The sequence below is a fragment of the Hermetia illucens genome, chromosome 4 (genome assembly GCF_905115235.1).
Source record: "Hermetia illucens chromosome 4, iHerIll2.2.curated.20191125, whole genome shotgun sequence".
NCBI classification, from domain to species: domain Eukaryota; kingdom Metazoa; phylum Arthropoda; class Insecta; order Diptera; family Stratiomyidae; genus Hermetia; species Hermetia illucens.
The window spans coordinates 152,225,327-152,297,415 of record NC_051852.1 but is presented as its reverse complement, the minus strand read 5'-3'; the positions used below and the strand labels follow the sequence as shown (position 1 = coordinate 152,297,415).

The window sequence follows — 72,089 nt, the reverse complement described above, 5'->3', positions numbered from 1 at the left end:
TTTGGCACAGTTAGATATCAACGAAGGATATGTAAACACCTTTCAGAAAGGGGGGTCTGCCTCAATTGTAGACCTAACTTTTGTCAGCCCTGCACTGGCACGTGATATGTCCTGGTACGTCAGCAAGGACTAAACCCACAGCGATCACCAGGCAATCTTCTTTGGGCTATGGGTGGAGTCACCGGGCAGAAGGCCATCATGCTTGAAACCGAGAGAGATGTCAGGCTGGTCTGCTAAAGTTCTGGATGAGCAGACCTTCATAGAGGCGTGGTTAAACCAACCTGATAAAGCAGGCGTCTCGCGGATATGTTCGCTGGGTTGTTCGAAGCGTGTATGTCCGAAGAGATATTTCCTGCATCATGGAAACGATAGAAGTTAGTGCTACTACCTAAGGCTGGCAAACCTCCAGGTGAGCCAGCTTCCTATAGACCTATTTGCCTTTTGGGCACTGTGGTCAAAATGCTAGAGCGAGTAATCTGTTGTTGAGAGCCAGGGAGGGCTCTCAGATCGACAGTATGGGTTCCGTAAAGCCAGATCAACCATTGATGCCATCAAAATGGTGACTGGCTTAGCCGAAGATGCAATCCACGGAAAGGGCAGTACTAGCTAATATTGCATGGTAATGACCCTGGATATGAGAAATGCATTCAATTCGGCCAGTTGGAACCTAACACGGGAATCTCTGGCGAAGATTGGTATTCCCGCTTATCTTGCAGCTATTGTCAACAGCTATTTACTAGAACGGAGGCTTTGGTAAGACACTGATGATGGACCGCAGGAGTACGTTATCTCCGCGGGTGTCCCACAGGGCGTACCGGGTCCACTGCTCTAGAACATTATGTACAACGGTGTATTTAATCCTCCCCTTCCGGAGGAAGCCACGGTGGTGGGCTACGCGACGATATAGCGCTGGATGTGGTCGCAAAGCACCTGGAAGACGCTGAGTTATACTCAAGCGAGGCAATCAGTGGTGTTAAGAGTTGGCTAGAGAGTTCTGGTCTGGCACTTGCGGAGGAAAAAAGCGGTCCTCTTAACCAAGCGCCGTAAAAGAAATTTTGCCCATATTCAAATTGGGAATCATATGATCAGTTCTAAGCCTGCCATCAAATACTTGGGAATGATGATAGACGGGAAGCTTAGCTATAAGCAACACGTGCAGTATGTTTATTATAAAGCATCCACTGCAAGTGTGGCCCTGTCAAGGATGATGCCGAACGTGGGAGGACCACGGCGTGCTTCCAAGTTGCTTATAGCTAGGGTAGTGCTTTCGATCTTGCTCTACGCAGCTCCAGTTAGGGGAAAGGTATTGCAGGTTACATTTAAGGCTAACAAACTGAGTTCAGTCTCCAGAAGAACAGCCCTAAGGGTGTGCTCGGTATTTAGGACTGTCTCAGATGATGCAGCATTCGTCATCTCTGAAATGATGCCCATTGACATCTTGGCAGATGAGATGACGAATATATATAATGCGAAATTTATCTCTCCTTTACCGCAGACGAAGAACGCCGAAAGGGAATGATTTTTAAATAGATGGCAAGGGCGTTAGGAACGCTTGGGAAAGGGTCGATGGAGACACAGGCTCATCCCTGCCATCAAGGAGTGGTTGGAGAGACGGCACGTTGAGATTAATTATAATCTTACCCAGTTTCTCACGGGGCATGGAGGATACCGCCAGTACCTGTTCAGGTTTAAACTAGATACCTCACCCTATTGTCCAAACTGCAATGGAGTCCCGGAAGACACAGGGTATGTATTTTTCCACTGTCCAAGGTTTGTGAAGGAAAAGAAGAACCTAGAGGAGACTCTAGGAGAGGTGCTAGTACCATGGGGGGATGCGATCTACTCCATGGTCGCATCTATCCAGAGCAAACTGCGAAAAGCAGAGGAGACTTGAAAAGCGCGGTTACGTACACCGCGTAGAGACAAAAGGGTACGAAGCTAAAATGAGCTGACTCTGTCCCGTGGTGTAATACCGTCCAGGCCAGTGTCTTTTGAAGATTTCCACCTCCCCAAAAAAAAAGCTGTCAGTGAGACTCCGTTCAAATACAGTCAGTTACCCCGGACTGCAACTATCCAATGGGTACGGTTCGCATGACACCCTGGATTGAGGGAGGTGTTTTTCGACTCCCCAGTCTAGATCCGTAGCGTTTTGTTAATAGTAGGGTCACCTCGTACAGGGTGTCTTGGTAGACGGGAGGTTTGGCCCCTGAAAAGCCACACATCGCCCTAGAGGAGAGACAGTTGACCCTCAGAGAGAGATAGGTTGGCTTCAGGGAGCTATATTCCGCGTCAGTCTATCCTGCAGTGCACTGCTTGATTCCCATCTTGAAGGAGTTAACTAGAATCGGAGAAATGGCTTGCACCATAAGAATCTTCTAAGTGAACACAACTTTGAAACGTAGCGAATAGACCCTTGTTGTGTTCTAAGCGCCTTTGTTGTTAATCAAACCCCATCTGGAGAAATTAAAGAAGACCAATTTAGCCATTACTTATTATCGGTCCAATGATTCATAAATCTATTTATGAATCCGTTTAATTGATGAATTATTTCCAATAATCGTCATGTTAATTGCGGCTCTATTGATATACTCAAGCGTATTAATAATCCCCCATTAGACATCCATTCACCCTACACCAGCTAACGTGGGGACCACCGGCAAACACGGTGGGCTCCTTGGGCGCTCCAGGCACCCACGAAGCTCCAAAGCAATGGATGTTCTTATGCAAAACTCAATAATCGCATTACATTGATGTAGCCGGAGCAGAAATCAATCTAAAGATGTTCCGATTCTAAGATGACATCACCCAATTGATTAGTCGATCATGCCTCGGAAAGATACGATTGTTATTGGCCCTGCAATTTCAACTGATGTTATGCTGTTATTGTTGACGATTTTGCTGATTGCTAATGCCGCGAATAAAATAAACTTCAATTAGAAAGAATCTTTCACGGATGAATCTCTGGACTCCCAACGAGGTGGAGTCATTTCCTCATTTCTGTAATTTTACAGATACAAACAGCTGGACTGGCCGGGGGTTACTCGTTCAGGATTGAGATGAATGCATTGAAAAATGCGATACAAGATACCGATGTTGAGTGGAGGTCGTAATTCAGTAAATTTAAATTGCGGAAACGAAGAAGGAATCTTGCACTTTTTTAAATCTACGGAAGCTCGGAAGGGTCATGGAATACAAAAAGTAACGACAGCATTTTCAGCAATTTTCGTTTAAACCTAACTTTATTATTGCCGGCAATCTCAATTAAATAATAACAAGTTTATTACAATTGTAGCAACCCTAACGTGAAGCCACCCCAAAAAATGTTGCTCCTACATATCCATGAAGACGGATTGCCGACACAGTGCTGTATGTGTGTGGTCAATGAATTTCAATTTGACAAAAGGCCTTCCATCCACTGTCGCCGTTGTAATCTTTGTTAGCTCGACTCATTCGTTTAGTAGCTAATTGGGAGAAGACAAGATTCAATTTAATGTCAAGGATGACAATGATGATGCTAATGATGGGGTTCCTTCCTTCTACGAAAATGATAGAATGTGACGAAAGGGGCTCCCTAAAATCTTCTATTCTTTCTTATAATTCGTTTATTTATTTTAATTCCGATTTTTTTTTTCGTTTTCGCTTATTTATTTTTTCATTATTTGATTTCCCCATTACAAATTAGGTCACCTTATTTTGATTATTGAATTCTGGTCTAGGATTACTTAAAGTTTTGAAGCCAATTGATAAATGACTCGTTTCATTTGGGGAGAATAGTTCTTGGTAACCGATAATACTTGTACATCACATTTAGTAATGAATTAGTGTTCCCAAAGCGGTACCAAACTCCGAAGTTAGCCTCCCTCAAATGGGGAATCCAAGTAAAATGTGGCTACCTTTGCCCACGAAGGTATAGCAATACCTTATCTTGAAAACAATGCATAATTCGTAGCGCTAGGATAATATGCACAAAGCGCAACAAGCGTAGCAAAAATATCCATTCCGACAAATCTGACGTGTGCTGTCAAGTGTCTATGCGAATCCGCTACGCTCACTGCTTGTATATATGAATACTCGCATAGTCAATACATGATAAACATATTCTTCTGGGAAGCTGCAGATAGGTATGAATACAGCTTCAGACAATCATCGTGTTCCTCACCGTCTGGTGAATCAATATTTTCCTCCGAGCAATGATTTCACTGTGGTGCTATCACAGGCTTTCCTCAGTTCGCCAGCATTCCATCATCCTCCATCAACGCTACTTTTATGGCATCGATCTTCCGATTCCCCGCTAATCTCATGTTCGATCGACGATTCGTCACCGAGCTCCTCAATGGGCTACAAAAGACGTCAACCACTGTAACCGATAAGCCATCTTCTTTCAGTGTCACAAAGTTCTTTTAAGTTTCGCTTCCAGAAAAGGCCCCGATCGAGAGAGGCCCAAAGCATACATCCTTGGCAGAAAAATCTTACATGCTTCTTTGGGTACTGATTTAAGTTTCGGCGATTCGACCATGGTCAAAATAGAATTGGTGGGAGCAGAAAGCTCACATGTTTCAACAAATCCTAAATAATAAAAAATCTACAGTATAATTGGAACATATTATAATTTTAAGTATTTGAATGAATAAGATCTTCAATTTCATCTTCAACAACACCAAATCGCACTGGTCAAACGGGAGGAATAAAGATAGGAGAATATAACTTCGAGACCGTTGATAATTTCTGCTATTTAAGGTCGAAAATCACCACCGATAACAGCTACGATGATGAAATCCGCGCACGGTTGTTGTCAGCCAACGGAGCCTATTTCAACTTACAAAAACTGTTCCGCTCGAAACGTCTCACCATAGGGTCAAAGCTCTTACTGTACAAGACAATGATCTTGCCAGTCCTCATGTATTCCTCGGAGACTTGGGTTCTTAGCAAAAAAACTGCGAACTCTTGGCCGCGTTCAAGGACAATATCTATGGTAGAAAAAGAAGACGAGGCAGACCCTGCCTAAGATGGAGCGATGGCGTAGGTCAGTACGTCAGACAGCTTTTAGGGATATCAAATTCGTGGACCTCGGCCCAAAACCGGGATGTCTGGAATTGCTTATTAAGGCAAGCCTAAGCCGAATATCGGTTGTTGCGCCGTTGATGATGATGATGAAGATGGAGTTATACAAAAATGCTATCAGGACTGCTTTTTCTGATTAGACTGTCGCCAAAATAATAACAGCATCAATAACTCTGCAAGACTCAGCATAATTCCGGCCAGAAAACATAGAGATGCATCCTTGCTTAAAATATATAATATCTAGGTACTAAAGGGATTATTCTAGCGAGACTTCCCAAGCAACTTCTTTATACAGACTCTCCAGAAGGCGAAGATGCCCACAGACTAGAATCCCATTACCAAGTGATATAGTCTAAACGATTATAACAACTGTACATAGAAACAGCAAGGCAGAATTGTAGTGTAGCTGGGGGCTGTGAGTGCATGAAGGATCTTAAGTAAATCAACTTTTTCGCCTAACATCAGTGTTTGTGTTTGAGGTAGGGGAAGAGCATAGCCTCTGAGCAGTTAGACCGCGTTTGTCCATTGTACTCTCTTGTACTATAATATATTCCTGAACAATATGCGAGGCGATCAAAGGACTATTCAACGCTCTCAGTACGGCCTGGCTATCGTTGCAAATTGCGATGCACCTGCCCTTCAAACACTCGTTGATCACTTAGGTTGCCGCCGTTAGGATCGCATATTTTTCATTCTGGAATACCGTTGCACATTGTCCCAAAGGAAAAGCCCACTTTTCGTTTTTACTCGAAAGGTTGACTCTGACTCCATAACCCTCTTCAGTTTTTGGCCCATGGGAGTAGAAGACCCCCGTATACCACATATTCATCTGAAAACTCCCAACTTTCTAACAGGATCACTTCTACCAAACAGATATTTGCAGACCCGAGAGCCAGAAAGTATTGTAGGAACTGGATTGAGTTCTTCCAATGCTCTGTGTCCTCCAAGGCCGTTGTTTCCTCATAGATCTAAGCGAATTAGTCTATGAGCTGCTCTCATTGCAGTGCTGTGAATATATAAGGGCTGCCAATTGAATAATCTAGAGCAGTGTGTATTAGTAAATTTTGCAGTTCGAATAGTAGTGAATCAACCAGCATGCTCCAAAGAAGTGGCAAAAACACACCTTCCCGAGGGCAAGCCTTCTCCCTTTAGAGTTGTATGGTCTATCTTTGAAACCAAAGCGAACTCACAGGACTTTCCACGTTGGTAAATATGTTAGTTTTCATTTAATGAGTGCGGCCTTAGGTCCTTCCCACGAATCTGGTGCTTAACCAGTCTCTCTATACCTTTCAGCAAAAATGTTGTCAATCTGATCAGTCTGACGTTCTTTGGGTTTGCATAATTATCTTTCCCAAACGTCGGTATGAAAACCACCTTAACCTTCTGTTTACAGGTAGGCAAAAGCAGGATACGATATAAATATTCCTTAGCGGTCGCGGTCTATAACCTCCTTTAGCATTGCTGTATATGTAGATACCACCCGTGCCAGGTGGTTAGAAGTCTTCAAAGGACAGTATGGCAGCTCTGACGTTTCCATAGGTAACAACCGCTCTCGCAGTGTTCCAATTCCCCTAGCAAGAACTGACTACTCTCTCATTTCACTTCTCTCACCAATTCTTCCGGATGGTATACTTGGAAGAAGATTTCTTCTGGCTCCAGTCTGGAGTTCGAAAAAATATCTTCCAGTTTTCTAAGAAAGTCCAACTTGACCGACTCATCCCTTTTGAGGACTCTACACAATTTTGAAGTCCCTCTTTCGTCTTCCAGGTCCTGACAGTATGCTTTAAAAGAGTCCCGTTTCAAACACTTAAAGAACCTTTTATATTCACGCCGTGAGTTATGGAGGTTTAAACAGTCTTCATTCTTATTGCTTTTAAAAGCAAATTTGTATACCGCCGCATTGCAGAGGTAAGGTTTCCCTTTCGGCCGGTGGCAATATCGAGCACGTATGCAGAATGTTGTACTTCTGCATGGTTTGAACCAGACTGTGCGAAATTCCCAGGACATCAAGGGAAGACGTGAGGGATTTAGGTACAATACCTGTAGCTGACAATATTATGGGAACTACAACCACCCACTCGAGACGCTAAATTGCTTAGATTTCCCGAGCCACTGACTCATAGTTCACCTTCTTTCCACGTATTTTCGTTCGATGTTGCTATTATGGATGATAACAACATCAATTGTATACACGGAGTGACCCGTATTGTCAACTAACAGTACGTCAGGGTTGTTGTGTGGAGTATGGCGATCAGTCAGAACTTGCCGGTACCAATACATGCTGTAAGCAGAACTATCAAGTACTGCTTGCGGCTCATATCGGTAAACTGGACATGTTCCCATGATCAGCCCATGCTTGTATGCAAGGTTTTGATAGATTACTTTACATATAGCATTATGCCTGTTCGTGTTTTGCACCGGCGCCATTACAGTACAGCCAGAAATGGGATGGTCCAACGTCTCTAACGCCGAACCACACATTCTGCACTGGTCGTTCTCCATCCGTTCTTCTAGAAGTCCCTACTACAAGCTCCGGATCGAAAGCATCTTACAATCAGGTCATATCAGACTAAAATGGTGACCCCGAAGAACTCGCCCGATTGGAACGAGGAAAAGGGTGTGCCCAGGTAGAGCGAGGCAGCGGAGCCAGTACTTGAACAAGAGCCGACATCATCACAGGGCCCGTTTCGGACTGTTTTTGTGAGCCGCTCGCTGCACAGACTGGAAAAATCGCGCCGTTTATTTCACTGGGAGAGACGCGAAAATTCTGTTGGTTGTTGTGTGCCCCAAAGTCTAGTGCTAAAATTATTCACTAGACCGTTGAGCCGCCAGCCTCTAATAAACGGAAGCTGACTTCGACGAAGTCGCCGCAGGGCGCCGGAGCCGCCGTCAAGGATCAATCGCACGCTCAGGAGCCCAACTTAAAAAAAAAAAAGAAAAACGCTGCCACTGGAAACCACCGAAGGGAAAATTTAAGTTTTGAGTACTTATTATTATTATCCGAGTTATTAGATATTACTTCATTTTTCATACAATAAATATTAAACCGCAGCAAGAGACGGCATCGATACTCTTCAAGAAATTCATCGGTGCAGTTCCGCTCTTGTGGCGAGTTTATTTTCATTTTGGTCTGCGCATCAGGCGTCCACTTCGCGGTGCGTCGTTGGTGTCTCTGTTTCGGTCGTGCGGGTATTTGTGGGTGCGTCCTGCCGCGGTCAAAGTAGGACCTTATAGAATTCGGTATCACCGCGTCTTGGACAAAAACTCGCGTTGGAAAATTAGCTTTGACAATAAAGACGCGGCAGGCCCATCGGACCTTCAGGTGACCGCCCTCGCTGTCCGCGTCCCTCCATTTTGGCGACGGAATCCGGAGCTGTGCTTGGTCTATTTGGAAGCGCAGTTCCAGATGTCCGGAATAACGGCGAACGCGACGCAGTTCAACTACGTGAATGTGGGCCTCGATCCTCCTCCTCCTGGTAGCCGACATAGTGAAATCGGCCTCCTACATACTGTTGAAGACCGAGTTGATCAAGCGCCTATCGGTAAGTGAGTCAGCTAAGTACTTCCACTTCTCCCTAGAGGAAAGGCCGTTCACAATGTTCACGGACCATAAGCCTCTCACATATGCTTTGAAACAAAAGCCCGACAAAGCGTCCTCTCGTCAGTTGCGACACCTGAGCTTTATAAATTCACGTCCGACATACAGCACGTGTCCGGCAAGGACAACGTAGTTGCTGTCGCTTTGTCACGTGCCTCCGAGGTTAACATCCCCGCCTCACTCGACTTCCCGGCTATCGCCAAGGCGTAGGAGGATGACGCAGTACTTCAGAGCCTCAAATTGAACCCCAAATATAAATTTTGGGAGTTGCCCATCTTCGGCTCGAACCTCCCTCTGCTACGAAGACTCGGAAAAGGGACCTCGGCCATACATTCGCGCCACCTTTCGCAAGGAAGTGTTCCACGCAATTCACGATGTAGCGCACCCAGGCATCAGAACGTCAAATCGGTTAGTCACCGAGAAATATTTCTGGCCCTCTATGAATAAGGACATCAACTCCTGGGCTAGAGAGTGCATCGCATGCCGAAAGTGTAAGGTCACCAGGCATGTAAGAAAAGAAGTGGGCTCATTCCCACACACTACCAAGCAGTTCCACATCATACACGTCGGCATCGTAGGCCCTTTGCGAGACTCGCACGGTTACAAGTATTGCCTCACAATCATCGATAGGTCTATGTGGTGGCCTGGGGCAATAACTCTGAAGGATATTACGGCGCAATCTTGTGCCAAAGCCCTCTGTCGAGAGTGGATCCCTCGCCTTGGCGTCCCTACAGTAATCATCACTGACCAGGAAATGCAATTTGAGTCCACCCTTTTCTCAGAGTTAGGCAAACTCCTGGGATTCAAACGCCAGCCAACTACGGCTTACCACTCGCAATCCAATGGGATGCTAGAGCGTTGGCACCGGACGCTGAAAGCCGCCATTATGGCTCGTGATGATCCGTCCTGAAGTCTTGTTTCCCGTCCTACTCGGCCTACGAAACACCCGCCGCCGAGCTAGTTTACGGGGAGAACCCAAGACTCCCAAGTGATCCGGTCTTCGAGTCTCACAAATTCGGGATTGCTGCGCCTGGTGAGGGAAAACCTTTGCCGCATTAGCGCCACACCTCGCACACGACACTCGTTCGCACCTGCCTGCGCGCCCAGGGAGCTGGACACGTGCATGAACGTCCTGGTCAGGACGGATGCCGGAAGCCGCTACAGCCTCCATACGAAGACGCGTACCGTGTTCTCGAGCGGAGAGAGCATTTCTTCCAGCTCGAGATCGGAGGACCAGGTTGAAGCCCGTTTGCGCCCCAAATCAACGTCGCGTTCGCTTCGCCGTATGATGGGGAACGCATTTCTGAAGTTGGTCGCTGAAACCGGAGGTTTCATCTGGGGCGGAGTGATGTGGCGCAGCGGGGTTAACAGCATTCGAAATTTATTTCGAATGTTGTTAATTCGATTGGCAGTGGGCACCATCGGTGTTCTTCATGGCGGAGCAGACCATGAAAAAATGACAAATTTAGAAAAAAATTAAATGTTTTTTTTTTTGTGGAATGTCAGTTTTTAAGTAATAGAATGGAGAAAAGTCTTGTTCATTGAAATGAGTAGCATTTAAATGAAAATAAAATTACATGAAACCCAAAGAGCTCCGTATTTTCTCAGAAACGAAGCGAGCTGTACTTAAATAAAAATAAATTACACTCAACGACTCAGAAGACGAAAGAACTTGGAAGACGAATGAACTCAAAATTTTCCCAGAAAGAGCCAGCATTATACTCAGGATTTTCTCAGAAAGAGTAATTATATTAAAAAATTCATCATCATCATCAACGGCGCAACAACCGCTATCCGGTCTAGGCCTGCCTTAATAAGGAACTCCAGATATCCCGGTTTTGCATCGAGGTCCACCAATTCGATATCCCTAAAAGCTGTCTGGCGTCCTGACCTACGCCATCGCTCCATCTCAGGCGGGGTCTGCCTCGTCTTCTTTTCCTACCATAGATATTGCCCATATAGACTTTCCGGGCTGGATCATCCTCATCCATACGGATTAAGTGACCCGCCCACCGTAACCTATTGAGCCGGATTTTATCCACAACCGGACGGTCATGGTATCGCCCATAGATTTCTTCGTTATGTACGCTACGGAATCGTCCATCCTCACTTACGAGACGTTAAGTCTCCAAGACAAACACAACAAACTCCTAGCTCTTGTGGCATTCTACCAGGGATATGGCAGGAAATTCTACTTTACAAGGTGGGAAAGGAAATTGAGACTTAGGAACACTCGCTTCCGGGGGAAAAATAGTGAAATCATTAAGCTAGAAATGTGAATACAAGTGTACCACAAAATGAATTTGTCAGCCTGAATAGGCTATTTTCCACTGATTCAGGAAACTTGCAAATAAGAGATTTTAGGCCTGAATACAGCAAATTTTGGGACCCACGTTGGGCGCCATTTGGAATTGCAATGGTCAAACGACCATCCTGAGTAGCCGAAGACGACCTTGAGGGAAGAGCTAACCCAGCATCCTCAACAAGGACGTATCGACCGAACGCTCCGATAAAGCTTCAGTGTTTGACGGAGGACCTTCACGATGAATTTCGCCAACTTTTCAGGATTTTGGGTTACCTCTTTCCTCTAGGTCATCTTCGGCCACTTAGGATGCTCATTTGACCATCACAATCCCAGAGTTTTCATTACAAGGTTCCGGGGATATAACAGAAGGCACAAAGGTTAAGGTAAAATGTTTCATTACTCAGAGCAATAGACGGAAATTGCTCATTTCACCTGCCTAAGCGGTTTTCCCATCTAAATGCTGCCCTTCTGGGGGGCTTTCGAAAACTAAAAATAATTCTGGTTAAAAGTGACATTTTGCTTCCTTCAAGTGAATTATTTTGCGCTGTTCAAATTTATAACCCGGAAGGGTGGTGTCGTTAAATTGATCATTTGGGTTTAGTACAAATAATTGTATTGACTGGGCATCCATGGCACTACTAAAACACGTTTTCTGAACAACATTCCTGTCATTCAACTTGCTAACACAAAATATGTAACTAGACCGCAAACATGGCTGTAATGGCTCGCATTAAGCGTCCAACCCACTCCTGTCCAAATCATACCCGACTACCGCATTCCTCGAATTCATTTCGATCTGAATGAAATGCTTTCAATTAAAAGATCAATAAACAAAAACTGTCACGCCAGTTGGCCCGGCTGAAACTCGACTCCTCAATTTCGAGCCGCTCTCGAAACCTCTAAACACAAAATGATTTATGGAATGCCACCGGCATAATAAGTACAAAATAGAGTTCACGCAGACACATCCGCCTACGGCGAGCCTGTACGTTTATTGCTCCAATTATTCCTCCCCCGCCTCCGCAGTGAATTGGTACTCACGACGCGGCAGCATCACCTGGAAGTGTAACTGAACGGTAATTGCACGCCACCGTCTTCTGCTGCCATTCGTACCAAGACAAAGCCCGAATAGGAGGATTACATTTCGGGATTGTCGCGCAGTCACACGAGGAGACAAGGACACTTTTTCCGCTTCGGGCTCGGATATCGACCAGTTTCCTTCTAAACATGGCGACGCTGGGATTACCTGGAAACCGAGCCGCAACGTACAAAAACCTTCGTGGCGTGTGTACATTGCGTAGACGAGAGTGGATTTAATTACGACGCTCAGATGTCATTCCGAGCCCAGAACACGCTGCGTGTACTCCATGCCATCTTCGCATCTGCAAGACTCTGTCGGCCTTCGCCTAGCCTCCGCTGCCGTGAAATAGCCAAGAAATAGGCGAGCAGCTCGCACCTCACTCCACGCGTCCACACCCCGAGCTGGACCGCTGCCGGGATCAGAATAATCCGCGGCACAGTCCCAGCCCCTATCACTGGCATCTTATGGAAATAGATGCGCCCATGAGCTCGCCATTCATCCCACCCAGATCCATTGCACACCTACTGAAAGCCTTCGCCCGCTACTGTCGCAACTCGACGGCCGGGGGTGGGGTGCGAACCGCACAATAAGTAGAACTACCGTACGCAATCGGGCTAGAAAATCTACTATCCCAAGAGCGGGAGCAGGGCGGGGGGACGGGAAGCCAGCGAACCGAAACCCATTAATAAACCCTCCACGCGCTGTCCCCGCCCCTCCCCCGCCTGAAACTGCACACTAACCGGCTTATGTACTATGTGCTGAGTGTGTAGGCGGAATGGGGCGGGGGTCGGGCGTAAAAGGCAAATAAGAGTCAAGTAGACACGGGCAATGAATCCGCTGCCGACCGACCGGCAGCGGAAAGAGACGAGATGAGTGGCCGGACAAAAGGGGCGTGGACTAATGCCGCCGGTGAAACCTCTAATTCCCAGTCGCCGGTCTCGGCCGTGATGCGATGCGCCTCCTCGCTTGAGCGAATCTTTTGTTTGGCTGAGACATCGACTCCTTGACTGCTTTGTGTGCTGTGCTGGCGGTATATAGTGGCGGGGCGTGGCGGGGTGCCGGGCCGGCCGATCAATAGCATCCCAAGGCAGAGTGCGACGGCAGAAGTTTGCGAGCTTGTTATTCGCTGCTGGCAAGATACTGTGCGCGGGGAGTGCGGACCCGGGGTGGTTCCCGCTCCAGAAGGCCGAGTGCTCGCCCGGTTCCGCTCGGTCGGCTCGGCCCGCGTCGTAGGGCAAAGCGTAGCGTATCGGTGTCCGTGTGCGGAGTGAACGTCTCTCGAGTGTAACCGAGCCGTGTGAGTGGCCAAGACGCAAAGCGGCGTAATTCGCCCCACAGTCGCTCAGTCAGTAGTTGCACACGTTGTGTATTGGCAGTCTTGGAGTGGTCGGGTTGCGTCTTTGGCTTTGTGTCCGTTTTCTGAATCCGCTCAGTATCCGTTCGGATCTGCATACACTTTGCGGGTGCCCGAGTGATGCTCTGTCCGTGACCTTTCCTTACGCCTGCTGAAGAGTTTCGAACCCTTTCGCGGCTCAGTGAGACCCTAGACGTTGCGCCGTTGCTCGATTTTTGCAAGACATCGTTCATCCTTCCGTGACCGTTAACCAAGCAAATGGCGCCTGTGTACAGTTAATTAGGGGTTGCTAGTGAGAAAAATGCGATCGGCCTGCGAATGGCAATTAGTGGATGATTTTCAGTGGAAGTTAGTGGAAAACAAGATTCGTGACGCAAGTTGTTAGCAGCAAAGGATAGAGAATTAGTGACTGGCTGCCGAGTGAAAGGATAATTTCTTGCGTACTTGAACCGTTTCGTTTCGTTCAGTTTTGACTGTTTTCACTTGTTGTCGTCCTTTGGGCTTCGCGGTGTCGTGATTTTTGTGTTTTGTGTAAGGATTACGCGTCACATGATTTACAGAGGCCACAACAAGGATAGCAACGAGGTGCCTCTCTAGTCGCGCCGACCCCACGCTGCTAGGAATAGTATGCAAATTTCCCCCTGTCCACAGTGGATTCGATTAATAAAATGGCCGTTGGACCGACGGAGGGAACAAGTCCTCCGGAAACCTTCACACACCACCACCAGATCATAGCACCCAGCCCGATTCTGGCCGTGCCAACGCTCGCCTTCTCCGCCGCCCAGGTGGAGATTGTTTGCAAAACGCTGGAGGAATCCGGCGATATTGAACGATTGGCCAGGTTCCTGTGGAGTTTGCCGGTGGCGTTGCCTAATATGCACGACATTCTCAATTCGGAGGCGGTATTGCGAGCGAGAGCTGTTGTAGCGTATCATGTTGGAAATTTTAGGTTCGTACAATGATTTTTTTTTTAAGATTGTTTTATGGAAGTAGATAGGAAATGCGATATCATTTCGTGGTTTTCTGGGCTTTTAGATGACTTCAGTCTTATTTGCTTGGGTATGAAGCGTTGAGAACCTTTCGAATAGTCAAGGAAAATAAGTTACAATAAAGGTTACAGAAAATGTGGTAGGTTGATGAAGGTTCGAGACAAATAGAGAAGCCGCCTGCAATATATTTTGTTCCGTCTTAAATCCTTTGCAGAAAATAGGAAAATTTCTTTTTATCTTGGCAGAATGTAATTGGATGGTATCCCCTTGGACGTATTTTTAGGGAGGTTTTACGAAAAGCAACTATCTAAAAACCAAAAAAAAAAATCTGTCAAATAAACATATAAAATCTGAGATTTCAAAATTTAATTATAAAAATCAATAGTTTTTGGATTATATTTGTATGGACAGAATTACAACTGAATATTTTTGGGTTTAAGCTTCCTAAAAAATTGTATATTGAGGGAATTACCCTTCCTTGAATATTGGCCACAGTGGAGCATTAAGTAAAAGGGTGGAAAATGGCTTTTCCAAGTATAGCAGTAAAAAAAGTACATGTTTTGAGCACCAATTACGTAGGGCCGTGTTAGAAATAATAAGAACCTCCAAAGCATCAAGTGAATATGTACGAAAAAGTTGACTGACGGTTTCGTCCAGGGCAGAGGCAACTCATCAGACGCTGCCTCACCTTTGTCCTGGGAGCAGCGTGACCGAAAGTAATGACATACGGTAATTGCTCCACATAAAAATAATCGCAAACAAGTAATGGGTGCGAATTATATTCAAGTGAAATCCGCCATAAGCCCAGAACTAAACCAGGCCGAAAGTGAGGCAGCGTCTGATAAGTTGTCTCTGCCCTGGGCGAAACCGTCAGTCAACTTTTTCGTGTTTTTTTTAAACTTGGGTGTTTAACTCCAAAAATAGGACTCCGTTGGAGTACAAAAGAGGAAGTAAGTTGCTTCCCAAGTGGTCCGGCCCGCCACTAAGTGGGTGCGGACTCAGGACTCCCAGCATCCTCAACAAATTGATTGATTTCACTGCACTAATTTTTATTATGACAATAACACATACAGTAGTGGTAAAAACTTTGATTTAAAATGAATCAAACACTTGTCAAATTTTTATTCTTCGGTTTTTTTTAACATTTTTTTTTATAATGGGCCTTAAATTTATCCTTTTAAAAGTAAATATGATTACTGTTAATTTAAAATAAAAACAAATAAAAATTCGGTTAAAAAAACTAAGGGGGCCATTTTGTCAACCCGTCAAAACTTTTGAAACTTTTGTCTTAGAAGCAGTTTACGACAATAACAATATGAAAAAAAGGAGTAATTTTGTAATCTTGTTGAATAGGCATTAGTCCTTCTTATTGCTTCACATTTTCGCGGAATAGGTCAACTAAGTTCATTATTACATCAACTAGAGTGATTCAGGAAACCTGCAAATAAGAAATATGAGGCCTGAATCCAGCAAATGTTGAGACCCACGTTGGGCGCCATTTGGAATGAAAATGATGGAATTGCGATGGTCAAACGACCATCCTGAGTGGCCGAAGACAACCTAGAGGGACGAGCTGACCCATAAAAGTTGACCAAATTCACCGTGAAGGTCCGCTCGCAATACTGAGCTAGAGTTGTGAACTATTTGTTGGAGAGTAGACATTAGTTCAGCTGGTTTAGAAAAGTTTTGATCAGAAATACGTCAATCTAACTCTTCCCAAAGATGCTCAATAAAATGCCAGTCAGGACTTTTAGAAGGCCAGGTTATTTTTGCAACTTGGTTGTCATTTGGTCAATTCTGAACAAACTTGGAGGTTTGCTTAGCAACGCTATTCTGTGAGAAGACCCAGTATTTTCTCATCTTGTGAAGAACATCTAATAACATGTGCTATCCCAAAACGTCAAAATACATTGGAGATCTCATAATTACTTCAACTTGAATCAATGGACCAACACCATCACAAGAAAAGGATCCTAAAATAAATGTTGTTAATGCCGAAAATTTCACACAAAATTGATAACAGCCCCAGATCATTATGCTTCCATCCCCATGCTTCTTTATGGGTACTTGGTACTTGGGATCGTTGCAGGCTCCACCTGGATGGCGAATATATCTAATTCCATCAGTATCAAACAGATTAAACTTGCTTTCGTTGCTCCACAAACACGACCCCAATGAGCCACTGATCAATCTTTATGAGTTTCCGCAAATTTTTTATCTATATTTCATATTTTTCCACGAAATCCAAGGCTTTTTGATGTCCGTCATACCATTAGTCCATTTTTACTAAAAGTTATTATAATTAGGTTATATTAATAAAAATCAATTGTTTGAAAACCCCAAAAGACATTGTCGATATTTGAACATTGTAAAATTCAACAACTTCTTTTGAACATGTGTGTCTCGGGTTAACCAAGGATCTGTGCATTGATTTGGTTAAGTTAGTTAGGCACCCACCTACTTTTGAACGATCTACCGTACCCCTTTCCACCCGTTTTTTTATGGACTCTTCATAGCGCAGATTTTGTGACACCAGAAGGCATTTCGACTTCTCATACAATATTACTATTCTCGATTACACTTATCATTAGTTCCTTTATCTCATTTGAAAATGTTTTAGTGCGAGGCATTTTTTAAAAACGGTAATATTCAACGTTAAAAAAAGTGTCCAAAGTTTTGACCGTTTCAATTTTTGTTGAAATTATTTGCTTTTTAAAAATTTAAATTCGCAGCGAAAGAATATACATAAAGCTTCAACACAAAATTTTTTTTTTTAAAATACATCAAAAAGTAAAAATTTCACAAGCGTTTGATTCTCTTCACAAAGAAGTTTCCAAAATTTTAACTACTACTGTATATTAAGGGTAAAAAATGCAAAAAGTGATGATGAAATGTATCTGCTTTCATCTGGCAACAATGATACTTTAAGTTCGAAAATGCCTGTTGAACAAATAGAGTAGTCTGGATATGTTCCTTAAAGAAAAATACCTGTATTACCTTCAATATGAAGTAGCTCCACCATGAAATTTAATTACTTTTTGTCATCTGGACCTCATAGACCCTATCAGAGAGTGGCACCTTGTCAGCGGTATGGATTCCCAATTATTTTTTGCAGCTTGCCATCACTCTTGACTATTTTTTAGTTTTGTGTCCCTGACTCCTCTGACTCCTTTTTTAACATCTATCCAAAGATGTTCTCTAATATTAAGGTCCGTTGATTGCACTGGCCACCCCATGACCTGAATGTTATGGGCTGGAAGACCAGCGCAATGACATTTCCTCTTCAGCGTAAGGTAACATAACGGCGTCTAATATTTGCCCTACAAAATAGGAGGCATCCATGTTGCCGACGATCCTTACAAGAGATCCGACACCATTTCATGAGAAGCATCCCCACAGCATCATTTTGAGACCGCTCTTAGATATCGTTTTTTTTGTTGGTATCAAATTGCACAGTTATGGTCTTATCCGACCATAATATATTGCGCCAAATGTTATCTGGTTCGTTTATAAATTTTTTTGGCAAGCTGAAGTCGTCGTTTCAAATGTACACCCTTTAACAATTGTACTGTCCTTGGGGTCCCACCTTTAAGTCTACCGATAATAAGCGCTTCCTTATGGTTGAAGAAGCAATTGGCAGGTTAAGCACGAATTTTATCTGCGTAGATGTGATAAAAGGACGCTGTTCTACAATCCTTACGATCATTTTGTCATCTCTATTGCTGGTTTTTCTTCTGTCTACCACGACTTTCGGCCTGCAACGGCCAGTTTTTCTCGTTGGTTATCAATCCATTTGAAACATCTCCCTTATTTGACTATATGTTCTACCTTCGGTCAATAACTTTATTATCAACTTTCTGTTCTTTGGAGAGCAATGCTGGCCTCTTCCCATTTTTATACCACTTTACACGGCATAGTGCACTGAATCAACTGTACAATATTTCGAAACCCACAAAAACCACTATGAAAATACGCTTGCATCCGTTAAATTTGGATTTGGAAATCCCCTGCTAGTGATCAAAATTAAATGCTTCCAAATGATTTTGTTCTTATTTTTTTGAACAAGAATTTTCGGACTTAAAGTAGCATTGTTGTCAGTTGAAAAAAATGGAGATACATACAGCATTTATCTAAGTGTAATTTCGCGGTATTTTTAGCGATTAAATTATTTGAAATAATTAAGACCTGCTTTTTTCTATTGTCTAGTGTTATTTATTGGTCTTGAAAATACCGATATTTTGAGAATCACTTGTTTCCTTCATCAGTGCTAACAAGTCTTGTTTTTTATCTTAATATATGTGTTACTGTCATAATAAAAATTAGTGCCGCAAAATAAATCTAAATATATTTTTTAAAACATATTCACCTGTTACTTTGGTTGTTCTTATTATTTCAATTGTATCAATTGGAATAATTTTACAGGAAATAATATTTTTCTTCTTCTTGTTTGTCTCGTTCCCAAACGGGGTCGGCTCGTCGTGATCGGTTTCGCCATTTGGCTCTATCGAATACCTGATCTGGGTGCAATCTCGAGGCTTTTAAATCCCCATTCAGCGTATGAAGCCACCGCTGTTTCGGCCTGCCTTTTGGTCGTTTACCATCGACTTCGATGTTCAGACCAATCTTGACAAATGAATTCTCGTTAGCACGAATTGCGTGACCATACCATCGCCTCTCTCGCAATTTTTCCACGATCGATGCAACACCATAAGGATGGCGGATATCCTCATTTCGGATGTGATCAAACCTTGTCACGCTACTAGTCCAACGCAACATCTTCATCTCCATTACCGCAAGATGCCGTTCATTGCCTTTTATAGTCGGCCAACAATCAGAATCATAGAGACCGACAGGACGGACGACGTTGCGGTAAATTTTAGATTTGAGGCGTTCATTGATACGTCGATCACAAAGAACACCAGTTGTGGAACGCCACTTCATCCAGGTTGCGTTAAAGCGTGAAGCAATTTCATAACGCAATTCTCCATTGGCTGATAGCATTGACCCGAGGTATTTAAATCGCTCAGTTCTGGGCAGATCACTGCCGCTGACAGTGATTTTGCCTATTTCATTTAGTTTTGTCTAGGTCACAATGCTACTGACAATATTGTTGGCATTTTTAAATTGGTCGCATTCTATTCTTTGCATCTTTTCTTTATTGCACACTGCCATTGGAGGATCTTTTACAAAAGTAAATTTCATTTGTTTTGTAGGTAGGGTGAGACGTGTGGTCACTTTTTTCACATGCAATAATTTCGAGAATTATTAGGAAAATTCAATGGATAGAGGCTGGAAAACAAAGTTCAAAATTCACCCCAGGGCTTAATTATTTGTTTTTTTTGAATAGTTTAATGCCAGTATTTGTATTTCTTTCAATCTATCTATCATGAATCTACATGGCTTTACGCTGATTAGAAGATTTTGTAGTCGCATATTATATTTCAGTTGATCAAATATTTTTCCCTACCCGCCTTTGGTTCTCAGTCTTGTGTTTACAGCCAACGAAGTCTAAAAGGAACTGCATCATCTCCGCGAAAGGAATAACCCATCCGCCAAGCTCTTTCAAGCAACTTCATTGTTCCGCATTGCGTATTATCAACTATTTCAGTGAGAGTCCCTTTTTATATAGCATCGCAAATATTCGATTATCATTGGCAAGGTGACTTGTTTTCAGCTTGTGTGTGGTCCAAATAGTTTCTTAACATATCCAAATTTCTAGGAATAATTAGCAAGAGATTAGATTTTTGTCTGTTCCTTGTGGTCTAGCCTAAAATTGATACACCAGGAGTAGCTTCCTCCAAACAATTTTTAGTTTTAAACATAAATACATATTTCGCGAGCGACCTACCCCCTTCATCAGTATAAAGTTACTAAAAACAATTGCCATTATATGGTCCTTTTATAATTATTCACTAATTCCTTAAATTACTTTTAACAATTTTTTAACTATCAACCTAGTTACCTCATAATTACCGCGGCGAGTCTTTTAATTTCGAGGGGCAGTTACCTAAATCTCTGCTTTAATCATTGATCAACCACTTGGCGACGTTGTATGTCAGTGAGTTCGAGTCCGTAATCCACAAGGACGGGGACGAGATGCGAAAAATCATTGCGGACTCGAACTCACCGACGTACAATATCGCTAAGTGGTTGATCAATGAGTGCCAGGCCCTTCGGACGACGAATAGTAAGTATTCAGTAGCTAACTCCCATGAACTAATACAGAGGCTGCAACGCATTGAGAGCATGGGTGAGGACGAGGTGGTGGTGTCGTTTGACGGGAAGGCATTATTTCCCAACACGTCAGTGAAAGAGTCAATTTTCCTACTCGAGAGATGGCTGAACCAGTTTGGATCTGGTCCGGAATAGAGAAAAAAAGTCCGAATCTATGCAAACCTTGTTAGGCTCTGCATGAACAAAAACTGTTTTACGTTTCGGGGTAGATTCTACAAAACTACTTCGGGAGTAGCAATGGGGAACCCCTTCTCGCCATTACTCACTGAAGGTTTCATGTCATCAATCGAGTTTACACTAGAGATAGAAAAGGATAGGGCTCTACCCTTCCTAGATCTGAATATCGTCAACTCTAGCGGGAAGCTTAAGTTCAAGATATACCGTGAGCCTACAGCAACGCAGAGAACGATACCAGCAACTTCACACCATACATTTTCTCAAAAATGGCAACCTACAATTGCATGATTCACCGACTGATCACATACTCTCTTTCGGAATATGGCTTCAATAAGGAACGACAGCATATTATTGAGACCGCTATTTAGAATGGGTATAATCGTCAGACTTTTGATTAGCTGATCGGAAGGAAAATTAAGCAACACAATAGGCATGCCTATACAATACTATTCTCGTAGCAAAAGGAGGCAACCACGAGACGAATAAGTATCCCGTATTCCAACCTATTTAACAGCATCAGGAATTGAATAAAAAAGTTTCTACTGGAAGTCGTAGATTCACCTTAGATACCTTGCGGAATTTATTGGGAAGCATCAAGTATCCTTTGACAGCGGAGGAAAAAAGCGGGATCTACCGAATAAGATATACATAGGACAGACTAAAAGCCTGATAACGACTAGATTTAATGAACACATCAAGGAAGCGGTTAGTAGTCTTTGGAAACGAAAGTCGGGCATAAGATCATCAGTTGCAGCGCATACAGATACCATTCAAAGATATAAAGGAGCGTTTGTCACCTGTTGCCACTTTCGGTCACGCTGCTCCCAGGGCAGAGGTGAGGCAGCGGTTGAAGAGTTGCCTCTGCCGTGGACGAAACCGTTAGTCATTTTTGGTTTTGTGATTTTTGAATGCTTGGGTGCTATGCCCCAAACTAGGGATCCGTGGACCAAAAAACGTGGGAGTAAGTTGCATTGGTCCGGTCCACCATCATGTGGATGTGGACTTAGGACCCCGCATATCCTAAACAACTAAAAATTGTAATTTTGAGGAAGCTACGCCTGGTCTATCAATAATTAGGAACCCTTGATTTCATTACAAAAAAAAACACCTTCAAATTTGTAAGTTATCACCTGCTTCGTTTCGATTATTGTTTTTATTCACTATTCGTCAACTTCACCTGACCTACCCGTCCGAGACGTATCCTTAATTTTGGTTCCATTTGCTTTTGAAATTACCGAACCGTCACTTTTATATTATCTCAACTTTATGGTATTCTCACCGTCCTACAATTTCTGGTGTGCTCACGCAAAATTCGCATTCCAATCATTATGGATTGGCTTAATTTTGGAGAATTTTGCCAAACCAATATATTTGGGTCATCTGCACAAGCACGTGCAGCTATGTTTGGTACTGAATCAGTTGATTCATATTTGTGCACAAATTTTGCAATGACAATCTGAAATGGGCGATCATTATGTCCAAAAATATCGCAAATTCTACATATGTATATGAACAGTAAGAATAGTCAGAGTTACACGAGCCGACCCCGCTTGTGAACGGGACAAAGGCTGAAGAAGAAGTCACTGACTTGTATTGAGATTCTTGGCTGACCTATCACGGTTTTTATATTGATCGAATTGTCACTATATGGAATGAGAATTCGCCTTTTAATTCACCGGAAGGACTGTAGTTCAGATTGAAAAATCGTTTCCAACTTTTTTGTGCTTTTCTTGTCTTTAGTACTACTATGAGGCTTATTGGTTGCCAATCCTTAAATGTAAAGATCGTGGTACTAATGCATTGTTTCGGAATGTCCTGTATCCCATATTGCTGGTACCCAGGAACAATATCTCATGTAGCATTCAGTTCTACAGTTCTGAAATTTCATTTTGATCTAAATATCTAAAGAAACTCTTCTTATATAAAATACAGATACTGAAGAGATTAGATTTTTTTTAGTGCAACTATCAAAAAGAAATTAAAATCGCGTTGAAAACACTTAGTGGTTTATATCCTATTTATTATAGGAAAACACCATAAATCATTTGAGCTGTTCTCACGACATATTTTTCAGACAGGCCTGATTAATGGAATTTATTTCCGAAGCCAAGGCTGTGAATGTTACTAAATTAATTATTTATATTTTTTAATTAATATTAACAATTCTACAAAGAATTACAAAAGTTCTCCAACAGCAAAGGATATGAGTTTTAAGTATGTGCACAATTCTCTTTTTCTTTCGATTAACTTAATATTTCTGCAACAAATAAACTGATTCGCTAATCCAATCAATCAAAATGCTATTATTGCCCTTTATGGTATTTCATTTACTGCAATTATTTCTATCATATTTATATCATATTTATATCATATTCTGTTTCACGAGAACTTTTTTTTGCTAATTCTGAAACTAACCATTGCATTCATTATATAACTCTTTCGTCCGTTGGAAACAGAAACGGATAATCTCCTAATAGAACATAATAATATCGGATTTTTAATAAATTGGCGAAACAGTATCATGTTATGCTAACAAAATAATTACCTAATTTACAGACTGCATAATGTTCATGATTGTGTAATCATTTCAATATTTTTCGCAAATGATACCATATTATTGTTATTGTTGTGTTGATTTGTTGAAAATTAGCGGAACTGAGTGGAGTAATAATGAAAAGTACTGAAAATTGTATTATTTTTGTTTGCAATTGGTCAATGTAATTTATAAGAGTTATATTAAGGCAAGTACTACTGAAATAGACATTCGTGTTGGTACTCGAATAGGGAGTATCTTTCAAATTGACATTGACACTCCTCCCAAAAACTATTCAAAATTATCGAAATAAGGAAGTAAGGAAAGAGAAAAACCAGTAATTACTGAAAATTAGTAATTTTCTTTGCATGACAAATTATATGCCATATAAACATATGTTAATTTGCCTAACCTTCAACCCTGGGTCCTTCATGACTAGTGAAAGCAACTGGCTTTTGGAATTCATGATAGTCAGGTCTGCCAAATTAACATCTTTCAATCCCATGTTTTTCCTAAGGAAAGACATGATTCATCCCGAGAGAGTGGGTATTTTTTGTTGTCGCACCTGAATTATCCTTATATACATTTAATGATACAATCAGGTATCTAAAAGTCGATTAGTGACCTTCTCGAGAATGTTAACCTAAATAGTTTTTTAATTCGTTAGGGACGTTTTCCATGTTTGAAAGAGAGGTCATTTCGGTCAGTTGTTCTAATTATTTATTTGTTTGTCAAAGATTGTCATCAACCATTTGGTAGATGTCATGAATGATTGCACATTTAATATGCCTGCAAATTATGCACGACGAAAAAGTTGATTAATGCTTTAGTCACCTGCGTAAAAAAATGAGAAAGGGACCATTCCATGGCGACGATGCAAGAAAATCTTTCAAACAAAATTTTGGAGCTAGTTGACCGTGAAATAGAAACCGTGAAAATATTTCATAATTGATGATGTTACTAGCAATCATATAAAAGAGGCAGTGATTATTTAAAAAAATATTTTATTGGAGCTTTTTATATTTTTGGGTGGAAACAAATAATTTTTTTTATTGATAAATTAATTATTTCCAGTATTAATAAGGTTTTTTTTCATTTTTGAGTTCTCACCTGTCTCACCTGTCCTTTTCTGCGAAAATCGTCCAGATGCCATAACTATAACCCAATTTCTGAATTCCTGCAAACTCCTGGTTTGCCTTTTCCTTAGACTTAAAATTATTTCACATAATGCAGGATATTGGGTACCCAATATTGGCAGCTATGGGTGGTAACCGACCGACTCATGATTATCGTCATCCTCTGGCTATAATTCACGTGGAAGACCAACAACCAATTAATCAACAAAGAGTGGATTGAGTTCAATGATTCTAATAAAAGTATCTTTTTCTTTTTTGGAGGCATATCGTTTAAAAATACAAGTAGCTGTTAATATACCCCAAGGCCAAATTAAATTGAGCTGCCGAAAAAAAAGGTTAAATTTTTCGGTGTTAATGTTTAAGTGGAATGTAATTAACTGGAAGAATTACTATATTTAACTATGCAATTTTCGAGCGTTTTCTTTATGAAATTTTAAATATTTAGAACTTTGTGGAAAAATATCATATAATACAGGATTTAGATAAAGCAATCTATATTTTTCTACCCAAACCTTTTATTTAAACGATTGAAAATAAGAAAGCAAAACAAAAAGCAATTTAAAGTCAATACGATTTAGTTGAATACATTTGTTTGACGGCCATTTGGCATCCTAGTATTCAAAAAGATCTGACTCCAATTGGTTTTTGGCTTTCTTTCTGCATACCTATGAATGTGTATAGTATTCAGAGCAGGGCCAATTTAACTTCCTTATTTCATTTTGTTTAAGTTACTGCTTTGCCTAATTGGAAATCAGATTTTTATCGGTATTATGCTGAAAAAACAAGTCAACCCTCACCTTGACAGTTGCATTAAAGAGCATATGCTCCGCAAGTATTTTCTGTATTACTTTCATTATCGATAACATTGAAAATAAGCTTACAAGGATGGTAGCTTTACCATTGAAATATTTAGGATCCTGATGTGTCTCGGTAGAAAAAGGATGAAACTTAGATTCATTACTCAAAATCGCAAAATTTTCAGTTTAGTGGAAATTATCCATTGCAAAGTTTGAACGAAACTTTGTACTTACTTTTTCTTTTTGCTGGATAAGGACTGGATCGTTTGGGATTTTATTCAAATCCAAGGTGGAGGACGCAAGCAGCCCTGAATTTTGATCAAGTCGGTATGGCCTTTCCCTTGGCTCAATTGAAAGGATATACCATTCATACTATAGTATAAAAGTTACTTGAAAGAGATGAAGACAGGACAATCTTAGCTGAAAGAATCTTTTCATCATCATCAACGGCGCAAGAACTGGTATTCGGTCTAGGCCTGCCTTAATAAGGAACTCCAGACATCCTGGTTTTGGGCTGAGATCCACCAATTCAATATCCCTAAAAGCTGTTTGGCGTCCTGACCTATGCCATCGCTCCATCTCAGGCAGGGTCTGCCTCGTCTTCCTTTCCTACCATAGATATTGTCCTTAAAGACTTTCCGGGCTGGATCATCCTCATCCATAAGGATTAAGTGACCCGCCCACCGTAACCTATTGAGCCGGATTTTATCCACAACCTGACGGTCATGGTATCGCTCACTTCGGAGGATTCTTCTCTCGAACGCGGCCAAGAGTTCGCAGAAAGAATCTTTTCGGAGCTACACAATGAAAGAGCTTTGAACCTACTTGAGATAATTATCACTAAAATGTAGGATGATGTAATTTAAGGCATCATGAAACGTAAGAACTACGTGGCACAGAACAGTGGAGGAAGAGCGAAAACTTCTTAGAAAATCGTCGGGTTAGCTGGACCATATTGGCGTGATTTAATAGCGATGACGCGCAGGTGTAATGGGCGTATTCTTTGACTCTTGTCTTGTTCCGTAATTGGGATTTGGATCGAGTTAATCAAAAGTTTAGTGTGGGTAGAGCTGAGAAGTTTGTTGCTGTTCGAAAAATTACAGAACGAAAGGGAAACAAAATGTCGCTGAGGCAGTTGTCGGTTCTGTATAATTGAAGATAGTGGAAACTGGGAAATTTGTAGACAAAAATTGAAGGAGTATACTTGTATTATTGCTTCAGCTGACTAAATGATTCATATATAAGACATAGAGAACTACAATATAAAAGTGTAATCGTAACCAGAGTTTACTCTCTATGTGTTTTTGGTAAATTTAGGAAGTATTTTTTAATTTTGGAAACAATTTTTCTTCTGGGGAGATGCAACCGATGTCGGTCTTTGACTTTCCGTGGCATTTATCTCTATTCTTCTCAGTCCAGCGATTGTGTCCCCTAATTCCAAAAACCGAGTAGTGTGTAACTTGCGTTGTCCATTGAGTCCACCAATCTGTTTCGGGGATTTCCTGATGGCTGTTTTCTCTGGGTAGGCGTCTGGGAATTCTTCTATTTTAGAATATTAATATGGATGGTGACTTCTAGTTCGTCGAAGAACAGGTACCACTGACTGTTACCGCGTATTCGCCATTTGCCGTTCAACCTCACTAGGCCATAGATTCACCTGAGAACTCAACGTTCGAAAGCAGTGTTTTTTTGCTCTTCAACCTGGCTCAGCCTCCTCGTCTTACTACTGTAACAGACGACCGGCCGAATCAGAATTGGCAGTACGAGATACTAAAATGTTTTGTTGCCAAGCATGATCCGCCCGTTGGTCTAGTTGTTGTTGCCTTTTGTGTGAGTTGTGCCGGCACAAAACTGTCGACTTGCTCAAAGTTATCATCTGGTATCGCGATTAGTATCATTGGCGCCATTCCTCCGGTTTTTTATCATGATTTTGGTGTTCCTTTGGTTTATTTTTAGGCCAACTTGCTTCGCTACTTTGTCAAACTTCACCAGGGTCTTCTTTGCGCTCTCTGTTAGTGGGCGGTAGTCAGAAAACTGTTGCTTTAACTAAAAATTGATTTTAAAGTGTGGCTGTGGCAGCCGATCTAAATCATCGAAATCCAGTGGAGGCAATTCACACGAAGCTGCATCTAATGACAGTTTAATTCGGCAGGATTAGTTCTCATTGTACAAAAGGTCTTCAATTCGGCAAAGTGAAAAACCGACTGTTTTTTCTGATTAACATTTTTTTTTACTGTAAAGTGGAATCCCGATAATGCGTACATCGATTATTCATATTTCCCGCTAATTCGTAGAAATTGCCGGTCCCCACAGTTAATTTTCTTTATTTTGAAATCGGGACAATTAGTAATCCCGATATTTCGTAGCAAATCGTCAGTCCCTTGACGATAAGAATTATCGGGATTCTACTGTACCATATTTCGGTAGTCAGTTGTTTGGGGGAGATATCGAACTAGAGATGGGAACAACTGGTCCCTAAAATAGTTTTCTGTGAAAGAAAAGCGTCTAACCAAAAAAATACATCTTCTTGTGAGTATATTCACACCGTGAAAGTCAACTAACCAAATATAGTCAATGCGTTACTTGTGCTGAATATTTTTGCGTATCTTGTGCATTGTATTGCCGGAAGGTAACTAATAAATCTAACCGAGCATAATTGTAAGAGATTGCAGGAAAATACTCGGGATTTGAACTGACTATGATACAACTTGTACCGTTATTGTGAAAACTAAATGAACTATATCCTGGGTTGTCTTCAAAAGTTATCTTGAAAAAGCTATCAGAAGGCAAGAAATATTGTACCGTAAGATAGCAATTGTGTCGGGATAGCTCAGTGGTTAGAGCACTAGGCTGTCGTACGGAAGGTCACGGTTCAAATCTTACTGGTGACGGTGGGGTTTGTACCGTGACCTGACGTCGGATAACAGTCGACTCAGCTGTGAATGACTAGTCTTGAGAACAACTCAAATGTATTAGAGATATTGTACGCTTAAGTTCCTTAGTTCCTACCTTCTTACCAAATTTTATGGTAATATTACCACTGACCCGAGTAGAGGGGAAGAAGTTTCCTACCTAGGAGTCCAAGTCGATCATTAAAAGTATCTGAGGGTAGGAAACGGTGGAGGCACTGTCATAAGTCTAGTTTACCCTTGGCATTCATACCAGTGGATATAAGACCTCTCTATTTTTTTGTGGAATATTTGTTGTAGTCAGGACTAGTGGTGTACCACACCATGATCACATCCGAAATGAGGACATCCGCGATCGATATAGGGTAGCATCGTTTGTGGAAAATTTGCGAAAGAGACGTCTTCGATGGTATAATCACGTGATTCGCGCTATTGAGAATTCACTCGCCAAGAATTGTCTAAACATCGAAGTCGATGTCGAAAATGACCGGAAGTCCGCCAGAAACAACGGTGGCTTGACACACTGGACGGTGATTGGAAATGGCACTACTGACCAAGATGATCCGACTCCGCTTCCAAAAGGGACAGAGACTGAAGAGAAAGAACGTTAGGCTCTACTGCAACAATTACGAAACTTGGTAGAATAGGGATTTATGATAATTTTAGATACATAAATGTTTAAATAAACCCAAAACATAAGCACCTTAACGATATTTAGGTCTGATTGAGGTAAAAGAACCTTCTGGCCACCTTCACTTCCTAAAGAACTATTATGATATTCTTGTCAGTCCTCTTCTAAGTTTTCTTGCTTTCACTCATAGCAAGCTTCTGGCTTTTATTTTGTTCTGAATTTTTTAGCTTTATCGACCTATTCTCTGCTTCTATGCTCTTTTCTGTGGGGTGTCTGTGAGTATGGCGAACTCGCGTTTCTTTCCTGCTCCAGCTTTTGGTTATAGTCTCAGGGTTTCTGGAATTGTGGTTGAAAACGCTGGATTATGCCTGGCACTGGTCTTTTTCACTTGACTCTGGTCGCGACTTTTGGTGTTTACTTGCGTCTGCATGATCTGCAACGGGGGTAGTCAAAAGTCGTCTTCTGTCAAAATATACTTATCAAAAGGTCAAATCCCACTTTTTTAAATACAATGGCGATATTAGCCATGCGTATCCAGACTTTGGTTAGAGTTTTATAGCCCTATCTGAAAGATTCAAAAACTAACAAATCGAATGGTTGTATGCGCAAATGTCACCATAGTAACTCTTTATTGCTAATCATTAATTTTTGAATTTTTGGTAAAGGTGCAAACTAAAACTGTTGCCAAAAAAAATCCCTTTTTTAATTAAGAAAAAAAAAAGAATGTAAGTGAGAAAAAATAAATTCTGCGTTCAGAATCGAGTATCTAGTAGGTAAAATAAATGTGTAAATGTTAATCGAAATCGGTCCAAAGGTTTTCGAGAAATTTTGACTACGGCCTTAATAGAAGTTTAGTGAAAAACGCAATTAAAAATTTGATCCGTGAATGAGATGTAGAAGCGATTTTTTCCAGCTCCTTACAGCAACTCGCCTGCAGCTGCTCCATGCTCCAGAGCATCCTTTTACTTCATCCTACGATTAATTCTTTCAGTCTTGAGTAGTAGCCTGGGTTTTGCGTTCTGCTTTCCATATGCGATTTTCGCCTTCTTAATGACGGACAAGAAGATTCAATTGAGAACCTGAAATAATTTAGACATTTAAATTGAAGCAGATTTCGGCCGAGGTGGCTTTCAGTTGCATATTTATCTCATCAGCTATTATAAATTCAAAGCTCACTCATTTATCCCTGAGGTCGACAACAAGGACACAGTAGTCTTGAGGGCAGTTTTGCTTCTAATGACGTCAAATTTTCTGACAATATTTCAGTATTTGCAGTATAAAAAAAAAAAAAATAAAAAAAACCAAACCAACCCTTTTCCTCCCTTAAGGAAGAATTGAATGTTTCTTGCAGACTTTTTATCACAGCTAATTTGAGGTATTTTTACGCGTGTCCCTACTCCGTATTCGTAAGCCAAGCGTTGTCCTTTAGTTTGAGTTAAGCAGTACATCACTTCTGCAGACTTTTCAGATATGAAATAAGCGCGGCCAGTTTCTTATAAAACCCGCTGAAACATCGCTGCAGAAAGGCCTCTTGCTCAAATCTTCCTTCCCTTGTCCTCTCTGCTCTCTGCTAATCGGAAAAAAATCCGTACCTCCCCCTTAAGCTATTGGTGTACTAGAACACAAACAGATGTGCCGATATACATTGCAGCCCATCCATTGGCTCTAGCAAGGTTAAAAATTTATTATAATTAAACCCAAATAAATTTCGTCTGCAACTGCAATTTTTTTATTTTATTTTATTTTATTATATTATTTTTCAACGAGCAAGTAAACACACAAGTTAAATCTTAGATACAAATTAAGGATAAGATCCTAATACTCAAGTGTTAAACTCAGATAAGAATGTATTTCATTAGATGCATTTGAACTGATCCATTTTCCACTAATATTTCAGTGAGGTTAATTGAAGTATTGAAGGCTCAGATATAATTGTATTTTCGCGTATTCTAGCTTCTATTGATAAGAAATTAGTATGACAACTGTAAAACTTTTTTTTCAATCAAATCTTTCTTTTCTTCTTTACAGGGAATTGTATGCAATAATTGAAAATCATAAATTTACAAAACAATCTTATGGAAAACTTCAAGCAATGTGGCTCGAAGCGCATTACATTGAAGCAGAAAAATTACGGGGGCGGCCTTTAGGTAAATTTACCCTTTATCAAAGTATCTGAACCAATAACAACGAATATTTTTCATTTCTTAGGACCAGTAGACAAATATCGTGTACGAAAAAAGTTCCCTTTGCCACCGACAATATGGGATGGTGAACAGAAGACACATTGTTTCAAGGAGAGAACTCGTAGTTTACTTCGGGAATGGTATCTACAAGATCCCTATCCGAATCCAACGAAAAAACGTGAACTAGCTAAAGCAACAGGGTTGAATCCAACACAAGTCGGGAACTGGTTTAAAAATCGACGTCAACGCGATCGTGCAGCTGCTGCGAAAAACAGGTAAGGAAAACTACACTATATCTATGTCACTACATTCAGATACATATGTATATTTGTTACGTGCATTATATTTCATCAATACAAGGGGGATATGTTGAATAAGGCAATATATGATCTACTCAGAATCAAAATGGTGACAATTTTCCAGCAACTATTGCTTTCAGTATTATGTTCAGTTTGATTTGCAATGATGGGGTGGAAAAACTAGTACAAGAGCATCTATCTTTTTAGAAAAAAAGAAAAAAATGGTGGCTAGATAACTGGTAATTCCTAGAAATTCCCGAAATGGAAGAACAAGTTTCAATATGGTTGATTATTCAATGAGCAAGAGATAATAGATACAGCTACACTCATAAGTGCTCAAATATTTCAAATTAAAGGCCTTCTGAACTTTACACCTGTACGGTGTTAACCAGAAATTACCTGACCATAAAATTAGGCATTTCATCGCCATTAGTGGGACACTATCATAGCCATCGCATTAGACAATAAAACGCCATAAAACCCTTCACTCCTCCGAAAAAGAGGCTGACCAGAAGTTAATATTAATCCGCTGGACATAATGACTAATTATTTTACAGCCACATAACGATGGGACCTTCCAAAATTAGGTAGTTCACAAAACCAGAAGAAAAGAAAAATCAATAGCCCACAATAAAGTTGCGGTAATAAGTTAACTTTGGGGTCACTACTACCGCAATGCACCGCACGTATCAATCATAACCATTCGGTCAACTAACCACCAACAAAACCAGGAAAAATTAGAAATCTTTTGTTATTTCCAGAGAACAATATCAGCAGTGACGAAAGATACTTTTCAATCTTTTTGCAAAGAAAGGACCTCCTAGAGATAAATGGCCTAGTCACTGTGTGTCATAAGCAGAAGTTAATTAGTAACGAGAATAATAGAGATTAGCGAGTACTTAGTGCTAATGGCTGGGATTTGTTCTGGTATTTCCAAAAGATTAGAGAGATTAGATTTTTACTGGAAAGAAAGGAGAGGGTACTTAGTATTTGAGATGCATATACGACTACTTTAGTACGGTACGAGTTTGTCAGCATATGGTTTGGTTTAGAGGAAGATTAGGTTAGTTTGCATTGGATGGTGATGTTAGGTAGAATTTTTGGTTAGGTGGATCATGCCTACTTATCCTAATCGGGATAAGGCTAAGTTGGTAAAATTTTAGATTTGATATGAAAATCTGATGTAGAGTTAAAAGTGTCTGAAATGTTATGAGTTCTTGAATTGGCTCGAGCTGAGTTATATCTTTTCCTACTTCAAGGATTTGTAAGAACCCGAGAGAATAGGGTTTGGAAGTTGTGAAAAAGAAAGTTTGACATTTACTTTAAAGCAAGTTCAATGATATGTGTATAGATATTTAATAGATAGTAAGGGAAAGATTCATATCGAAACGAAAAAAGTGAATATAAATTAGCTGATCGTGTAGAACGACTGCTACAATTCTAGTTCAGCCAATTGTGAGACTCCATCTTTCGTTTACCTAATCCTGAACGATGAACGAAAAGACGAAGTATTTATCTTCCTTGGGGAGACAACTTTGTGAAAAACTAGGTGAGAAATTCGATTTTCAATATATTTGTACTAATTTTCCGCCTCTTGTTTCAAATTGTAATGTTGACGCGAAAGAGGTGCTTAGTGGTAGACAACGAACTCATCAGAACGCCCATTACCATTGATTTCCTTGCTTCCAAATCTGTCAGGATGGGGAGCAAGTAAATGGCTTCTTTGACTGAAAAGGTGATTCCCGTGAACTCAGTCTCAACCGAGGACAGGGCAATAATCTGGTATTTTCGAAATTCGATTACTTTCCGTCTGTTTTGGAGTCCGTCCCTTCTGAATTAACATGTCCGAGAATTTCTTGGCTGGTGAAACCAAGATTTGGCAATGTGGTTCCAAGTAGCCAACCTGTAGTTGTTATTCTATTGACCCTGCGGTTTATACGAGATATAAGGATAGCACAAACTCACAGAGCGAAAGATTCTTGTTCTCCGCGTCAGTGCCTCCCTCGGTCTCTTCCACAATGTCGTCCCTTGGCGTTGAAGGTGTACTCAGTTGAACTCAGAAATGCCCTGTCTGAGTTAGCGTATAACAAATCTTGCACCGAGAAACTTCGATTCCGATGCAGAACTTGCCTTCTCCCAAGTTCTCGATCGAGAAGATCTTCAAACTCTGACGTATGTCAGTTTTCAAATTTTCGATAGTCCCCATGAAGACTATTGTAAAGCCATCCAAATAGACTACAAGCGAGATCAATTTTCCTTGATCAGGATAGAAAATTGGGTCGGTGTTAAGCCTAGCCCTTGCAAGGTCTGCTCCAAGCTCTCCTGTCATTGGAATTTTATCCGTCGTATCCCGCGAAAAACCTTTGCAAAGCCTCCAAACCTTACTGCCCTGAGTCTGGCACACTCACCATCCTGCCTCCTTGCTTCAAGAGCTTTATAAGTATAAGTCATTTGGAACTTTCCATTCACATAGTCGTATACCATGACCCCACTAGCATACATAGGTCGCGTGGATTTTTAGTTGATGGACCTGTACGCAATTAAATCATCACCATCATCAATGGTGCGGCAGTCGGTGTCAGCCGTAGGCGCACAGTAATTGAAAGTTCTAGCAGCTCATTGTCCTACGTCAAGTTGATCCATTCGGCTTCGCTAAAAAAAATCTGTCGTAGAACATGGCTCCACCGAAGACAGGACATGGTTCGTTGTTTCTTCCCATAGAAATTGGCTTTATATTCCTTTTGGGCAGGGACTTCCTGGTCCATTCAGATGAAATGACTCGCCTACCTCAGCTTGTTGCTTGTTGCTTGCTGCTTGCTCTCCAACAGCGTTTGATGACCAAATTCCCGTTTATATTTGACCGACCCTGGTATATGAAGTCATCAAGCATTTTGAATTTCCACTTCTTTGAGGATTTTTGACATGTCATGTACTATTTCCGCGGTTTGAATTTTATTACTTGCTCCAGATTTACTTTTGATGAAAACAACCTCCTGCCACCTGATGTAATCGCCGATAAATTTCATGAAGTATCCAGTTCCGCCCTGGAAAGCTGTTTTCCATGTCTCACAAAGATGCGTGTAGATCAATTGGAACCCCCTTGGGATTCATTTGAAGCAGAAGAAAATGGTAAAGCTGACACTTGGCCAAGAGTGTGACTTCCAAGGGACAACTAAACCAAATGAGCATATTTTCACAATCAATGTGGCTTATAGGTCAAGAGCGTTGAATTGATATAATCGCTCGGACGAAATTCAAGATTTGAGTATTGTCAAAGATCAAGATAACGTACGCTTGAGAATGTAAATCCTAAAAGTAAAATAATTCTCTGTGCCTCTCAACGATCATTCTGGGGCTGCTCCTTTGGCCCCCAACAAAGCGTAGTCTATAAGCGAAAAGGATTTGGTGATCTATATCGACGATTTTGACAACCAACCTAAAATAGGTTTCCAGATCTTGGAAAAAGACTTTTTTTCTCTTTCCTTTGGGAATCCTTTTCTCTCTCTGGGAATATCGATGTCCCCTTTCGCTTTCGCCTAGGCGGCAGCGTTACTAAGGAGCTTGGTTTCACCATCCCTTTTCGAGGAACCATTGCTATTCCAATATCGAGTACTTCATATCCCAAACAGGACTTTCCCGGTCTGTGTATGTTTTTTGCTTATTATCGGGAATAAGAGTCATTATCATGCATCTGAGAGGGAGGGGACCTTCTTGACGTAATCGGCTTTTCCAGTTTGCTTCCTTTTTTCGTTCGGCATGCGTATTCCTTGTCATTGGGCTTTTGGCTTAATAAAAGAACTGAAAAGTTTACTTCTGCAATAAGATTTGATCCTTATTGATCTCTTTTCCCGCTATAGACAGAAAAGTTCATCAAATTTTCGAGGATTTAATTAGAGCGGTGCCGAATTCGGATCTTTCTGCTTGGGAGAGTAAGTGGCGCCTTCCTTTTTCATACTTCGACCTTGAGTGAGTCACCATGAGCCATGAGAGGGACCAGTAAAACGTGCGAAATTTACTAAACATATTGTAGATGTGCACAATGGATGTTGTTGAGGCAAAACTCTCTAGTTTTTTATATAGAACTGTGAGTAGACTTGTCAACCTCGTGGGCTTTGACATTATTGAAAAATTACTGTAATGGACGTGGGATCTAGGTTCAGACGGACGTCATTTCCACTCATCTCATTTAACCTCGTATAAGGCCAGTTCGCAGGATTTTGACTTATGAATACTTGCGTGGAGCAGGTCTACTACTATATTATGGCGTTCTTCTTTTCATGAGTTTTTTTGGAAGTTTACCAGATTGCCATGAGGTCTGCAGACAGTACCACAACATTTCTTACACTATCAGCCGGACGTTATAGTCGTCCCTCAGCGAGAAGACCGGCAGCTTACTATGTGCTGGGATATTGCTGCATCAGTGACAACTATCAGGTAGTCCTTATTCTTCAAACTGACTGGGGTTGTCCGATCTTTTCACCGTTTTTGGTCATTTCTATTTTGAACCAGCTTCCATAGCGTTCAATAAGTCGAATTTGGAGTAGGTCTTGTTTTATATTGTTGGAAATGGAATCGAATTCCCATTCTGAAGCTGCTTGATAAGTCTTTATTGGCATAAGGATTTGGTCCAATGGAAGAGAAAATAGAAAGGCTCTTCGCTTTGTATCCGGTGATTTATCTCGCTAACAAAAGTGTCTTCCTAAAAAATGGAGGGGTTTCATTGGCTAAAGCGTAAATTACATATAAAGCAAAGGAACTTGGCAGGGATAAGGCAGGTTGTAAGTCGTGTAGATGTTAAAGACTCGATTTCCCATGTAAGGTTCTTTGTTGCGTTTGCAGTGGATGGATTCGGGACATGGCATAGTTCCACCTGATGTGATGATTTGATTACTTCTCTATATAGTCTGAATGCTTTTCTTAGGATGCAGGCTCGAGCTGGAACAAAACTAGAAATTCAGGATTTTGGCTGCATTCTGACTTTGGTTGCAATGTTGCTTACATGGTCTACTATGATCAGCGAAGACCTGACTAGCGTGCTGAAGAATGTGGGCTATTTATGTAAAGTCTGAAGAATACCACTCCTCCTTTTACGAACGCTTTTGAGTTGAACTTATCGAAATGAAGCGGTAGCTTGAGTCTAGCACACTCACTCGGAAAAGCAATGACTTGCCACCTGATCAGATCCTTGGTTTTCTCCTTCAAGTCTCCGGTCGCAACAATGATGATGACTTCCTCATCTGGATGCTGAAAAGTTTTGTAGTAGGTTTAATACTAGCCTTGTGGCAACCTGTTGCTAACGATAATGTGATGTGAAGTGCAGTCTCCACCATTGAGTTGATCAGTTTTGTAAACTCATTTAACAAAGAGATGGGTCGAGATTTTTATTAAATCATCAAGACCCTCGTCCTTATGGGGGATTGGGACTAGCTTTCTGGGTGTCTTAAATTAAGCTAGATATGATCTAGAGGGTGTACTAGTATTGCTTTGGCAAGAGAATTCTGTCACTTGTTGCAAGTTTTCGGTAATCTTTTCGATTCGTGTTGCCGAACGTGCCTTGTGGTGGTTAAAAGCGCAGAACAGGTCACCAGATAAGGACTCCTGTATTACAAAGCCAGGTTTCTTGTCCTAATCTAAACTTTTTGGGAGGAAAGTCGGTTATTATTGGAATCTTAGTCATCAGGGCGATCATTATCCGTACGTAAGGAATCAGCCTATTGAATATTCTCGGTTGTGACTCCTAAGCGAGGCCCATATCTTTTGCCACGTATCCCTTTTTGCTTTTTTGATGGCCTTGCTTCATTTTTCTTTGGATGAAAATTCCAAAATATTCAATGTTGAGCCTCTTCCTGAAGCATCTGCAAGCAACTTGGCTTCGCTTTGAAAAGCGGTCTTAATTGCTTTCACGGAGACCAGCAGGTGATGGCTATCGGCTATGTCGTCCTTTGAGGTGTTCCACAGGTGATTGCTATTGGCTATGTAATATTTAAGGCATTCCAATGCAATTTCAGTGCACAAGTGTCTGTTAAGGAGCTACTGGCATTAAGCCAATCTGTTTAGCGAATCATAGAGATTTGAAGAAATTCGGTTGGTCGTTATTCAAAAAGGAGAAGTTTATGCTGCAAACAAGGACATCTAGGGAACATCCCTTGGATAAGTCAATAGGCTTGGCTTTGCAAACAGCTCTGATGGTTAAGTCTCCATCTATCTCTCCTCTCCAGGTAATCTACCCCCACAACTTTCTGTATGAAGGATTTGTTCGCAGTTCAGACGGGTGCTTCTATAAACCTTCAAGTTTTAATCGTCAAAAGGCGATGTCCTTGCTCCATGCGATGATGACTCCACCAAGCCCATTATTCCTAGTGTCAATAATCGTGTCATAACAGGAAAGATAGTTGATCAAGGATTGGTGACGTCAGTTGTAAGAAAGTAGTAATTTGAAATGTAGAATGGCATAGGAGTTCCCAACAATTATCGAAAAGCTTGGCTGAACGAAAGCGACTACCAGATGATCTGGGGCAAACAGTCAGTGTTTTGGACTGAGGTAGGCAGTAAAATATATTTATTTTAATAATTTCCATTCCAAATGAAAGGATGGAGTTGTTGCAACTAAACAAGTAGAAGCAATAGTTCTGTAGGCAGAGGGATGGTTTTGACTTTCGAAAAGGACGAAAACGTTCAGTTCGCTTACTATATCTGCCTTAGTTTTTGAGCTATGACAGTTATAAAAGTGTTAGTAGATTTAAAAATTGGATTGCACTTACTTTTCCTAGCCTCCGCACCGAACTATTTATCATGGATCTTTATCCTTAAATTGTATCTCGTTGACTTTCAAAACAATCTTGTTTGTTGACCTCGGGTTTTCTGCAATTCAAAAATGTGTATTAAAGGAGCCAGGAACAGAGTTTTACTACCAAACTCTCGTGGTGAATAGTGCAGTTCTGCTATCGTAACTTCGCTGCTATCTACTAATTTGGACTTAGTCATTCATGGAAAAGGATTCTTTCCAGAAACTCTTTTTCACAAAAGAGCTATAAAATCTTTTATACCTGGATGTTGAGGCTACTGATCGAACCCTTATGTTTTCAAAATAATCCAGGCTTATATCCATGATTAATTGATAAAATCCATCTGTACAAATTCTCACAAATTATAATAAACGAACGCATCATCATAATTAACTCATAGATATCAAAACGCTCCTCCATTTTTCATCCTCGCAAGTTAAATCTTTCAGTCTAAGCATCTTTCATTCCATACTGTCCAGATATTCTTCAATTTGTCTTCCCTTCAAAAATGTAATTAATGGTACATTAGGTCTAAGGTGTTGATTTTTTTACTTCTACCATTTGAAAGCTGATACTTATGTCTTAATCGACTCCCTGGAATGTAACTATCTGATCCGGTACTGACCACGATCTTTGGGGTGAAGGTGTCTTACAGAAGAAAAGAGATCAGACCTCAATTTACTGAACAATCCTCGAACCTATAACCTCAGATTTCTATGGTGTCGGCTGAACTAGTTGCCTACTTTGCTGCTATTATAAATGTGTGAAGTTAATCTCATTTGTAATCTGTTTCGGGGTTTTACAGAACATAAAGATTAATTTTCAATCAGTCTCTTGTAGATATTTTAGGTATTTGATATCTTGGCGAAATGTGGTAAGAAATTGATTCGCTTTTTTTGGTGTGTCAGGCTTAATGTTGGTGCCTTTATTTAGATCCCGCTTGTTTGTGGCCATGAGGTGGACATGAAGCTGAAAAGACGGTAAGGGTGATTGTACTTTGTTCGGTTACATATTGGTTTTCTCGAGGTTACTGATTTTTTCTTTTTTTGACAACCGACGAAGCTGGGGTTATTCCTGAATTTCTAGGAGAAGAGCCTGCTGTTTCAACTAAGCCAACTGAAATTAATCCTTCTGTAACATAAAAGTGAATATTATCCCTCAGTTCGTTTAAGAATAAATCATTTTAGATTAAAGCTAACAAAAGGTCTGACCATGATGGATCTCTGCAATTGACCGCAACTTTATTGTTCACCAGTTGGTAATTGAAAAACGACCAACCTGCTAAGGTATAAGATCGATAAGGACTAGTCTTGGGTTCATCTTACAAGAGAGTAATTACATAATTGCACTTTGATTTCACCTGAGTTACATATGTATCCATTAATAATGTTTAGGTGTTGATTTGGAGATTTCCAGATAGAAAAGAACAATTTTTTGGTTAACAATTGTTTCGGATGCGTTCAACCATCAAAGTCATGTTAGGAATACATTTGTTTTATAAACCACAAATTCAATTTCGATTCAGATGTTAAGTTCTGTTTGTAATCCGTTTTGTATTATTGAAATTAATACAAGATACAAGATACAATACAAGAGAACATGGATATGGTTTGTAATTGAATGTGGTTATTCGAAGATAGAACAGCTGATTTAACGGGCATTTGATTGGTCTTTACTGGAAAACCCTGTCTTGGTTTAAAAATTCCATTTTCTTTCCTATCCAACTTGTAAACGGGTCGTTTTTGGTAGGTCGCACATGGCAAGATTAGAACTGTTTATAGTATCTGAAGAATTTTATTTGACGGTGGACTTGCGTCACTTCCAGGTGGTATGCCCACGAGCGATTCAAAATATGGAATATGTATCCAAAACAAGTAGAATACTTTTAATTGTTCCTTTAAAACGGAGGGAAGGTAGGTGGATAGAACTAAAGGTTCAAAATTCAACCTACAGGGCGGTAAAGAGACAATCTGGGCCCAGGAAAAAAATATGCCGGCTTATCGTCAGGCCTGCTTAAACAAGGCAACACTTTGGACCTCTCATCATCATCAACGGCGCAACAACCGGTATCCGGTCTAGGCCTGCCTTAATAAGGAACTCCAGACATCCTGGTTTTGCGCCGAGGTCCACCAATTCGATATCCCTGAAAGCTATCTGACGTCCTGACCTACGACATCGCTCGATCTCAGGCAGGGTGTGTCTCGTCTTTTTATTCTACCATAGATATTGCGCTTAGAGACTTTCCGGGCTGGATCATCTTCATCCATGCGGATTAACTGACCCGCCCACCGTAACCTATTGAGCCGGAGCCGGTCTTTTAATCGCGTTCCTGGAAGAAAATCGACAAACTTGTCGAAAAGTAAGTAAAAAAAGTCAAGTAGATTACCGAGGCCTGGGTTCTAGCTTTTCAAAAGAATGATCAGTATATCAGTAGAATTCCATTCAATTTGAGGGGGGGAGCATTAAGAGACTTTCACAAAATTAGATTGATTATTCAATTTCTGTTCCTTTAATTCCTCAAAAAATACTGGATTCCTGTTAAAAACTTTACTTTTAAGGAATTCCCAAAGAAAAAAACCCATTGGGGTTAAATCTGGGCTACGAGGTGGCCAGTTAATGTCACCTCCTTTGGATATCACTTTTTGCCCAAAAATTGCGCGAATTGCACTTATTGAGTCATTGGAGGTGTGATATGTTGCCCCACCTTGCTGAAACCAAGATTATTGATTAAAATCATCGAAATTCTGTAGCACAGGATCGAAAAAGTTCTGTAGCATGACAATATACCGCACTGTATTAAATGCAAAAGCATGTCCTCTTTGGTCTTCATAAAAATATGGACCAAAAATGACTTTTGCTGACAAAGCTGCCCATACAGTAACCTTCAGGTTTAGTTCGTCTGAATTCATATTTGAACGAGTTCTATTAAAAATACCTAACGAGTTCTACCAAAAATGCCAAAAATGATTCTGGTAGAACTAGAAATGCCAAACATTTGTCACTAAATGAAGATGACTTGGAAATTGTTTATGAGCTTAAAGACCTGTACAAACCTCTAGCTCTCTGGCTTGACATTACCATCAACTCAAACCTATCCAGCATTCTCCACATTGATAAGGCAATATGCCGTGTAAATGTCACCTTTAAATCAATTTATTCTATTTTTCGCTATAATTAGCCTAACCCAATAAGAGTCCAGATTTCTCGCTAGGGAAACCTAATATGGCCAATTCGAGTTTCATTTTTTAAAGCAATACCTATCTTCGACAGATGGGGAGAGTCCGCCTCATGGAACGGCAAACCCTTCGCCACTGTTGTGGTATACTCAAAAATGTAGATGGTATGAAGTATATACATCTTCAATCAAATCCTATATAAAACTAAGAGACGGTCAACGTCGTTTTTAAGCCACATTCCAACTTTGGTACAAAAAGAATAAAGGCTATAAAAGCTATAAAGGGAATGCACTATCCCAGGAGGAGCAACGTTGTCATAAAGCAGTAGAAAAAGAATTCTAGCATCTCGAAAAGTCCTAAGAGGAACTCAACCAAATATGAACTTGTGGTTGATGCACTATATCCCACATCAGTTGGCAACAGGTACAGCTTCGAAAATTTACTTAAGGTCCTTTTTCGCAATTTTTAGTACTCATATTTTGTTTTTATAACTTGGCCCTGACCTGGAATTGAAATCGAATTTCCATGCATCCTGGACAATCCTGTATCGAGTTGTTGTCCAGATTCACCGGTTTTTGATCCTGCTGATTCGGTATTCTGGATCTCTATGAGTGTCACGGGTATCTGGCTGTAGATGGAAGAATATTTTAGATTAGGCAATGCAGCTTATCTGCAATTTGCAATTATCGCAGGTGCGCGAGGATTCGTCTTTCTTTGCCATTAAGTGCATCCACGACTCACTGGCTCAAAAGGGACTGACAAATTCCCTGCAACCTTACAAACTTTAAATTGGCTAACTCGTCTGCTTGTCTTTTTGGGATAAGTTTGCATACTATTTGTGCCTGGAAAAACTCCTTTCTCCTGGATTTCTCTGGTGTTCTCTGAGTTGAGAGGAATATGGTAGTTATCTAGAAAATTATGAAAAATCATTAATTGTGAGAGCAAAGTAAAACCACGTGGATATGTCTTCAAGCCCCAGGGACGAAAATATTTATCATTCTGGAGTTGACTCTTTAACCATTTAAACCGGCGAGAAGTTCCAAAAAAATGCATATTTTGGCGAGATCCTAAGACTGTCATACAGATGTTCCAATGATTGCTAACCTGGCTAGTCAAAGAATAGGGATTTTGGAGAATTCCTGCTGGTAACAAGTTTTCACAATCAGACCATGTGTATTTAAAAATCCATGGGGTAGGAAAAGCCTAGCATCCTCCCTTACAAGGATAGAGGATGTCATAAGAGTCGAAATTTTGCGTTGTTTTATACCGCCATCTCTGCGAGCGTGGCAATTCTTATTGTCAATAAATAGAAGAGCTTCTTTTTCTAGTGCCGAGTACGGAGTTGCTTCTTGTGACATTTTATGAAGACAGGGGTCAGAAAGCGACGGAAAAAAGTGTTAGTCTATACGCATAAAAAGTGACAAAATTACGGAGTAAAACAAGGTGAACATATCAATACGTTGTGTGGTTATCACGTAATAAAATGCGAACATAAATTTTAGCATTGCCCGATAGGGTCGGAACTTTTTCGTAGAGTCAGTCCACCGTTCCGTGAGTCCATCCTTCCTTCCATTTTTAGTTCGATTGGGCCAATCATCAAAGAAGTCAAGCATAGGACGCCACTCAATGAGAAGCCCAGTTTGCACTTCATCACAAACCTTGAAGAATTGCGTGAGACAACAAAAGAATAGAGAAGATTCACATACACCGAAGAAACGATCAAACGTCAAATTGGCAGGCAGTTAAACTCCAGCATTGCGATGTCGTCTATCCAAAAAATGCCCTCCTCTGACGAAGACGAGAAAGAAGAATTTTGCGTAATGTGTTTGCAGCCCATGCCACGGCAATTGAACGGCATCAACTAGGTTGCAAACATCAAGTGCAAGAGAGATATTCACTTAAAGTGCGCGAACACGACAAAAATTTCAATTTCAAAATTATGAATTGGTCTAATTTTTTTCTTACAAATCTTTTGCAATTTGATAAAGAAACCATGTCACACTCAAAATAAGACTCGTCCTATTTTTTCAAGTCATATTAGGTCTAATTTTTTTACCGATTTTCAAAAAAGGTCCAACTCTGACATCATGGCCCAGTCTTGACTACATTTTCTTTAAATACCTTTCATTTTTTATGTTTTCTATTTGTTAATCTACAACCAGTGGCAAAAGGTTCTGTTTGTTTCAACCTTTTCAAAAATATATAACAATAATTTTAATTTTAATTTTTATGATGGTCCTGGACATGACTCTAAAAATGGTTCGACCCTAACGACATTCCCCTACCTAGATTTTTGTGTCAACCGATAAAATTTTCATTCCGTGCAATTGGACCCCAAGTGAATCGATTGAAATCACATGTTCCATCTAAATGAAATGAAAATCGTAAAATAAACTTTTCATTTTCATTTTCATGGGATGGGGAAGGTGGATATATTTATGGACTGAGTCTTAGACTCTCCACCGGTGAGCCCAGTTTTCCTCTCAAGAAAAAGAACCCGAACATAATGCGTAGCACGGCTCCACCTGACAATATTGCTGAAGAATCTCATACCACCTTCGACAAGGAAGAAGGTATGATCGACGTTTTCCACCACTTCATTGTGAAACGTACAGTCAGGGAATTGCCTTTCCAAAATTTTGCAAGTAAGACTGGAAACCTCCATGCCCGCTTAGAAACAGAATAAGGAAATAATCAATCACCATATTTTCGGCTCAGTGACGTACTTAGATTCATGAGAAAACGCGCAATCTATCCGCTTCGCCTGGTAATGAAACGAAAAGTTTCAAACGGTATCAGTTCCTGAAATTATGACACTTTGTCCAGTTGCAAGTGAAGTACAGTACATAAGTTAAACATAGTATACATAATTAGTTGGTAATTTTCCATGGACGGAGAAGGAGAGGTTCCCTTGTCCAATTAAATTGAAAACTCAGGACGGTCGAACCGTTAAAAACGTCATAGTTGTTCAAAGCTGGCTTTTTGACGTCATCATGGTGAAGTTTGGATCTTCAACCTAATTCTTGAAAGGTGAGGATTCGGAAGGGTATGTAGGAGGAAGAGTAACGTCTCTCCTTTTTAGCTCTGTTATGAAAGCGTCGCAGCCTCTGAACTCCCACAGCCTCGAAGGGGTTGAGCAAAGTATGCAAGAGGAAATTGGAAGTCCCTCCTCTATAACGCCGTTGAGGAGTCACTGTGGTAACCCCCCGAAGGGGGGGGGAGTGTTTTGACATTTCCATTTCCAACTTCACACCGAAAGGGTAGCGTATGAAGAAGAACATAATGCCTTCTATAATAGTGTTAAAAAGCTCGAGGCGGTCTTTAAAGGGGTCATCCCGTGTGAAGGCCGTTTTTTTTGTCTTTTTTTGAAAAATTATTTTGGAGGACTGGATAAAGATAGAAACGTTCACCATATGTTTATTGATATCTCTAGTATATGTGGTAAATTTTTCAGCTTGATATTGTGGCTAGTTTTCGGAATACGTGTCAATTTATGCACCCATCTCCAAAAAAGGTGTTTTTCTGTTGCCACACTGGAGGGCGCTGTGTTAATCTGAAGAAAAAAAATTAAACGGCATTTTAATGTGGACAATATTCTACGGTCCGCAAACTAGGATAATTAGAAAATATTAAGGTAAATTTTTGGTGGGCTTTTAAACTTAATTTTCTGTATTTTGGTGTTTTTTTACGGCTTTTTTTATGAAAAAAAAATGACCCGTCCGATTGCAATTATCGTTATCAACAGTAAAATTTTAACTCAGCATTACTCTGCTATACCTGGTCCATAGAGAGCACCCGCCATTTCTTCAAAAAAGACTTGTAAGGGCGATTGTTGCTCTCTGGTATAAATTCTGGCTCTTTTAGCGAGGTCAGTGGATCGTCGTTCGGACCGGCAAATTCACGCTTCATTACGGCGGTCGACATAAACTTGACATATGTGACCAATTTGACATTCCATTGTCACTAGGATTTTGAGAATGCCATTGAATCCTTCATTGAAAATAATTACAGCCAGAAAAGTGGCTATTTCTACGACCTTGGCCCCAGAATGAAGGTGTTTAGGAGTGAAAGTCCAGATCAACCCATTTAACGACTCATTGTTATTCTGGGTCTCTGCTCCTGAACAGCTGTTCAAGAGATCATCTCGTGACAAATCTTCGTAGATTGGTTTGATGACTATTTGAACTTCTTCAGTCAAAGGTGCCTTCTCGTGGTGGAAACTATCCAGTTCTCCTTTGCTTCCGCTTTGCGCCATTTGCACCAACTGTCCTCGCCTGCTGGACCATTTTGATGCTGAGGATTTTCGTCTGTAGAACATTTATGGAAGAAAGTTGCCCAAATTTCTTGCTTCATTCCATCTATCGAAATTGTGTGTCGACGAATAACTAGCCCAAAAAATGTAATGAGATCGTTAATAACCTTATCAGTAAGTTTTCCAGCCCCTTTTCCACCAATGTCTTTGTGATTCTTCTTTGATTTTCTAAGCCGCGTTCCCATTCTTTTCTCCACATGTCCTACGCATTCCTTTTTTACTACTACGTATATTTTATTATTTACAAAAATACCGGAGAAAACTCCAGCAAAATTCAATATACAATATACAAAACTTCGCAAAAAAACGCAATTGGAACATCCATGTTCATGCTTGCTAAAAGTTTCTTTGCTGATGTTGATGCGAAGTCCTTTTTCTTCTCTGATAAGTATCGAATCCCATGAAATACTCGTTTTTTAGTGCGAGCATGACGTTGAACGTTAAAGCGATCTCCCTTCGTACGATCCATTTAAAAAAATTACTGAACAAACAAACAGCACAATACTTACAACAAAATATAACTGAGTATAGCTTGAAAGCCTTTCAGTGCTCACTCTAGACTGGATTATCCTTTTTAATAGGAAATAAGTTTAGACAAGTGATTGGTTTTCCATCTTTTTCTTTCGTTCGAATTTATAAGGCTCAGGTAAAAAACTAACAGATAGAGAGAGATTCGATGCTCTTTCTCTCGAGTACTCTAGCCGCGGCTACAAACTCCTTACCTGTTTAAAACTGTAATTTCTGAACGACTTGGAATATCGGAAAATACCTTTGCCCACATATTCTCCACTATATGTAGATACAATTCATACAAAAAAAAAAATCGATTTCTCCAACCCGACACACGGGATGATCCCCTTAAGGAGCCTTTGAGTTAGGGGAATTCTTTTTACCAACGAAACAAGAGAGGAAGAAGAAAATTGTTTAGTTGGAGGAACAACCTCCCACCCCCTCACCGGTCGAGTTCAATCACCCTAGCAAAAAGAAGAGATCAAATGCGCAATATGGCTCCTTCTGTCTTTGATAATGTGATCGGAAGGGAGCTTCCCTGGTCCTGAATAGTGTTGCTGACGAGTTCCATCACATCTGCTGCAAAAAAAGAGGGTAAGGTTAGTGTGACTCACCACTCCATTGGAAAATATGCAGTCTGCGGCCTCGATTTGCCTGGGTAAGGAAATTATCAATCTCACCATGTTTTCGGCTAAGCCATGGAGTTGAGTTTCGGACAAACCACGCAGTTCATTTACGTCTTGATTCGTTTTCCTAAGAAAGTTGCACCTCATCTGTCAAGATATGAAACGATATATAAGTGAAGCGTAGTATAAGTTGTTAATTTTTAATGGAGGGAAAAGGTGAGGTCCTCCTCCCCAACTTTGTTGAAAAGTGATGGTTGTCACCCCTTTTAAAATATCCTGGTGCCTCAGAGTCTTTTTGTTGTTATCATTGTGAAATTTGGATTTTTAACCTAATCCTGGAGCGAGTGAGTGGGAAGGATATATAGGATGAAAAGCACTATTTTTCCTCTTTAACTTTGTCGAGAAATCGCAGCAGCTCCTTTGACTCTATGACCTCCCCAGCCCCAAAGGGTCACCCAGTTTGGAAAAGGGTAAGGTGAGGTCCACCTTTTCAATGTCGACATTTGCATGGAGCGGAGGAGTAACAAGGTATATAGAGTGAAGATGATGATCTCTTCTCTAACTTGTTGTGGTCACAGCCTTTAAAAAAGCTACGCTGCGAGTGCTTTAGGAATTCAAATTTGTCGCCATAAATTTTTACAGGCAAAAGACGAACACAAATGATTGCAATTTCATTTAAGATTGAATTTTCAACTTCGTTCCAGGAGGAAGCAGTTACTCCATTTAATAGTTAAGGACCCTGAAAGTGTTTTTTTATATCATCAGGGAAAAGTGTGAGGGGGAGCGGAAGGTTGAGAAGAAAGAGGAAACTCCCACTCCCTAAACTCGTTAGAAAAATAAAAGTCCTCCCTCTTAAACGCCATTAAGAAATCGTGGCGATCAAACTGAATTAAAAGGTTATAGCGCCGCAAAAGGGATACTTTTATATTATCATGGCACATTTTAGTTTGTCAACCCCACCTCCGGAAGGGAAGTGGGTAAAGAAAAATAGAGGGTAAAAGAGTACAGAAAAAGTCTGGCCTTCCTACTCCCAAGAAAGATCCATAACGGTCATTACCTCTTCAAAAGTTAGGGTGCCTTGGAAAGGGGTTTTTTCGTATCATTATTAAGCTTATTGGTAGTGAAAGAATCGTGGCGGGGTTACTTAAGGGGGCTACCTTCTTACTCCCGTACCCGCGCGCATATTAAGGCTATAATGTTTAAACGTAGGATGATTACTACAATTCTTGAATAGTCTCCTGCTCCTGCGTATCCTCCCCTCCCGGAGGGTGATGCTGGCAGATCAAACTTTACCGTGATGACATTAAAATGAAGTGCCATCACTTTTTAAGGGGGAGGGGAGGGTAATCACCGCGATTTTCCAGCGAGGCTTCTCCCTTAACGGAGTTGGGTTGGAAATTCAAACTTTAGCACGATGGTATCAAAAAACCTCACTTTGAGGAGTCTACCTTTTTAAGGGTGGGCGCCCGCCACGAATTTTCGTGGGGTTTGAAGAGAGGGTACCTCCTTCCTCTTCCTCCTCAAATTTCTCATCCCTTCGGATGATGGGGTCGAAAATCCAGCCTTGATCTTTTTCATGTGCTTCCGATAAATAATTATCTTTTATGCAGATGAAAATATTTCGTAGTTAATGAAGGCCATTTCTTAGCTCCAATAGCTTTCATATGAAACATTTTGATATCAATAGGAAGTGTCAAGTTGAGTTCTATTTCCTTCAATTTAATCTATTTTCCAATAAAGCTAATACAATTTAAGCAAATCCACAATCTCTTCTAAGAAATAATACTAGGAAAAATAACCACAATGACCAATTAAAATTTCCAGCAACAATTATCTAATGTATATAAGCTCAGATTTGTTTTTATAATCAAATGTTTACAGTGCATAGTACAATTATATTAAACAGACTAAGATTGTGCCAGATATTCCGATTTCTTTGGCCCACGTCAACAGCGCCATTCAATCCAAATCGAATCTGCAAGTCATTGGCTTTCGCGGAGCGTGCAAAATCACAATGAATCCAAGCGCCAGATTCACTGACAGATGAATTTCATACTTTATGAGTGAATTGGATGAAGATGGAAAAAAAGATGGTAATAACGCACAATTTGTTTCGCATTCGTATTGTTTGGAACTTTCTAAATAATTAATTGTAGAGATCTGGTCAGCGAGTGTAATATTTTCTTTTTCCTATTATAGGACAGTAAATTAAGTTGACCATTGGTCACTACTGGAATTTTTTGCCATTTATCGATCCGTGAGTGGTGTTAAAGCGTTTCGACTTTCACTCCAGCGGTGTCATATATTTGATGGGTTAACAGCTTGGAAAGGAATGGTTCAATGGATGACCTTTGAACGTTTCAAGATTTTTCAATGCATAGAAAACGATTCTTTGGAATACGAATGACTAGATGTGAGTACTGAAAATCTGTCAAACCAGTTTATCTCAGCTGTTCTACCCTCTTGGTCTCAACTCTCACATAATTTGTTTATTCCGTTTCACATATCACATTCAAGTGGGAAAAACGTACGTCCCTCATTCCACTTCTACTCCACTCTTTGTATATCAAAACCTCTCTTAACGAGAACTCGATAATCCTCAAGGCAAACTAATCCCGAAAATGTGTGTTTCCAAACAAGAATCTCTACTTCCGGATTAAGTGAATTGAAGAATATGGAAGATATCTTGAAACACACTCGGGGAAATATAACACAATGGCGACAACAAATTGTTTAATGCATTTTTCATATATTTCCCAAGAACTGAGCCCTCCTTCCAGCATTATCTCCCCTTTGTGCTGTACTTGATATTGAATTTAAGACAAAGTGGAAACAATAACAAATCAATAAAAGTAAATACACAGATACAAAGCGACATTGTCGACATCAAAGATGCACATTGATGTCAGCTCAGATTACGTTTTCCCTGATTTGAAAATGAAAATATGCGGCCTCTAATGTGGAAGCATGGATGGTTGGCGGAGCTCCCCCTTGAGCAGTGCGTTGGCTTCGTTTGGATTTGAGGATTAAAAGTCAATTGAATGTTTTGTATGTTAAATAGAGTTTGTGTGCATAACATTGAATTTTGAATAAAGTTCACAAATTGAGAGCATTCTGAGTGTAAACTTGAAGCCAGTATTTAGTATGAAGAGGGCGATTCAAGCATTCAAGATCGCACAGTTTAGAGTGTTAAAGGAATCATTGAAGCATGAAAACCTAACTTATTCAAGCGTGAAAAGGTCAGCGGAAGCTTTGTCAAAGCAAAATGGTTCCAACAAGTTTGCATAGCAAATAATGGTCCTTTTGCGAAAAATGGCACCAGAGATGACTTGAACTGCTTAGTGTAAACCTGGCCTTGAAACTATTTCGAAAAACCCGACCCTACGAAAATACTTCCTACGCCTTTCACTTTTGGACTGCCATATGGTAACTCGAACGTCTTGATCAGAATTTATCTGGTGCCTAAGCTTTTTTCATGGTGCAGGGGCCGAGTTGGTTGAACATCATCCTCCCAATCTCGTTGACTCGTTTGTGTTTGGCTTCGTGCTGCCTCGCTGCCTTAGATTTAACGGTTTAGGTAGGATCAAGTACAATGATATTGAAATTGGAACACCTCGTTGACACCCTATACTCCCCAAAGGAGAGAATAGCTCCACAACAAACTTATGGTTTGCTGTCATCGCTTTTTCAACTTCAGAATGTATTCGAATCTTAAGTGTGTTCTAATTATAACATCCACTTCGACCCTTGGAACAGCAAGTCTCACACATTGAAAAAGGACATTCTGCATCTTTACAATCGTCGGACTCTCGGAGCAATACGGTCATTTCTGATGACTAAAGCGACAAAAGTGTACTCGATAAACCCGGTGTCCTCTCAAAAATCACCGACAATTATAGCGTACTTGTCGAGGTATCTCAAAATATCCGACCAGCCTTTTTTTAATTCATTCCATCTCTCTTCCTATTCAGTGATAGTTTAGGTGAGGTGAGCAAAAAATTTTCCTATGTCATATGTTCAACAATGAAAATGTTGTCCTTTTTTCTGGCGAATTTAGGTTGATATCTTCCGTGTTATTTCTTCAGAAATCGCTTAGGAAACACAACCTACTCGCAGCTTCTGTTTCTCTACTATTTCGTCTTCCAGTGCAGTTGACCACAGTGGGACTACATAGGATTGAGCCAACCACTCTTGAGATAAGAAGGCGACAGCTGATCGTTAAATATCTTATGATCCGGGAAAGATTGTTCAACCAGAACTTCATACCACAAATTGCTTCATTCGCGTCAATTTTGGTCCCTTCGAGAAGGCGTGAAACAACTATCAATTAAATATTCTCCCCGAAAACAACGCTTGTGACGCTAGTAGAAAGATGTAGTGTCATCACTATGCTATACATAAATATTGACGGGAGTGGGCCTAAGACGGACTCCTGATTGACACCGAATGTGGTCGGATACAATTTTGATATTAATTTATTTCGTTGCGCAGATGCCTCCCCTGAGAAATTCGGTAACGCTGCACACCAGCAGCAACACCGACCCGTTCTTTTTCCTAAACCATTTTGTATCGTCTCCTTCTGGCATTGAATCAAGTATTTCGGAATCTCATCATTTGAAAACACTTTCTGAAATTCAACACTCGACTTTGGGGGCAAGTACACTTTGACATTTATCTTTTCTTCCAGCAGAAACTCTTTGAGCATCTCTTCATCAAACCTCTCGACTGCTTATCTTACCACTGTTTTCCTAGGCCAATTTATTCTTGTTCTTGTTAAGTTTTAATTTCAAAAATTTAGTCCTGTTGACCAGTGTGTATGTACTCTCCACTGGTATCCACTGGCTTAGCTAATGTGTCGCTAGTACATGCAACATCTATCACCAACCCTTCTTCCCCCTTCAACAAGTATTTGAAAGTGCAGGTGCAATATTCAGACTAAAAAGAACTTCTGGTAATATAAGGACTTTTGCCCTCATTTCTTGACTACACTATTCTTTAGCCCATGGGTAAAAATCGCCTGCTATTATCGTAGGAGTATAGTCCTTTGCATAGCAATTGTATATAGATATACCTTTTTATTGCCCTTCTCTATAGCTTAATTTATACATCGCCATCTTTCGGCTTTCATCTGTGAGGCAAACCCCCAGTTATGTTGATCTTTAAAGCGCTCGCAGACGACAGCGATTTTAAGGCTCATCATTGCCTTCATGTCACCAATATGTACACAGGTCTTTTCCCACAATCTGCATCATCATCATCAACTGCGCAATAACCGCCTTAGCAAGGAACTCCAGGCACCTGGTTTTGCACTGAGGTCCACCAATTCAATATCCCTAAAAGCTGTCTGGCGTCCTGGCATACGCCATCGCTCCATCTGAGGCAGAGCTTGCCACCCCTTTTCCTACCATAGATGTTACCCTTATAGAGTTTCCGGGCAGGATCATCTTCACCCACACGGATTAGGTGACCGCCCACCGCAACCTGTTGAGACGTATTTCATCGACAACCAGATGATCGTGGTATCGCTCATAGATTTCGTCGTTATGTATGCTACACAATCGTTCATTGCCATCCCCCTCTTTGTGCTGTTGGTGTAGCTACCAAATATATGTGTAGCTATCCAAATATATTTTTGTTTCCTTGATTGCGTCTCCAGGTTTTCTGGCAATTTTCGTGGAATCCTTCATTTCCATGAAATGGAAGTAGGTTCGCCGTAATTTTTCGCTGATCTATGAACCCTTACCCCCCTTCATCTTAAAGCTATTTTCGAAGGTAGATTTGTTTTTATGCAGGATTTCATTGAATAGTATGAATAGTCCTCACTACGGTGCTATTAGAGGTCTTTGGCTAATGTGTTCCTGACATATCCAACATGCATCACTTTCAGCATTTGCGAACTCTTACGTCCGTTTCTTAATGACCACATTCTTCAGACTGTTCGATCAAATATTTTTTTTCGTAGGATTATGATCCCTTGTAACATTTACCCAACTTTTACCAGTGATTCCGGGAGATTAGATGCGGAATTGCAATTGTAGATAAATATAGCACTAAGTTTCTCTCAGGGATTATCATTGTTTCTTCTATGGCTCATTTTTCCCATGTCCATATTGTCGCTTTCCCGCTCTCATCTGTCAGTCCAACCCAACTGTGTGTGGATCTCCAGGCAGATGATGGCGACATCGATTTTGTCCTCCGACACATTGTAGAAGGTCCTGGACCACTTGGTAATCTTTATCAAGCTGTACGATGCTGTCTGTAGTTCTAGTTGGGACTCTAAAGTTTAGAAAATTTAGAAAGGACATCTCATCCAAATCCTTGTATTCAAGAAGAGCGTGATTTCTACCCAGTTTTATTGTTACAGCTTCAGGTTCCATTTTCTTACGTAAATCTTTTGGATTGTTTTTGTCTGATTTAAATTGGAACAAGAAGTCACCTTTCTACCTTAATTTTATACAATTCAACCTATAAATGAGTTGTCTTAGCCTTGTGCAGCCTCCAAAAATATGTAAGGTCATTTATCGGTATTATCAGTGTTTCGGGTTTAGCTCCCTTCTGCAGTTTTTTCAGTATATTTGTCATCTCTTGGTAAAATGATGCGAGATCATCGGTAAGACACTCTCCTTGTTCGACCTGGGGCATTTTTTCTCTTGATTTTCTTTTGGAGATTCAATTTTCCTACTCGGTTTCTTTAGTCTTCTTTTGAGAATCGGTATTTCGTTGCTGCATTTAAAAGTGTGCCTGAGGTCTGGATTGGATATTCAGAACACACTCTTATTGCGGTTATCCTCTGAATTAAAACTATAAGCCGTTTTCGGCATTTAACACTCTCGTTTAATATATCCGTCCAGATTTCTCATCTCTATGGTACGATGATGCTCATCAGTGTGTCAGTGCTAAGCAAATCAACCTAGAATCTAGTTTGGTATCTAGATATTGCATAGTTCTTGCGTTGCCACTATTAAGGAAACCTAATTTGGAGATTTATATCTAACCATGCTATTTTTGGTAGGAAAAATAATTCAGTTTTTTCAGCTACAAGGTTCTAACCATTTTTGCTTTCGCAACATCATCTAGTTCCGCTGAACTTGTTCTGCGCCGTGGTTTGCTATTAGTAATGCGATATCACAGTCACAGATGTCGGGAATTTGAATTTCCAAGTTTAACACTTTTATTCTTCTGCAATCGTGTGGTTTGAGCGAGAAACTTCTAGAATTATGGTGCTTTTACCAGTAGGGATTTTTGTCTTCCCCTACTGTATGGAGTATACCAAGATGTGTGAGTGAGCGCTAACAAATGACTTCTAGTATTTCCGACGCCAACCCCTTGTTTTAAAAGTCCCTCAGCTATTTTACACTTGCGCATATTTGCTTGTTGGATTTTCATGGCTTGCGTCTTGGAGTGAATTTTTGCAGTCCCACACTTTCCAGACCCCAGGTTGAAGGCGGCTTCGATGCACACTCAACGATTGGGTGTGCGGAAGCACTTTTTTCCCTTGTATCATGGCTATTTTCAAAATTTCATCCAAATGCGACCCGTATTTCTGTTTTGACCGCGTGTGGAAATGACAGGCACGCCGTCTGCGAGTTTTTGAAAAACGGGAAAAGAACAATATTGACTGGTGATTCGATGTCTGTTCTTGGAAGGGAAATCGCGCAGTAAAGTCAAAGAGCGTTTGGATGCTGTATACAATGAGTCTGCTCCTAGGATGGCGGCCATAAAAAATTATTTTAACGAGTTTCCAGGTTTTTAATGAGTCACATTCAGGTGCCCCGAAAATGGCTACCACGGAGGATAACGTGACAAAATTTACGATCTCGTATTGGCAGACCGCCATAGCTCGTATTGGCAGACTGATAGCTGAGGCAGTAGGCATCTCAAAAGACTGCATGGGTCAAATCCTGCATGAAATTTTGGGAATGAGGAAGCTCTCGGTGCAATCGATACTGCGTTTGCTCGCTCCGGTCAACAAGCGTAGCCGTAAGACCACTTCAGAGCACTCTTTGACGCTGTTTAAGCGCAATCCGAAAGATTTTCTGCGTCGTTTCATGACTTTCGACGAAACATAGCTCCACTGGTACACACCGGAGACCAAGGAACAGTCGAAACAGTGGATTTCACTGGGCGAACGGCGAAAGGGAAAACGCTCACAGTTACTGAGCCGATTCGATGATGAGTTGCTGAAAGAAGGACTCCAACCAAATTGGTAGAATTAGGCCACGAGCCATCCACCGTATCTCCAAATTTAGCCCCGTGCGATTGTTTTTTTGTTCTCGAACTTAAAAAAGTCATTCGCCGGGCAGAAATTTGAATCGAATGAGGAGTTCATGCCGCCACGGGGACTTACTTTGCAAACCTCGAAGAAGCGTATCGGACGCCTTCGTATAACATCTACGCGGCACATATTCTTCCATTAGCCAATCAACTTTTATTCTCTCGGTTTCGGTAAGGGTTGTTACTACTTATCTATATACTCATACTGGAACTTGGTCTGTCCTGTGTGAGGCTGTTACGAAAATGTGTAGCTACTCTTCTGAGCCAGAAAGCAAGACCTCACTCCCGCTCGGTCGTCTGTGTGTCTACCGCATCTCCACTTTCGCTGTAGTTTTCACTCAGAAGATTTTTGCGGTGTTTGCATTCCCAAAGTGTTACGGCTGACACCGTATGAAGGCGCATCACTGCCTCCACTAACACTTGGATAAGTATCCCTACCAGAGTTGAATCCGTTTTTGACTCACTTTTGTTTAGCTTTTTGTGAGTTTTCTTCTCAGTTGCATATTTTTCCTAGTGCCATGATGATGTCGGTTCGAACCAAATAGAGAGAAACTTATTCCCACTATTTTTGGTCCACGAATTCCTCTTTTTAGGCTTACCACCTAGGGTTAAAAAATTAAAGGGGGCGAAGACGGCTTACGGTTTCGTACCAGGGCGGAAGCAACTCATCAAACGTTGCCTCACCTCAAAAATTGTTGTTTAGGGTTTGAGGATTCCTAAGTCCGCATTCACTTGATGTTAGGTTGTTTGGTCCGCTCCGGCCAAGCTTCGGTCTGAAGTGTTGGCGGATTTACGTTCGACATAATTCGCACCCATATTGTGTTTTGCGAACTATTAAGAGGAGCGTACAACATCTACGGACTGCTTCGGTCACCCTGCTCTCAGGGCCAAGGTGAGGCAGCGTCTGATGAATTGCCTCTGCTCTGGTACGAAACCCTAAATCGTCTTCGTCCCTTTTAACTTTTCCTACTTTCTCGTGGCCTCCCTTGATGGGTCCTTATTCAAGCTTTCATGCAGTTTTTTAACATCGGGCGATTTGCTTGTTGGTACTTCATTTAGCGCACTATTGTTTCATCTACTGAGGTTTAAGGACGTGATGCTTGTCTTGATAAATTTAAGCAGATTAATGAATTTCTTTACAAGTCAGTGGAGCGTACTTTTTCCAGAAAAGTGCTCTCCTCTTTAGTTACTTTTTGCAGCCTGACGATCTTTGCTCTTCCTTCGTCGCAATCCGAATATTTCAGACACTTCCATTCAGGTACATTTCTAAGTCCTTGGTTGCCTTTTGTGACCACCTCAGCTCCCGTGTACCTGATGTCACCAAAGCTTGCTTCGGTCTGTACTCTCTTCTCTATGTTTGTTGTGGTTTAAGAGGTGAAGTATTAGATTAAGCCACTTTTTTCTCCGAGTGTTTTGTAACAGTAATTAGTGATCAAAGTTTAACAAATAAAGTCAAGATGATGCAATTTATTGCTAAGTAACACTTTAGAGTATGCCCTACACTGACATTCACTGAAGACGATTTCAAGCCCTTAAAAGAACTGTCGCCTTGGAATTTTGTCATTGCTTTGTACTATATGCATCTACCGGAATGGGGCGGAACTTGTCTCCTCGCATAGTGCAGTCTTCGTAGCTAAGAAAGGTTGCCTTTTAAGCAGTTCACATTCTTCATTATCGTAGTTTGATGGATCGGTGTCCTAAGACCTTAATATAAGACCCTTTGACAGCCTTAGCCACGGATGATAACTTAGCCATTGCTTTCCGCACTGGTATAGTGCGGAAAGCTAATACCCAAATGCAACGGCTCACTTAGCTATGATCCGTAATGAGTTGACGTAATATTTTATTCTGAAAATAATTCCAAACACTCTCAGAATTCAACCTCACATTTTATGACAGGTAGTATCTTCTGCCTTCTGTTTTTCCTGTCATATTCCCAGTCATAATCTCATCTTTTTCTCACTCAGATTCAAATTAAAACTCACTTCTGGGATCACCGTCTATCAAAATTAATCCAAAAAACCATCATCTCCGAGTGCACTTTAATTCCTTAACACTTCCTGAAATTGAGTCCTATCAGAAGTATCAAAGTATCCCGAATCAATCAGATCTGCATTTTCCTATTCAATGAAACCGGTTCGATTTAAAACTTCATATGCAAACCATATGATACGTCATGCATTCAGGCTTACATGTTTTCCGTATTCTTGCAAATATCGTGACCATGCCCATGATCAAAAGGTGGTGGATTGCAGCTTACTTGCTCCAAGATTCGAAAAAAATAACCGGCCGGGTAGGCCTGACATTGAAAAGTGCTGCTGGTCTGGCTGCTGCTCTATTACTCCCATTCCTGGCCATTCAAAAAGAAGGATCAGCCATCGACAGTAATTGAGTCTTAACGTCTTTCGTGACGAGTTCAAGTTGAGCTAAGGATGAAAGTAATGGTTTTCTTGTTGCATCTTTTTATTGCATCTGTCGAGAAGTGAATGGTCAAGGAGGTTTTAGGTAGGGAATGGAAGGATTTTTGAAAATATCGACTGGCAGGATTTCTGGAATGGTTCAGGATCAAGTGCTGTAAATGTAGCTTTTCTTCTTTTCTATTGTGAAATGCTGGGCAATATGCGATAGGGAAATATATCTCATAATTTTAACTCCAGTTGCTAGTTGGGGGTCAAAGGGAACTTTTACCAAATAGCTTCCTGTCCATCAAGGTTATTTTCGAGCCACTCTATCACTTGGTTACCTCCATTCGACAAACACAGACGGAATGCAATCGATACCTACCACATCCATTTATCAAAACTCCTCTGTCCATTGCACATTTAATCTCATTCACGTCCACCTCGGTCAATCCTCACAGTCGTCATAATTTAAACTCTTGCAACGGGAAACGTTAAAAATCGGGAGGGGTACCGATCAGTGTCCACTGATGATAGTCATCAATCACCCAACAGGAGATATGAAATCAGAAAGAGGTGAAGGAGTTGTGGACGAAGAAAAAATGCAACAGAGGTCCAACAACACACACCTGAGGAGTTAAGATGTATCCAATGTAAAAAGATGGAAAGAAATCAGTATGAGGTCCCTGAGTCCAACTTCTCCGAAAACATGAATCCGATGGTGTGAGCCTTTGGGTGTTATGGAAAGGGAATCGCGAGGACGGAGCAACCGTGTAGAGGCTGAATGATTGAAGAATGGACATATGGATGGATGGATGGATGGATAACTCTTCTTTCACGAGATGGGGAGGAACAAAAAGCGTCAAATCGATTTGACATACAACCAGAGATGATTGCTTGCGAGCTCGATATGAAGAAGATGAGGTGAGACAAATAACTCTATCAATAAGACTAATGACTTCTTGTCTCCCCGGTCCTTTGTGCTGTGCTCTGGGTTTTTTTTATGTCATTGCGAGCGCGAGAAGAGATTTTCGCCGCTCAAAATGATAAATTGTGAGGTGGCTTGAAATGAGCTTAAAGATATCCCGCGTTCAGTAATTGTTTAGATACATCTTCATAACCGTGATTTGAGTTCGGGGTTTCTGCTTTTTTGCCGCTCGCCACGACGTGAAGCGGTGTCCGCCGCACACTGGATGTGAATGAGCAGAGTAAGAGCATATAGGTATCTCGTAATGTTTTCCTCATAGTCAGCCACCACATGAATTACAGGTACGTATCTGCGGCCGGGAAGGTATCAGAAAAGAACAAATGGGGGCATCCAGAGGTTTAATAACGTGCAAACAATTTCAAGGCATTGTGTACGGTATGAGGTCAGTAACGTATTAGTGTAATTGGTCAGACACATCACAGTTCACCGACAACAGCTCAATCATAATGGTCTCCATTTCGAATCTGATCCCGTCCGCCGCGGCTTCCTCCCAGCCTAGCTGCATCTGAAAGTGTGAATGCGCGGAACTCCACAAATTAGCCATCGCATTATCTAAGCCTATCGAAGGTTGGACCATAGCCAATCCGGACGTGTATTAATATCGTAGTCAATATTAGCGGCCACTTGCCTGGGCCCGGGAAAAAAACCACTGGTACTGGTACTACCCTAATTATAAGGTGTTAATACACGCAGAAGCAGTTCTCTGAACGTTTGAAATCTATATTTTTATATTCGCACCAAAAATGGAAACAGTAGTAAGTAGTTGAAAATATAATGGGTGGAAGTTGGTAGCTAGGAATGACGTGGATGATTCTTTTTGTTGGGAAATTATGTTTTCGGAGTAATTACGATAATAATCACCTCATCATCATCATCACCATCATCATCATCGTTTTGCGGAAAAGCTAAGTGAGGCTGGTTGTTGGTTTAATTTTTATGGTTCCGATTTGTTTTTCTGTGTGTTTTTCCTTTTTTTCCTGACTTGATTTAATTTCACACATGGATATGGTGAGAACAGTTTTGATATTAATAGCAAAGAATAAGTTCGGTATTGGGAGGTTTTTTATGGAGAAGTTAAAAAGTTAATTTATGATGGTAACTAATATCTTTGGTTTATGACCGGAAATGGCTTTTGAATTAAGATTCTCTCCATTTGTTTTTGTTAGACTTTGTAATTAAAGAAGAATGTGAGGAGTACGTCTGGATTTATTAGTGCCTAGTTTCGTGATGCTTCCACAAGAATTGAAAGATGGCGTGATGTTGTGATGCTAAATTATTCCAATTTTCAGAAATCGATAGAACAATTTTGATGCTCCGGAAGAATTGATTGGAGGGTCGAAGGGCCTGTAATTATGTATTTTGCTGTAGGTATTAAATTTGGTAGGAAACATTCAGCTGGAAATCTATTTCCGGTCTAGATTTTGAACCCCATCAACGGAGGGGGAAGTCCCCCCTCCTCAAATCCCATGAGAACTTGTAGCAGTCACCTCCAAGTTCTGTCCCCTCAAATTGGGTGTTTTTTTATATCATCATAGTAAAGTTTGAATTTTCAAACCTATCCTGTTACGGAGGGAGGGTAGAGAGGCTATGCAATAAGAAAATAAAGGTCCCCCACTCCAACTGCGTTAACAAATTGTGGCGAATCTAAAAAAGTTCGGGCACCTCAAAGTGGGACTATCTTCTTGTGAAAATGGAAGGGTTTAACTTCGAACCCCACCCTGCAGGCGAAAAGGGGTATGAAGGGAAAAACGGGAGATCTTCTCCCTCAAATTCCGTCAGAAAAGCGCGGGGGTCACCTGTTAAAAAGGTCATAAAGTTTGATTTGGCAACGCCAATTTCGAATAGGAAGACGGTAATGAAGGTATGCAGGAGGAAGAAGAAGATCTGCCCTTTCTAAAACCGTTGAAGAATTTTGCCCTCCGTTGAAAAGTTATGGTGCCCTGAAAAAGGGCTATTCTCGTATCATGAATAATGGTAGACGGTCAAAGAGGCGGCCCCTCTGTATGTCATGATGCTGGTTGCCCTACCAATAAACTTACCGATGATGCGAAAATAGCCCGTTTTCGGAGCGCCGTAACTTTCTAAGGAATTGTGACTGTAATGGTTTTTTTGTGAGGCTAGAATGGAAGGAAGTTTCTTACATGCCCTTTTCCCCTTCCTCTTCCGAGGCGAGACTGGAAAATCAAACTTTACCATGATGGTATCAAAATACTCACTATTTGACGCGCCATAACTCTATAAGGGAGGCTTTTCGCCGCAATTTCTCAACAGGATTTTAGAGAGAAGCCCTCTATTTTCCTCTCAGCCTTTCTTTATCTCTGCGGGGATAACGTTCGCAGTCAAGTTCCTCCGCTTTGACATGTCATTTTGGAGTAGTATAACTCCTTAAGGGGGGATGACAGCTACAATTTTTTAATCGGATTAGAGAGGATGGAGCTTTGTTTTTCTTCAACATATACTGCTGCTCCTCTCTCCGTCACTGCGTAAGGCCAAACTTTGAAATTTTACCCTGATATTATAAAAAAAGCCTAATTTTGAGGGTCCATAATTTTTTAAGGGGGAATGAATGCCACAAGTTCCCTTCCCTCTTCTTAAACTTCCTACTGATTCCGGAAAAGGGATTGCAAGATCAACTTTTGCCAAATTTAGAATTGTCAGGTTAGGTTAATTCAGCAGGGGGAGCTGCAATTTTGCGAACTCAGGTCTTTTCTTACATCGATTGTACTGTTCCTTAAAATTGCTTACTAAACAACCTCCTACTTACTGCGTTCGTAGCCGTTCGCAGATCTGAGGCTACCTCTATGAGACAGAGAGTACGCAGATGTTTCGCTGAAGAAATACCTTGCCAGGTATCTTCGACTAAGGCCTGAGGAAGCCGGGCAACTTCATATTAAATGAATTCCAGCATCCTCCTTTTTCTCACATTGGTTACTTATTGCCAAGCCCATCACCACTTTTCTTATGTGGTTGTTTGATGAGCGGTGTGTCTATAAAAGCTTTACCAGGGTTCTCATGTCCCCCCTTCTTAAGAGACATTAGACTCTTAGTTTTTTTTCACAACGGTTTTCACTTACCAGAAGGAGTTCAAACGTCTTTGCTCAGCTGAATGAACCACTTGAATTTCAACCTTCAGGGTAGACTTAACAGCGGATAGCTTAATGCCAAAAACTGGCTCCGATGTCACCATTGTGGAGCCAAACCTTTGCCGGACCTGTCTGAAAGCCTTCTCATTGTTTGAGCGGTCTAGCATTCACGTCAAGAATGTTTCATTCGGTCTCAGCAGGAACTAAATGGCAGCTCTACCCAAGCTGGCTTGATATGGTATTGATGTCTAGGACTGATAACATCACGTGACTGCCGATTGGTGCCACTCCTACATTTTTGTCGCAAACATTTTTTTGCTGCCAATAAAATGGTATATATCTTCACTTGGAATATGGTCGTTGTTTCTCCGACAGTTCAGTCCCATATTTCAAGGCCACAACTGAACTCTACTCGTCTTAAATGGTGGTTGGTGAAGGATCAGTTGGTGAAGATTTTCAAACTCGTCACCATTTGCTGACTATTCTTCTTTTTTGGCGATTACAGCAGTATGAAAACCAAATGCTCAGTAAGCATCAAAGTCTTATGATGTTTGCCTAGGGCCATTTGTCGCCTTTTGATGCGCCAACGGAATAAAGCTTATATGCGTCAGTAGGTGCTTTCCCTTTACCTCTAGATTAAAGGAGGTGGAGATTTGGAGTGTCTGTAATGACAAAATGAGATTAGACGATGGTCTAACGACCTTCGTGAGCGACCGGAGACAACTTAAAGAGCGGAGCTGTCCCAGAAACGTATAATACTAATAATCATAAGTTGTGCAAAATTGAGGGTGAAGGCGTCCAATGTGGGTCCTATTTGTAATGACAAAATGTTATTTGGCTATGGTTAAAATACCGTTCTGAGTGGTCGGAGACAATCAAGAGTGGAGAACTGTCCTAAAAGCATGCAGGTAACTAAGCGCGTGTCGACGGAACATAAGCCTCAGTGTTTGCGAGCGAACTATCACGGTCAATTTTGTCAACTTTTTTCAGGTTTTGGAATGGTTCTCCAATCTTGGTCGCTTCCCACCACCTAAGATGATCTTTCGCGTCATTACAGTCACGGTCCGCTAAGTTCTCATCGTTCTTGTAATACGTAGCCAACTGAGCCTTTGGACGACCGATAGCAAAACCTAGCTCTGCCCATCAGACGAAATATATTTTCTTTTTTGCATTGGGAGGTGAAATACAATCTTAGAGACACTACGGGCTAAAACACCCCCCGTTATGGCTAGGACCCGGAATCACTTGATGTATTACCTTAAGTCAATGTTGGAGCACAACCCCGCTAGCTACCCTGGTGTCCGTCCTATTCATCTCCCTCTTTTTCGCATTGCGTGTAACGTGCTACTCTATTCCACGTCTCCGCGCTCTACATGGCCTCAATTATGACTTTCGGGGATACCTGACGTCAACAGGCGAAGACGCTCCCGTCTTATGCAGGTGAAGAAGGGGTAGCAGGCCTTATCTACTACATCCTTGCAGTCAGACAACAGTGATTTTCCGATTGTGTGTAGATGAGACAGCTGAGCAGCTGGATTAGGGTAATAGTCAACTTCAAAGCGCTTTCTATTGAACCACGGCCACACGTTTTTGATGAATTGCACGGTCTATTTATTCCTCTATTTTTCTCCTACGATTCCTGTCATACGCTGAGAAAGTGGACTCTCTCTTCACAAGCGTCAACTTCTTTATTTTTGTCACCTTTTCTGAGGTATATAGATCTTCCCTCAGCAGCATGGAGAACGATCGGAATAACTCCTGCTGTGATCATTACTGCCAACTCCGAGATGGCATGATAGGTAGACGCAACTCCCAAAGTCTTTCACCGTTGTATTTGCGCTTGGCACCTGCTGGATAAGGAACTACTGACATTCGGCGTCAGGTTGCAAATCGCATACATTCTCGCTGCAGTCTTGTCTGTAATGTTGCGAATTTACTCGAAGAAACTCATTTTCGTGTCTATCATGATGCCGAGGTAGTTCACCGCCAGCTTCCACAAGACCATTATTTCATCAACTTGAAGAGAGAGAATTGTGAAAACCCTCACCTTGGTCAGCAGCTAAGGAGAGTCCATGTTCAGCCGGCCATCTGCTGGCTCGCCGCATCGTAATTCCCAATGTGCGCTGAGCTTGTCCAACAGTTCGTGTAGCAACCAGTGCCGCTAGTTCAACTGGGGATCCAACCAGATGCGTTCCAAAGGTCCGCACCAAAGATAGATCCCAAAACCGCTCTCAATGTTACCTTGTCTTAGATCTCGTAGAGCAGAGCATGGTCTCAATATCCGTGAAAGAGAGCCGGGAAAGTGGAACTGATTCGCGAGCGCTTCAAGCCACCTACGTCGCAAAATTGAAGGCGCATCTAACGTTTAGCGTATCAAGGAGCATCACCCGTCGATAGTGACGACTGTGTGCTTCGGTCAGTTTCACCGCTTGGACCACTTCTTCAATCGCATCAAGTGTGGACGGTCCCGCTTTAAAATCATATTGTTTTGGTGAGTAATCTTCTACAGGACTTATTGCGCCAGTCTTGGCTTGATGAGTTTCCCAACCAGTTTCCCTTGAGAGGAGAGCGGCGTCCTTGCTTATCAGCACAAGCTTCGCAGCCTTCCAGCGGAATGGAAAAATACTTGCTTTCAAACATGCGTTGAGCAGCAAGTCTGACTTATACTTGAATACAGGTTTCAGTACTTCGCTAAGAAAACCATCCGATCCTGGTGCTTTTTTGTCCTCTATAGACAGGAGCGCCTTTTCCAGTTTCTTTACAGTAAAGTATGAATTTACCCTTTCTCGCCAACAACGTCCCTGCGTATCTCGCTGATTAGCGTGCTTTTTTCTGTTGATTCCGTCAATTTATATTCTACGGATTTCTCTAGCAGCTCTTGAAATCTGAGGTAGTTCAGATCTGAAACCAAACAAACAACATAAGAACCTTCAGTGGGCTATCATTATGGACGGGAATGTATAGGAAATTTTTCAAATACCGAATGGAACTGGATTAACCGTTTTTTCCCTTAAGTATCGAACTTTGGACAACTATTTGCAATTTGATATTTACCAAAAGCTGCCCATGATAGATAATTAGTTACGCGAACATTCTTCAGAATCTTTATAGTTTTTTTTTGAAAATATATGACAACGCACCTAATAGCTCGATTAACATTCAAGAAAGGACAAGATGTCACCATATTAATGTCTGCTATTTATGCTTGACATCTGGTTTTTTGAGTAATTCATGCAAATAACATTTAAAAATATCATAATTCATTGTTAGCTACTGAATCAACAATTTTTTTACTTAGCTAGGTATCCAAATCTCTGGTCCTATTAGAGAACGCTTAGTACTCATACGAAATAAAAACGACTCCTCTGACACCTCCCTAATGAAGACATGTCAGATATTTCTTGAATTCCCTATGATTCTACAAAAAAACTCTTCATAATTTATCTAATCGAAAATTAAGCTCACGGTCACATGTCGTTTGGCCGTCCTGACACAATACTACAATTACACGTCTCATTCTTCAGCAACACGAATCATATTACCATGCACAATTCATACCAGACCACTTGACATCCATTCTGGAATCGTTGAATTGCCAAGTTTTGCGCCAGCCGATAAGCCATAAAACCAATCGAATCCATCGACAAATCGTTCATTACATGTTCATAATATCTCGAATGCATTCGATTATAATAACTCTTGACATTATACACCGCAGCATGGTAGAATGGAAAGCTGATGAATAGCAAATACCCCATAATGAATACTACCAAGAATTTCCAGTCAAGAACTGAACACATACAAAACACCGGGTGCGCAAAGAACGGGTAGATACTCTTGTAATTAGATACTTGTCGTGTGTTGACAACGTATCGTGTTGATACCACGCTGATCCAATAGTTCATCGACGTAGAAAACTCCAGTATTTATAACTATTGGCTCTGATTGAAACGAGACCATCTATTGCTACGTGCAATTATGGCTCAAATGACCACCATCGACCAGTTTGACATGTCCCAAGGACAAACTGTAACTGAATACCTTTGGTCACATATACATTCTCCTAGTCTACACCATCCTTCATCAACAGCACCCAAGAATTTGTGTGGGTTGACTTTGATTCATAATTAGGAACCTCAAGAACGGCTAAAGCTAGCGTAACCAATCGACTGACCGACAGGCCACCTGTCTAATTATGTCATATCATATTACAGAGAAAAACTGTCTTATTGCTTTTCGGATATGCGTTTATAATACAAATCAGTTGAGGTTGGCTTGTATATGCTTCATTTGGAGCAAACCTGAGGTAATTATTTTGCCACTCAACACCTTTTCATTGCAATTTGGGTTTTTGTTAGTAAATTGTTCATACGTAATTTTTTGAAAGGAAAACATTTTGAAATTTGATACTGCATTGCGGTCGCTATTTTTAGAATTTAAGTTCATACCTTACACGCAGCAGCTAATTTTTCGATATTCTTCCTTTCAGAATGCAACAACATCAAAACAATCCAGGTGGATCCCATGGTTCGCGCAGACCAGATGGGGCGGTGTCTCCAGCTCCATCAGATACATCAGATTCCGACATATCGCTTGGCACCCACTCACCAGTACCGAGTAACCTTTCGCTGCAGCACAGTCCCGGTTCGACTTCAAACAGTGGCAACGATCGGGATGAAACCCTTCATTCGGAGGAGGAGAAAGTTCGTGATTTTACCAACTCTTTGGCAGCACATAATCACCCGCCAATATCAACAGCTGCCGCGTTCCGCATGGATCCGGCCAGTCTGTTTGCCAGCCGATATCTTCCGAATTTCCCAGGACTCGGGGGAATACCACATTTCCCCATTCAACCGACCGTGATACGACCACATCCCCAACTACCACCAGCCGTTAGTTTGAATGGACATCACATGCATGCGTTACCTCACCCCTATGCAAGCTTGCCGCCTCCTAAGATACGGGTTAATTCGCCTGAGAAGTTGAACTCGAGTGCAGCGGCAAATCTGCATTTGCACCGAACTGCATCATCGTCGCCGACTACCATTCAGGAGACAACGCAGCCACCACATTCAGGACATCAGCTGCTGCATAGACCGTTCTCGACATCACCGCAACCACCTCCACCGCCTGAAGTGACGTGAGATTGTCCAAAGTGTAAATTCGACGAAAACGCTATTTAGCGGCATTTTTCATTTGATATTTCCCATTTCCCATCCTTGTAGAGCTATGAGATAGATTCCCCTCCTCCAAAGCTACCGTCATCCCTTCGTGGCGCCAGCTCCTTTCATTCTTTTTGTAATTTATATTGCAATGTAATTATATGAGAATATTATATTGAACGTAAAAAAGATAGAGTTGCTATTACTATTTGCGGAGTAGATGTTCTACAGAGGCACAAACGGAACACTACGCTCCTATTATAATTATAATATATTTATATTTTAAGAGCACTTAACCTTATTAGTCATACTAAAGTGAAGTGTAATAAATCAATTGAATAATAAAATATCTTAAGTTGCATAGAATCTGTTTCTGTTTTCAATAATCATTCGGAATCTCTGTCTTTTAAATTTATGGTAATGTTACTTTCAAGAATTTTGTAGATCTTGACCTCGTTTTCGCTGAACGTTTATAAGGTTTCGTTTGTAAAACAAAATCTTATTAAAATCGGTTCAATGTCTGTCTGTCTGTGTTTGTTTGGCGATGGAAGCTGGATAGTTTCAAAAACTACCGTTGGCTCCTGCCAAACGGTTATGTGAGACTCTTACCCACTAAAACTACCTCCTGCTTCCACTCACCCCGCGGGACTTCCATATGGTATCACGTCGCGGGACTAAGTCAGGGTTTATCCTGCGCTGGTGTCCACGTTCGTGATCCTCTGTCGTTCATTCTTCCAGCTGAATTCTTCCTGCCTAAGCTACTTATAGATGGCTGCTAGTACCTTTTCGACTTCAGTCAATAACGCCTTCGACTTCAACATATATTGAATGGTGTTTTCTGCTTCCAAGTGCTCCTCGGTTGTAGCTTCCAGGCCTCTGAGCTGCGAATCTCGGACAATATTCCCGCACTTTGAGCAAAATGGCAAATAATCATGCCCAAATTGGTAGAGATATGCTCATTAACCTCCATGTCGTGTCAAAAGCTGTCTTAAGTCGAACCCTACTTCACCGTGTGGTCGTTCGATCCAATTTCGAGCAGTCGTTTTCTGACTCTACTCACCTCTCCTACTATTCATCTTTAGTTTCAGTTCTTGCAAGCTGCCGCCGACGGACAGGAGTTACTCCGGTGAGGTGCGCGTGATACGCTCCAATTTTTCTCTTATTTATTGGGGTATTTATTTGATCGAACTGATCACCCTGGAAATGAGAAGTCAACGGCTCGTCCTTGGGCCACCTACATTTGGGAGTAAAAGTTCCAAAGGTGTGAATATCAGAATAGATCCCTGAGCCGGTCCTCATATAACCTTTGACTTGCACCGCCCACCACGGTTTGGAAGAGCAAAGTGAGGTCCTTCAAATAGTCCTTCAAAAGGGAGCCTAGAAAATGGAATTGAATTCCGAACACTTCAAACATGTCGCAACACCTCGTAGAATTGAAGGCGCCTCTTACTGGATTAGGACTGGATAAGGACTGGATCGTTGGGATTTTATTCAAACCCAAGATGGAGGACGCAAGCAGCCCAGAATTTTGATGAAGTCAGTATGGGCTTTCCCTTGGTTCAATTAAAAGGATATACCATTCATAGTATAAAAGTTACTTGAAACAGGTGAAGACAGGACAATCTTAGCTGAAAAAATCTTTTCATCATCATCAACGGCGCAACAACTGGTATTCGGTCTAGGCCTGCCTTAATAAGGAACTTCACCAATTCGATATCCCTAACAGTGTTCTGGCGTCCTGACCTACGCCATTGTTACATCTCAGGCAGGGTCTACCTCGTTTTCTTTTTCTACCATAGATATTGCCCTTATAGACTTTCCGGGCTGGATCATCCTCATCCATACCGATTGAGTGACCCGCCCACCGTAACCTATTGAGCCGAATTTTATCCACAACCTGACAGTCGTGATATCTCTCATAGATTTCGTCGCTATGTAGACTACGGAATCGTCCATCCTCACGTAAGGGAAAAAAAATTCTTTGGAACATTCTTTTCTCGAACACGCCAAGAGTTCGCAGTGTCTTTTTGCTAAGAAGTCTCCGAGGAATACATAAGGACTGGCAAGATCATAGTCTTGTATAGTAAAAGCTTTGACCCTATGGTGAGACGTTTCGAGCGGAACATTTTTGTAAGCTGAATTAGGCTCTGTTGGATACCAAACAACCGTGCGCGGATTTCATCGTCGTAGGTGTCATCGGTTGTGATTTTCGATCCTAGATAGGAGAAATTGTCAACGGTCTTAAAGTTGTAGTCTCCGATCTTTATTCTTCCCGTTTGACCAGTGCGGTTTAATGTTGTTGGTTGGTTGGTTTTTGGTGCTGACGTTGCACCACATATTTTGCCTTGCCTTCATTGATGTGCAGCCCAAGATCTCGGTCTGCCAGCTCGACCTGGATGAAGACAGTTGGTACGCCTCGGGTGGTTCTTCCCATGATGTCAATATCGTCAGCATAGGCCAGTAGTTGGGCGAACTTGAAGAGGATGGTGTCTCTTCCACTGACATCTGCATCGCGAATCACTTTCTCCAGCGCCAGGTTAAAGAGGACCTATGATAGGGCATCCCCTTGTCTTAGACCGTTATTGATGTCGAATGGTCTTGAGAGCGATCCTGCTGCTTTTATCTAGCCTCGCACATTCGTCAGGGTCAGCCTAGTCAGTCTTATCAATTTCGTTGGGATACCGAATTCTCTCATGGGCCTGTACAGTTTTACCCTGGCTATGCTGTCATAGGTGGTTTTAAAGTCGATGAAAGTATGGTGCAACTGATGTCCATATTCCAATAGTCTTTCCATCGTTTGCCGCAGAGAAAATTATCTGTTGCTGATTTGCCTGGAGTGAGGCCTCTTTGGTATGGACCAATGATATTCAGGGCATATGGGGATACCCGACCTAGCAAGATAGCGGAGAACATCTTATAAATGGTACTCAGCAACGTGATACCTCTATAAGTGCTGCACTGCGTGATATCTCCCTTTTTATGTATGGGACAGGTAATGCTTCTTTGCCAATCGTATGATATTGATTCGCTATCGAACACCTTGAGCATAAGTTGATGAACCACTCGGTGTAATTGGTCGCCTCTAATCTGAGTGTAATTATGCGGTGTTTCCAGTGATTAATTATTTGAAATAATAAAAAATTTGTTTTTTATTATTTCAGACTTATGGATTGCACGGACTGTTTCTTCTATGCTTGGTGGTGGCAGCATTTATCCGTCGTCTTCAGCTCGCGAAACCTCCAACTCGCCAATATTTTGGTTGTTGAGCGGTTCATCAAAATACTCAACCCATCCCTCCAATATACCCATTCTGTCGGAAATCAGATTTCTCTCTTTGTCTCCGCAAGGTGAGCATCGAGGTGTATAAGGATTCATCCTGCTGACTTGTTGGTAAAACTTCCGCGCCTGGTGCGGTTGCTCCCTGTACTTTTCGAGTTCGCAGATTTGTTGGTTCTCCCAGGCTTCCTTTTCCCGTCTGTGAAGTCTGTGATAAGTCTCTCTGAAGATCATTTGTTGATGCTTCATTTTCAGGACATCTGTTATCTGCGTTATCGCTATAATATAAGGTGTAGTGGCTCTTCTCCAGGCAACCGGTCCCTGCCCAGCGCATCTCTTGCAACGCTGTTACATCGGCCTTTTATTAGGACAAGGTATCGGCTAACGCATGTTCCATGAAAAAATGCGCAAATCATTATTCCCTTGTCGTTGCCGGGTTTATCGTTTTAAAATCCATCTTATCCGAGGCTCCTTCCATGGCTTCGTAATTTTGGTTTTCCATGTAGGGTTGTCAGCCCTACCCAATCTTCAACCTAGAGGACCAGTTGGGACAATTTGTCCCGTTTGGTAGTAGAGTTGTTGGTGTTGGTTCGGTTGGCGTTTCTCAGGGTTTATGCTCCACCGTGGGTACCAATCCACGTTTCGCCCCTTGTTCGCTAATGTTTTTAAGAAAGTGTTTTAGAAGCACTAAATAAAAGGATTTTACCCTAAATACTCCTAGAATCATAAGATGTAGATGTTAAAGGAATTCTGCTTGAACATAACCATCAAGAGGTCACGATGTTGCTTTGATATACAACCTAAACCTAAAAATATTAAACTTTCCAATACTTCATCAAATAAAATGATTACTAGCGCTTTACCATATTTTAGTAGCCAACTAATAATTTCACCCAGTACACTTTTGAAAATTAATCCCAAGAGTCATATCAAAAATATATAAGGAGTTACGAGCTTGGCTTCACCATTCGTTGATAGTTCCACTTCCTTCCTTCCGATTTCTCAGGTTATTGTCTCATGTCCTCACTCCCAAGAAGCTTCATCTTCTCTCTCATTTTTCTCTGCTGCCGCCGGCTGAGCGCGTTTCCAGGTTCATGGAGACCGGTCTACATGGACTCGTTCCAACATACTAGCTGCGTTTATACCCCAGCTTTCCTTACTGCCGCTTGTCCCGGTAGAGGCGAAGGAGAAGGTTCCTTTGCAACTGCCTTTCGTTTTATATAAGAATTAGCCCTCTCCCTTCCACCACAAGGGAAGCCGTGAGGGATTTAGGTACAGTACCTGTATCTGGCAATATTATAGGAACTACAACCACTTTCTGGAAACTTTTCTTTGATTTCGCGAGACAGTGGCGTTCCTTATTTACGTATTTCCGTTCAATGTTGAGTTCTATAATATTGGGCCGAGAACGAGTCCTTGTGGGACACTCAACCTGGCTTGGGGTCTTTATCAGCATCGTACCAGAGGACTTTAAGGAACCGCTGCTGCTTTTGATAATAATAACAGCAAGGTAGCGACAAATATCAATCGACATCAGGGGCCGCCTACTGGAGCTTCGATTCGAATTAAATTTATTCCTTACATCTTCGCCTAAATTGAAATTATGGTGATCCTGTAGCATCTTTATAGCATTAATGGTTGAACTTCTTGTCTAGATTTTTCTTGACCGTAAAAACTGTGAGCAATCAATTAACGAACTTACTCGGTGAGATTTGTTATCACCTATCCTTTGCAAGTTCTGGAGCTCTTCTGTAGTTTTTACGAATTGTGTCATCTCATCCAAAGGTCTTTAGAGGCAATTACCACTTCTTAATGAGTTGTATGTCTAATTGTACAACGTTTTCTAATAAACGTCACTTCATGGCTATGTTCTTTATCAAGCCGTTCCTAAATTCCGATCGTTTGGAGAGTTTAACACATATACTCGGCTCCGCATGTGTATATCGTCTCTACCAGCCAAGCTGTTATCTATTCATAACCACCAACGGGTTACTTATTATAGCAGCTCCTTCGTTTGCAGGCGGGATCCCTTTACAACCTTCAATTCCTTTTTTCCAAAACAGTCAACAGACATTTTCTTGTTTAAGGTTCTTGCTGGCTGCCTAGAGAATCCCGGCAATGTTGGGTATCACCTGGGTTACTGTTGATATCGGTAACAGATTTCGGCTTCTCTTTCGACCTGCTCATTGTGTAATTGAGTTTTCTAATAGT

At 41.2% G+C, this 72,089-nt stretch overlaps 1 protein-coding gene across 1 annotated transcript; it reads left to right on the top strand.

Moving 5' to 3' along the window:
• The first annotated feature begins 13,318 nt into the window (after positions 1 to 13,318).
• Positions 13,319 to 66,957, top strand: LOC119656076 (protein Optix). Its single transcript, XM_038062357.1, has 4 exons — positions 13,319 to 14,348; positions 30,834 to 30,952; positions 31,014 to 31,263; positions 65,930 to 66,957. The coding sequence occupies exons 1-4, from the start codon at positions 14,068 to 14,070 to the stop codon at positions 66,582 to 66,584; spliced, it is 1,305 nt and encodes a 434-aa protein (XP_037918285.1). The 5' UTR covers positions 13,319 to 14,067; the 3' UTR covers positions 66,585 to 66,957.
• Positions 66,958 to 72,089: the final 5,132 nt, after the last annotated feature.

Bases quoted from the DNA above. Each gene is read 5' to 3' on its own strand.
- LOC119656076 (XM_038062357.1), top strand. From the start codon at position 14,068: ATGGCCGTTGGACCGACGGAGGGAACAAGTCCTCCGGAAACCTTCACA. The intron at 30,953-31,013 runs GTAAATTTACCC...TTCATTTCTTAG, and splicing joins ATTACGGGGGCGGCCTTTAG to GACCAGTAGACAAATATCGT. The intron at 31,264-65,929 runs GTAAGGAAAACT...TCTTCCTTTCAG, and splicing joins GCAGCTGCTGCGAAAAACAG to AATGCAACAACATCAAAACA.